Genomic DNA, 59,002 nt, shown 5'->3' on the forward strand with positions numbered 1-59,002 from the left:
GCATCCTTTAGAATCCGTTAACTTACGGTTATCCGACCAAACTTAGGTTAATTAATTAAGATTAAATATAATGCTTAAATCTTAAGAAAAATAGGTTGTAAATGTTATTAGGGTTCTAAAGAAAAACATAATGATTCTATTTAAACTATCTTGAAGAAATATATAGTAGTCCACTTAAAAATAAAACTTATAAATGTTGTTGAGTTTGAAATAATAATTTTATTGTAAAAAATGAGACTTGCAAAATATAATGATTTGTATATAAGTAGAAGCTTTTAAGAAAAAACCTAGCCAATTTAACTTGGAATAAAATGACATTATATCAATATAGTAGTGTAGGAAATCTAGGCTTGTAAATAGGATTCAAAAGGAAGGGAGTCATTTCTTATTAATTATGCTTAGCTAAAAATATGCATGATTGATTCAAACTTGAAGGGTTATCTATAAAATATACTTATAATTGCGTATTAGTGACGTTTTGAAACGTTTATGATAAAAATGTGATTCCCTTTACTTAAAATATATAGTCATGTCATTTTGCAAATCGATTATTTCAAATAAAATAAAAGCATGAAAAGAAGAGAATAACTTATGGCATTAATTGTTAGTCTTCCTTAAACTAAACTACCCATTACTAAAACTAAACCTATTAATTCATTAGGATTCATCTAAATTAAGAAAACAAAACAAGCAAAGAGTTAGTTGCATAACACAAATTAATATGCACAAAAAAAAAAAAAAAAAAAAAAAAAGAGGTAAATAAATATCGACTGGGCCAGCCCATTTTTTTTTACTGCTGGGAACTGTCCACGCTATTGGGCCTTGGCCCAGAATTTCCATTTTTTCTTCCTTTTGGGTTTTTGCTGCGGATTGGGGCTGGGCGGAGATGGTTTTGTTGGGCTTTTAGCCCAACCCCGAATATGGAAGAAGAACGAGTCCCTCGGACTCGTATGCGGTGATCATGCAAAAAACGAAAGGAAAAGGATTAGTATATAATCAATAATAAGACTAGACGTAAAAAAAATAAACTCGAAACAGATTGGTAGATTGTGTATATTAGATGTATATCTAGTGTATATGCATATATATCTTATAAACATAACAGTACATGGCGTGCGCGTATACATTATCGAGCTTTGATAGTATTATCTAGATCAACAAATAACTGAAATACAGAATTTATTATACTACGACGTAGGATTTGGCAAAACCAAGTGCAGAGTTGCAAACTTAAAATTGCAACAGCGATTTGCATCAACTGTATCGAAACACTCATATACAAGACATTGCAGTAAATGGACGCAGCTGCTTACTAAAATTTGTAGTATGGATCAAATATAGCATTGTTCTTTTCAGTAGAATATTTGTTCCTTTTAATAATATCAAGTATAGAAATCCGCTCTTTTAAAAGCGAGGCCTCAAGTTAGACAACTCTTCATCGACCCAAGCGTAGTATCACGTTCGAATCAACGATCTTTGACCAAGTACAGGATGTGTTCATTTTTTTATTTTTATTTTTTTAGTATAGTGATCTGTTCATTTTTTAGCAAGAAATAACACCAGCAAGCAGAACCAAGTAGCAGCCTTAGGTAGCAGCAATGAACAGCAGCAAAGTAACATAAAGTGCAACAGGGAAGTGCCACAAAGTGAGTTTCAACAGCCATAAGAGTAACTGAGCAGCAGCCCATAACAATTGAGCAACAACCAACAATAGTCAAAACAATGTCTAGCCAAAGACATGGCCCCAGATATAGGTTTGGTTTCAAACAATAAGTTTCTTTTGCCTTCAAAAGCGATATATGGCAGTAGTAACTCAAACAGATAAACAGCAAACCGTCGGTGGTATGTTGTAGTAAACAATTGTAACAGGCACCACATATAGGAACAACCACATTAAGACAAATTCAGCATACTCAGGTCCCACTTTAAACTAACTCTTAAGCATACGTAATGACACTATATATCGTTATCACGGATGGCATTTTAAGCTTACTCCAAATTAGACCAGGATTTCTCTTAATCATATCACACTCTATCGGTCTAAGTCAACAAATGATCAAATAGGCTTTATACCAATCTCAGATAACTCATCACTCATTTAACTTAACATTTTATTCAACTAATCATGTTTTGGTAAAAACACCAGCAGACAGGTTCAATTATTCAGGCATGATATAAGAACAACATCAAGTTTTAGCTAGGTTCAAAATGATACCAAGAAATGTATAAGTAACTTCAAGACTTGCACATGCTATAAACTAAAAGATATGGCAAAGGACAGGAAATCAGTCTTGCTCTTGAAGGGTAGAGACTTTAAGCGATCAGTGATCAGATGATTCATTTTTAGTGATTTTAAGATTCAAGATCCCATCTCTGGTTAAACTTTTCTCTTCCTTTTAAGACTCAGCAACCAAAACAATAAGCCATAACAATGAATTTATCAAGCAGCAACAGATCAGTCCGAAATTTAAAGACTTAGAATTTAGAGTCATTTTTATTATTGTTTTAAAGCCTACCAGCAGCAGTTGACTGGAAAAGAGAGAATCTTCACATGTCATTTCTAGCTTATACAACATGATGTGGGAAATACAAAAAGAGCTAACAATAATCCATAGATGAAATGATTCCTAGAAGTTCTACTTGGTTCAAAATGAATTTTCTGATGTCAAAAAAAGTACTGGAACTACTGGTTCTGTTGAAATCTGTTGAACAAGATATTTACACTTAAGAGATGTATATATTTATTCACCATAATTTCCATTCTGTTTCAATGCTCAAGGCAAATAAATGGCTTAAAAGAAGAGCCTATCATTTATACGCAAATCACATTTCAGACCATTACGATCACAGTTCGACTCTGCCGGACCTTCTACAAACAAATTTGGACTTTCCAAATAAGAAATCATGATTTAGACAGGACTTCATTCGACATATGCATACTTAATTGGAATAACAGCATCATTAACATACAAAACAGCTCATATAGATTCAGATTTCCAGGAAAACATAAGCTTTTTACAACCATGATTGAGAGAAGAGAAAAAGTTGACACACACTGGTTTAGAAAGAACCAGCCAGACAATTCCAGTTTCTTTTCATTTATTTTTATTCACCTGTTCACTTCAATATTCCTTATCCCATCAAAATATCCTAGTTTCATGGATCATAATTCACAATCACAAAGGCGACAGTAATGACTATTTCTTTCAATGCTCTTCCCATATCTCATTTTTTCTACAGCATTGATAACTCAAATGATTACCCAAACTAATACTAAAGTAGTAATCTTTTGGCTGATGACATTTTCGAGACAAGAAAGCATTTCAAGCACGGCAAAAACAGCTTTATGGTGAGGCCTCAAAACAAAACACGCACATCCCTAAGCTCATTTAATGGTAAGGGTATATATCAAGCAAAAGCAACAGAGCACTAAAATGCTTCAATTTTCAGCACTGGAGAACTCTAATGCTTACCCGAAACTAAAACCAAAGTAGTCGTTTAGCCGCTAACTTTTAAGGGAAAAACACAAGAAACCATTTCAAAACAGAGGAAAAGAACACTATCATGGGCTTCAAAATCCTCAAATAACACACACATAGACATACATGCCTGCTTGATTATAGGGATATAAATATGGTTCAGCAGTGATCATTTTGGAACTTAAATCACCTAGTCCTTGGCTATATTCATATGAACACACTTATCCAAACTAGAGCTTTTACATTCTAATAGCTTTACTAAACCAATACGTAAGCTTAAAACTGTACCTTAATCTCTATCCTTGAGTTACTCGACACTATACCATCTTAAACTAAACTTGTTCAAACTGAACAAACAGCAAGCAGACTTGACATATGATAGTAAAGCCAATTAATTACTTAACTTTAATAAAATTACAACTAAATATTCCGCACAGATTGAGAAATACATAATTAAAATGATAAACATAATGTTAAGACGAAGAAGAGAATCATACACTACAAATCAGCAACCCAACTTTAATCTTAACTGAATTAATCTAAACAAGTAAAATTAAGACGAAAGGGGATATTACCTTTTTTGAGTGCAGCGAAGTGGGTACGGAGCATTCGATCTACCTCGAAACACCACGAATCCCGAATTCGTATACACTCGAATCGAACAAATACCAAGGGCAAAAACAAAAAAATGATTAAATTTTTTTTTTTTGACTCGATATTCAGAAATATTGTAACTATTGAGGATTAATATGTTTTTAGGGAATTTTGAGGTTCAAGATCTTGTTTGAAAACCACCAAATCCGAGCTTGTGATGCTCGGATTCAAAGAAAACGCCGAGACAAACGAAAACCAAAAATGACTTAGAATTTTTCAATCGATATCAAGAAAGAATTGCTTCTGCTAAAATAATATTTCTTAGGGGGATTTTTGACCACCGAAAAACCTTGTTATCTTTAGGGGATTTTCCAGTCTGTCCCCTCTTTTTGCAAGGGGATTTTTTGGGGGATTTTTCTTCTGTCTCTCTCCTCTTCCCCTTTCAACGATTCAACTTCCCCTCTTTATAGGTTTTCGCTTTGTTTGAAGGAAGAGAGAAGGAGGAGCGGAAGAGAGAGAGGAGCGGGGGGAAAAGGAAGAGGAGCGGGGGAAAGGGAACGGCGTGATAGGGAAAAGCGAAGAGGAACGGCGGTGGTGGGGGTGAAGATGATGAAGGAGAAAGGGATCGGGGAGGGGGAAGCGGCGTGGATGAGAAAGAGATGAAACCCTTAGGGGTTTCATTTTTGTTATAATGAGAATTGGGCCGGGTCGTGGGTTAATGGACTGGGTATTAAAATGTGGATTGGTCTGAAGTGTTGGTTAATTATTTGGGCTGGGGTGAATTAAGTTGGGCTGGTAAATTACAATGATACCAGGTAAATTAAAATGTGGACTGGTATTGTGAATTGATCCGAAAATAATATGAGTTGATTGGGCTACTACATTTAAATAAAATACCTATTTAAATAACTTGTGTTAAAATATTACTTAATATAAAATATGCAATTATTAGTGCTCAAATAAAAAATGGCGTTGTAATAGCCGTACAATAATATTTCGAAAATCCACAGTAAATAAACACTATTATTTAATTATGCAAAGATAAATGTGATGCGTGTGCGTAAGCTGGTAAAATGCTGAAATGATAAAAAAAATTGTGAATAATAATAATAATAATAATAATAATAATAATAATAATAATAATAATAATAATAATAATAATGATAATGATGGTTAGTAACTGTAATAGAATAATGAAACGCCGGTATTGATAAGAGGCTAATACTTATCGTAAAATATAATATATATTTTTTTAAAATTTTCCAAACATATTAGAAGCGTAAATAGGTATTTCGGAGGAGAGGCGGGACAAAATTGGGTGTCAACATCAATGATTCAAGTTCGAGCTAGTGGTTGCTAGGCTTATGAAATTGAAATGAAAGGAATTCTGTCTACTTTATCCCTCATATTCCAACATGCTTAAAAAGTTAAAATATGGTTGTTCTTTTCTCATACTTGAATGTATAGTTAGGCAATCAGTTTTAGTTATGACAGCAAATTGATATTTGAATTGGTTTTCTTGAAAATCCCTTAAATATGTTATGTCACCACAGATAGGATATTATTAAATAATTTTCTTAAGCCCAAGTATATGTTCGGTTGAGATTCTAACCTATCCAAATTTAAAAGAGTTTGCCTCATCTCTCAAACTGAAACATTGTGTCTGAAGACTTTAGTGGTCAGCCTATTAAGTGTTTATGTAAAATCTGGATTAATGAGTGTTGGATTTGATCATTATGGTTAAATATACATTAGGTAATGCATAAACTTTCCTGTTTGACACCATGATTAAGTGTATTCAGCTCTTTGTCCTTTTTTTTCAACTAGTGTATGAATTGATTTTGACTGCCTGAGACATGTCTGTACCTGTTTAAATTAAGTTAGAGTCATCTGTGACCTAAGTGTTTGACCTACAAAAATGATTTCTCTGTGGTAGGTTTCTTGAGTCAAGAAATGTTCTTGAACTGTGTTGTTGTTTGGTTTGCTGTCGTAGTATCACAAGTCTCAACAGCAAATGTGTTATTCTTAAAATGTGTTGCTGTTTGGTTTGCTGTTGTAGTATCATAAATATGGAGCCTATGCCATTTGGTTTGTTGTTGTAGTATCACAAATATGAAGCCTATATTTTCTGTTGGATTCAAACCATTTATCACTTGGTTGTCTGCTAAAAGGATTTAGTTTGTCATGTGATGCTAGCCTATAAGTGTGTTGCCTGTCCCATTCTACCTGCATTAAGACTATGAATCCATGCATACACCATTAATTTACTCATTCTTAGTTTCGGCAGGACCCCATCAGAGATCCATTCAGCTTATTAGCGAATACCACGTAACTGTTGAACAACAGTATACTTATGTGGTCTTATCTAGTTGAAAATGGTTATCAAAGATTCCTAACTAGGTTAAAAGTGATTATAAGTTCGAGTCCAAAATTCTACGTATTCATAGCATCTTCGAATGAGTCTCGGGCATGTCTTAAGGTTCATTGTTAACTAATTAATGTTGAATTGTTCAACCCCTGCTGAGATCAGAAGTGTTTTTTCCCTCCTACAAATAATTTCGCCTCTGAAATACCATATGACTTTACTGAAAAAAATGTATCTTCTTTTTACTTAGGCCTGAACTTGTTATTCACCTCATTAGAGTGGTTTAACTTTTGGGTATACAGTCATGTTTACGTTAATTAAAAAGGGTGCAGATTTGTTTTGTTTACGTTAATTAAAATAGATATTTGCATCCTATGTGTTTTGTTTGCTGGTTAGTCATATGGGTCTCAGAATGTATTTTTGCACCAGGGAGCATATTGATAAAGCTTGCTTGCATACTTTACCCATGTGGTTTATGTCCATGTTTCGAAATAACTCCGCAACATTTGCTTAATTGAGTCTATATATACTACGTGTATCTTGAGATTTATTGGGTATATACTGCTCCTTTGTTGGACCAGTTGTGACTTTATTTTGTCCAAAACATGAAACATGCATAAATCTGATTTCGTGTATGGATATGCTCGTGTATGGACAATTAAATTTAATTTTCTTATTGTTATGTGATGGTATTTGAAGTTTCTTTCTGTGAGTTATGAATTTTGCATTGGTAATTATCTTGATCATGCACTAATCCTTTTCCTTTCATTTTATGCATGACCATCGCATACGATTCCGAGGGACTCGTCTTCCGCATTCGGTGTTGGGCCAAGGCCCAACGAAATACAATTTCCCCCTTTCTATCCAGTTGTGTCCGCAGCAAAGGAAACAAAATATTGGGTTGTTGGCCTAGGCAAACAGCAACAGATTGCAACAGCCCCCTTAAAAATGGGCTGAACTATCCCAGCAGCATTATGGCTATCAGTCCGAAAATGGGCTGAGCCCATTTAAATTATCTCTTCCTCTATTTATTTTGTGCATATTAATTTGTATTATTCAACTAACTCTTTGTTTGTTTTGTTTATTAGTTTAGATAAATCCTAATTAATTAGTAGGTTTAGTTTTAGTAATGGGTAGTTAGTTTAAGGAAAACTAACAATTAATTCCATAAGCTTTATTCTCTTCTTTTCATGTTTTATTTTATTTGGAATAGTTGATTTGCAAATAGCATGACTATATATTTCGAGTTAAGAGAATCATATTTTATTCTTAATATCCTAGAAATTCCAAAGCTTCACTAATACGCAAATATAAACTCAAGTATATTTTATAAACGTTGTTTTCAAGATTCATCCAATTATACATATTTTTAGCCGAGCACAGTTAAATAAAGTTAAAAAGAGAAAGACAATCCATCATCTTTTGCATTCTATTTATAAAATAAGTCTATGATTTTCTACACCACTATACCCATATGATGTAATTTTATTCTAAGTTTAAATTGGCTAGGTCTTCTATTAAAAGCTTGCAAGTCTCATTTTTAAAATAGCATTTTTTATTTAAATCCTTAGCATATTTTTTAAACCTTATTTTAAACAGCGTTATCATATTTTTCTTTAAAACCTTAGTAACATTATAAGTCATTTTCTTAGAATTTAAGCATCTTATTTAACTTTAATTAATTAACCTAAGTTTGGCCGGATAACCGTAGTTAACGGATCCTAAAGGATGCCTAAACCCTTCCCTTTAGGATAATATAGAACCCTTACCTAGAATCACACTGATTAAGCAGACTATTAACGGAGGTTTAGTTAGCTTTACCTTGGTTAATAATTAGGTGCCCTAATTCACCTTAAAATCAATTAGGTGGCGACTCCTTTAAATAAAACAAATAGGAATCCCCAATATGTTGTACTCCTAAATTAACCCGGTTAAAATGGGGTAAAACAACTATCTCTTTAATATACAATCTGGCATAATCCTCAGCCGAATAAGTAGTCCTGACCGGAAGAAAATGGGCTGATTTTGTCAGCCTATCAACAATAACCCATATAGAATCATACCTGCGTGGAGTGCGCGGTAAACCTGTAATGAAATCCATATTGATTATTTCCCATTTCCAAGCTGGGATTTCCATTTCCTGTAACAATCCACCGGGCTTTTGATGCTCGATCTTAACTTGCTGGCAATTTGGGCACTGAGCAACGAACTCTGCAATATCTCTTTTCATACCATCCCACCAATATAAACATCTGAGATCATGGTACATTTTAGTGGATCCAGGATGAACAGAATACCGAGCATAATGTGCCTCTCCCATAATCTGTCGCCGCAGCCCTGCAACGTCAGGTACACATAACCTGCCTCCATATAGTAATACCCCGTCAGGTGAAATTTCGAACTGGGTCTTTTCCTTATTAAGGGCCACATCTCTGTACTGTACCAAAATAGGATCCTCGAACTGACGCCGTTTTACCTCTTCCATAATCGATGATTCAGCAACTTCTCGGACAGAAACCCCAATATTTCCAGAATCGGCCAAACGGACTCCAAGGCTAGCTAACTGATGAATTTCACGAACTACTTCCTTCTTCTCTGGCTGCACGTCGGTCAAACTTCCCATAGACTTGCGACTAAGTGCATCTGCCACAACATTAGCTTTTCCAGGATGATACAAAATATCGACGTCATAATCTTTCAACAATTCAAGCCATCTTCTTTGCCGCAAATTCAGCTCCTTTTGCTTAAAAATATACTGAAGGCTTTTGTGGTCCGTATAGATATCAAAATGGACCCCATATAAGTAATGCCGCCATATCTTCAAAGCATGAATCACCGCGGCTAATTCCAGATCATGGGTACGATAATTTCTCTCGTGCGGTCTGAGCTGCCAGGAAGCATAGGCTATAACTCGACCATGCTGCATTAATACACAACCTATCCCAATACCAGAAGCATCACAATAAATGACATACCCGTCTGACCCCTCTGGAAGAGCTAGAACTGGAGCTGAAATTAGTTTTTCCTTCAGCAACTGGAAGCTGCGTTCACAAGCATCGGTCCACTGAAATTTTGCTGCCTTCTGAGTTAGCTTCGTTAATGGTGATGCAATAGAAGCAAAATTCTCCACAAATCTCCTGTAATATCCGGCCAATCCCAGAAAACTGCGTACCTCAGTCGGTGTCGTAGGCCTAGGCCAATTCTGTAAAGCCTTGATCTTCTGTGTATCGACCCGAATACCATCTGCTCCGACGATATGCCCCAAGAATGCCACTGAGGTTAACCAGAATTCACACTTGGAGAACTTAGCATATAATTTATGTTGCCGAAGTGTGCCAAGTACTGTCCTCAGATGATCTGAATGCTCCTCTGCTGATCGTGAATAAACTAGAATATCATCAATAAATACAATCACAAACATGTCGAGGAACGGCCTGAATACCCGATTCATCAAATCCATAAACACCGCCGGAGCATTAGTTAGCCCAAAAGACATCACTCTGAACTCATAATGCCCGTACCGCGTCCTGAAAGCAGTCTTTGGAATGTCTGCCTCTCGTACCCGCACCTGATGATAGCCCGAACGCAAATCTATCTTCGAAATATATTTAGCACCCTGCAACTGATCAAATAAATCATCAATCCGGGGGAGGGGATATTTATTCTTTATAGTCACCTTATTCAGCTGTCGGTAATCAATGCACATCCGCAGCGACCCGTGTCACACCCCATTTTAACCGGGTTAATTTAGGAGTATGACGTATTGATGATTCCTATTTATTTTGTTTTAAGGAGTCGCCACCTAATTAATTTAATGGTGAATTAGGACACCTAAATATTAACTAAGGTAAAGTTAAAACTAAACCTCCGTTAGTGGTCTGCTAACCAGTGTCATACTAGGTAAGGGCTCTATATTATCCTAAAGGGAAGGTGTTAGGCATCCTTTAGAATCCGTTAACTACGGTTATCCGGCCAAACTTAGGTTAATTAATGAAGGTGAGAATTTGTATAAAAGAGGACTTTGAATGCCATTTTAAATCTTGTTGGGTTTTTTTCCTGCTGCGGATGGGGCTGGACAGAGAGAGGAAATCTTGTTGGGTTTTTAGCCCGACTCCAAATGCGGAGGGGAGACGAGTCTCTTGGACTCGTATGCAAGATTCATGCAAGAAAAATGAAAGAAAGAGAGATTAGTATACTATTAATATACATAAATATACATAATCAAACACATTATGCTTGTAATGCACAGACATATAGGACTTGTATAGGCACAGAGTCACCAAACAGGTTCATTCATATTCAAGGTTTTAAACAGAGATCAATTTGTGTTTTAAAAAATAAGATAACCTTCAAATGACAGGGAAAAGAAGAGAGGTTTCACTTCTTACATTCTTCAAAGGACCTAAACTAAAAGAAACTAAGGAATTTTAAGACTCAAACTACTGGAAACCGGCGAGCAGTTCGCTAATACCTAACTGATTATGTCAAGGATACACAAACTCCCCGGGCAAAAAATATTCAAAACTGATCCCTTGGTTCATTGATCAAAAGGTAAGATTATTCTTCCTGCAATCCTACACTAACTCAGTCAACCTACATCATCAATGACAGACTGGGAAAGGGATCTCTTGGTACAAACACTCTTCAGTCAACGCATATAGGAGGGAATAAAGGGTACTGGATGGAATCATAAACCAGAAACAACGCAAAGGACTAAGATTAAAACCAAACCAAAACTGCAAATAAAGCCTGAGACAGATTTAACCCAGGTTAGAAAATAATGGACTGTCGAAGATTACGAATAAGATGACTATCTTTCAAAGTAGCTAACTGGTTTGAGATCATTTAAGAGTGAGCAACAGACCTTAAATCAAAGGTAACATGCAAGGTGAATGATATTCAGACAGTAGGAAATTTAACATAAAGCTAACAAGGGAAAACTTAATTCATATGCTTTAAACTAAACAAGTACATAGCAGCCCCCTAACATGATGCTAGTATAGGTTTAAAAAAAAACAAGTTCTTACCAATCCATTTTTATAACACCTCAGATTCATTTCAAATACTTTATTTACCCATTCAACTTCAATATTCCTTATTCCATCGAAACATCCTAGCTTCATGGGTCATAATTCATAATCACAAAGGCGACAATAATGATTGTTTCGTTTAATACTTCTTCCAGCATCTCATTTATTAACATTCAAAACTTAAATGATTATCCCAAAACTCATACTAAAGCAGTAGCCTTTTAGCTAACAACATTTTCAAAAAAAAAAAAAAAAAAAAAAAACAAGAAAACATTTCAAACACGGCAAAACAGCTTCATAGTGATGCTTCAGAGTATCAAACTGCCATAAAACTTATTTAATAGTAAGGGTACTAAGATACTTCTATTTTCAGGGAAGCCATTTTAAACAGAGGAAAACAATAATGTCCTGGGTTTCAACCTACTCAAATAGCACATACGTATACATACATGCTTGCTTAATTATAAGGGTGTAAATATGATTAAGAAATGATCATTTTGGTACTTAGATCACCTAGCTCTTGACTATGTTCATATAAACAAACTAATCCTAAACTAGAGTTATGATATACTAATAGCTTCATTAAACCAATACGTAAGCTTAAAACTGTACCTTAATCCCTAATCCTGAGTTACTTGACATTACCATTTTAGACTAATCTAGTTCGAACTGAACAAAACAACAAGCAGACTTGATGCATTAGGGTAAAAATGAATTAATTACTTAACTTTAATAAGATTACAACTAAACATTCCGCACAGATTGAGAAATACAGAATTAAAATGATAATAGAATGTTGAGACAAAGAAGAGAATCACACACTGCAAATCAGCAACCCAATATTAAACCTAACTAAATTAATCTAAACAAGTAAAATTAAGACGAAAGAGAAGTTACCTTCTTCGAGTGCAGCGAAATGGGTACGAAGTCTCGATTTACCCTCGAACGCCACTAAATTCTAAATCGATATCCTCTCGGATTCGAGACAGCCAACAAAAAAATGAACCCAAAAAAAACGTTTTCTTTTCGAATCGATACTAGGTAATAATATTGTGACAGTAAAAAAAAATACTTTGCAGGGGTTTCTTGAACCGAAAAATCGGCTATTTGGTAATTTGCTGAATCAAAAAGGATCCTGTTCTTTGGGGGGTTTCCTAAATCGAAAAAAAACTATTCTTCCCGTTCTTGGGGGGTTTCACCAATCAAAAATCCCCTCCTGAAACCGACTTGGAAACAATTATTTATAGCATCGATCTTGGGTTTGAGCTAGGGTTTTCGTTTCTTTTTGGAGAAGAGAGAGAGGAACGGGGGACAAGAGGGAATAGGGTGATAGCGGAGCGTGGGGGTGGCAGAAGCGTGGGGGGGACAGGGCATGGTGGAGGCGTGGGAGAGAGAAGCAGTGGGGGGAGCGATGAGGGAGAAGGAGAGAAGGGGAGAGAAGAGCGGGGAATAAAACGAAGTGGGGTGACCGTGAGAGTGGGAGTCGACGAGGATGGAAAATGAGTGGAGGCAACGTGGGGGCGGTGTCAGAGGTGTAGTGGAGTGACAGAGGTGTAGTGGAGTGTCAGAGGTGTAGTGGAGGTGACGGCTTTTAGGGTTTTGGGGTAAAGGGGAAGGGAAGGGACGAAGGAAAGGAGCGCGGGTGAAAAAGGGAGGAGGGGAAAGGAGAGCCGCGGAGGAGATGGGAGGAAAGAGGGGAGGGGAGGCGGAGACGAGGAGGTGACAAGATGAAATTAAAGAGGAAACCCTTTCCTTATTGTCAACGAAAAAAAATGGGCTGGACCCGGTCCATTTGTAGACCAGGTCAATTTTGGACCGGGTGTTAAAAGAATGGGCTAGCGAATTAAAACACGGACTGGTCTAAAAATTGGGATCAAAATATGGGCCGGTCAAGAAATATTTATGAATTGATTGGGCTTTGATTTGAGATCCGATAAATCGAAAAATACGGACTGAGTGCGCGAAATAGTTTGGCTTCTAAATTTAAATAAAAGACCCGTTTAAATAACTTGTGTTAAAATATTGCTCAATATGAAATATGCAATCATTAATGCTCAGATAAAAAATGGCGTTGTCATAGCCGTGCGATAATATTTCGAAAATCCACAGTAAAATAAATACTATTATTTAATTATGCAAAGATAAATGTAGTGCGTGTGCGTAAGCTAGTAAAAATGTCGAAATGATAGAAAATTGTGAATAATAATAATAATTAGTAACTGTAATAGTATAAATAAAACGCCGGTATTGAAAAGAGGCTAATAATTATAGTATTTTTTTATTTTCCCAAAAATATTAGAAGCGCAAATAGGTATTTTGGAGGAGAGGCGGGACAAAATTGGGTGTCAACAACTTGTCCCTCTTTGCCCGGTAATGATGAAAAGAATTGTCGGGCAAAGACGTTGACTCAGTAGCCTATTTTGTCCCGGCTAAAGGAAATTTGAGAGGATTATGACCGAACTCCGGTCTCTGAGTTGCCTACATCTCCCGGGCTGCACGAGAATCAGGTCGAGTGTAGTTCTGGGATAACTACGACACCTGAACCCCGATTGGCGCGAATCTTGCAAGATACTATCCCAGTGTTGAATTATGATGACACTGGGTATTATGATAGAACTTGAGAATTCCGAAAATTGAATTGCTGGAATGCAAAAGAATACTTGTGATTAGAGACGAGTGTTCGAGGTAGATCTTTGACCCATGTCAGGAAGTCTGATTATCCTTCCCGACAATTTGCCCCAGTTCGCTGCCGAAGAAAAAGTTCCACGATTTGATGTGTGATGCCAACTTCGATATTGTTCAAAGCCACCAGCTAAAAACAAATGTTAGCAATAAAGAAATATATGTGTAAATAAGACAGGGTTGGAGAAGTTACACTTGCAACCCCTGTTTCGAAAGTTGAATCCACATTCGGAGGTGGGTGCCTGAACTGAAATATAAAATACCCGCATTCGGAGGTGGGTGCCTGAACTGAAATATAAGATACCCGCATTCGGAGGTGGGTGCCTGAACTGAAATATAAAATACCCGCATTCAGAGGTGGGTGCCTGAACTGAAATATAAGATACCCGCATTCGGAGGTGGGCGCCTGAACTGAAATATAAAATACCCGCATTCAGAGGTGGGTGCCTGAACTGAAATATAAGATACCCGCATTCGGAGGTGGGTGCCTGAACTGAAATATAAAATACCCGCATTCGGAGGTGGGTGCCTGGACTGAAATATAAGATACCCGCATTCGGAGGTGGGCGCCTGAACTGAAATATAAAATACCCGCATTCGGAGGTGGGTGCCTGAACTGAAATATAAGATACCCGCATTCGGAGGTGGGTGCCTGAACTGAAATATAAAATACCCGCATTCGGAGGTGGGTGCCTGGACTGAAATATAAGATACCCGCATTCGGAGGTGGGTGCCTGAACTGAAATATAAAATACCCGCATTCAGAGGTGGGTGCCTGAACTGAAATATAAGATACCCGCATTCGGAGGTGGGCGCCTGAACTGAAATATAAAATACCCGCATTCGGAGGTGGGTGCCTGAACTGAAATATAAGATACCCGCATTCGGAGGTGGGTGCCTGAACTGAAATATAAAATACCCGCATTCGGAGGTGGGTGCCTGAACTGAAATATAAGATACCCGCATTCGCTTCTACAATACAAAAAATGTGAATCCACATTCACTTCCACGTCCGTATTATACGGTGTAATGAATAAATCCACTTCCGATAATAGGTGACCATGTCCGTATCCACCTTGAAGAAAGATAACTCCACGATTATGTGCCCTTGATCCATCGAGAAATGCCACGAGCTAAAACAACTGTTAGTGATAAGAATATGTAAATAGCTGGGTTTGAAAGAATTATGCTCACAGCCCTTGGTTGAGAAGATAAATTCATGTCCGTTGTTGCGACCAAAATTTCATGCAGAATGGAACAACATCCACCGTTTAGCGCAAGCTAAATTTACATCCACATTGAAGAATATTTGTCTTTTGCAGAAGGCTAACTCTTGTTCACGTCCATAACTAAGATTTGAAGAAGAGTCAAATATGCGCCACATCTATGTTAATTGAAACCTGTCTCATCAAAGAAAAGTTGTGAGTTTAAAGAAAATTGGTTGACTTGTGCTTGTTGGGGAACTTGGCCCTTGAATTGATTTTTGCTTCTGTCGCGTCCACGTTCTTCGATGTCTCACCAGATATTTTGCTTTGCCCGGGAGTTTCAGTTATAAGTAATAAAAGTGTATTTTGAGAATAACGAGATTTGGATGACTTCGAAGGGAAATACTTAGTGGCTCTAATAGATAGAATGATTGTGAAGACTCGAATTTGAATTTATCAACATTTTTAGAAAGATATGGGCGGACTTTTATTTAGAATCGTCAAACATTTAAGACCACTTTTGTGCTAACTTCTAAAAATTGTCCCAGTTTCAAGTCCTGGAGGCACTTGGTTCTAAACGATTGAAAAGTGAGAACTTATAATGAAAGTTTTGGGCATCGATTTGACCGATTTCAAAATTTGTCCCAGTTTCAAGCTACTAAGACATATGAATTTAAACAGTGGGAAGACCAAAATCTTATATAAAAATCCTCATGTATCCTATAGGAACCAAAATGGTTGGACAAACCGAAGATATTGAAACTTTTAAAATAGAAGGGCCGAACCCACCTCGGGTTGCCTAAATTGAAATTTAAGAATACCCGCATTATGAGATGGGTGCCTGAATTGGAATAAGCTAGTCGAGAAGAGGTAAAATAGCTTGCTTGTTTTGAGAATCTGGCATAGGCAAAGTCTAACGACCCCCTGAAATGGAGTCATATGTGGTGGAGTTTGAGAAAATGATCGATTTTGAAGTACAATATGGCTTAATTCAGCAACTATTGCTCAAGACGAGGAATGATCTCCAAATGTGTTTCTGGTTCATTAGAGGATGTGGGATTACTTGTGATCGGTAACTAAGAGATGGATCAGATGAAGTGGTTGCATTGATCAAACTTTTCTCCATTTAGAACGAATCTTTGGTTAACCAGGTGATTAGTGATGAGTCAGAGTCTAATTTCTTGTCTTTAGACAAGTCAACCTTTTGTTTTGAAAATGAGTTTAAAAGAAAAAAGATAAAACAAGAAAAGAAAAAGAAAATGAGTCAGTATACGGTAAGGACATATTATTGCATATAAACACATTATTGCACACATAAGTCGCGTTTTAATGCAAGGGACATCTTTATGCCAGAGGTAGGCCTAACGAATATTTGAAGGACAAACATGTATTTTATGTATCATTCCACAACTCCTCAGAAAAGTAATTTACAAGAATAATAAAAATTATTACATGTCAATCCATAATACATGCCAATCCACTAATTTCATGCCAATCCACTAATTTCCTTCGGTTGTCTTCAACCTCCGGCATTAATTGAATGCTCCACGCAACCTGCGACAAAAGGTCAGTTTCTTTGAAATATTTATCTATAGAGTACTAGGTCCACATATTTCACATATTTGTCCTTCAAATAATGCACATAGATAGTGAATAGTGTCACTTAGAGTCATAGACTCATTTGGACATTTGGTAAGGTTGACTAATGAACTTAATACACCAAGGGTATTAAGCTTCCTAGGTTTAAAATGATGCATGTCCTTACAAGGTTTTGGTTTTCGCTCTACCTTAGGTAGACTAAGAGTGGGTTTACTAGACACAAGGTTCCCGAGCGGACTGCTCGAGTGAGAAGGCTACGCGGTCTCCGTTACTCGGGCACCCCGCGCATACGCCAACTCTCCTAAAATTTGGATTCTATGAAGAAATTTGCGGGTGCGCAAAACACACCTCGCGTGTACGTGTGATAGTGTGAATTTTCCAGAAAGGGAGGAGATATGAGCGGAATGCCAATTTAAGAAAAACAGTAATATACATGTTACATAGAAAAAATGCACATAAGGAATGAAATACAAACATTTAAAAGCACATAAAGCAACAATATAGGCAAAATAAAATAAAACAAACAAAATATCCCACAAATTATTTATTAACCTAAGTTTGTTATGGTTAGAGCCTAAAAGTCCCCAACAGAGTCGCCAAGCTGTCACACCCCATTTTAACCGGGTTAATTTAGGAGTATGACGTATTGGTGATTCCTATATATTTTGTTTTAAGGAGTCGCCACCTAATTAATTTAATGGTGAATTAGGACACCTAAATATTAACTAAGGTAAAGTTAAAACTAAACCTCCGTTAATGGTCTGCTAACCAGTGTGATTCTAGGTAAGGGCTCTATATTATCCTAAAGGGAAGGTGTTAGGCATCCTTTAGAATCCGTTAACTACGGTTATCCGGCCAAACTTAGGTTAATTAATGAAGGTGAGAATTTGTATAAAAGAGGACTTTGAATGCCATTTTAAATAAAACTTGTAAATATTACTAAGGCTTTAGATAAAATGTTGTTTAGAAATAAAACTTATAAATGATGGTTTGCATAAAAGAGGATTTTAAATGCTATTTAAATAAAGATTAAAATGTTGCTAAGACCTTATATGAAATATAATAAATGCTATTTAAGATAAGACTTGTAGGAAATATAATGATTTGCCCATAAATACTAGCTTTTGAGAAAAGATTTAGCAATTTTGAACTTTAGATAAATTATATTATATGAATATAGCAATGTAAAAAATCTAGACTTATGAATAGGATTCAAGAGGAAGTGAATTTTCTTTTTCATTTTTTATTAATTCTTATGAACTATACTTAGCTAAAAATATGTGTGATTGATTCAAACTTGAAGAGTTATTTATAAAATATACTTGAATTTATACTGTGTATTAGTGACATTTTGAAATGTATATGATAGTAAGAATAAAATATGATTCCATTAACTCAAAATACCTAGTTACGCTATTTGCGAATTAATAAATAAAATAAATGTTAGATGCTATAAATAGTTTTGACATAAAAGAAAAATGAAGCTTATGGGATTAATTAGTCTTTCTCAAATTAACTACCCTTTAACTAAAACTAAACCTACTAATTAATTAAGATTTATCTAAACTAATAAAACAAAAAAAAAAACAAAGAGTTAGTTGAATAATACAAATTAATATGCACAAAATAAATAGAGGAAGAGATAATTTAAATGGGCTCAGCCCATTTCCAAGCTGATATGATCATATTGTTGCTGGGTTTTCAGCCCAAAAATTTCAATGTATCGTTGTGGGTTGTTTCTGCTATTGGGCTTGGCCCTGAATTCATTTTTTTCCTGCTGCGGATGGGGCTGGACAGAGAGAGGAAATCTTGTTGGGTTTTTAGCCCGACTCCAAATGCGGAGGGGAGACGAGTCTCTTGGACTCGTATGCAAGATTCATGCAAGAAAAATGAAAGAAAGAGAGATTAGTATACTATTAATATACATAAATATACATAATCAAACACATTATGCTTGTAATGCACAGACATATAGGACTTGTATAGGCACAGAGTCACCAAACAGGTTCATTCATATTCAAGGTTTTAAACAGAGATCAATTTGTGTTTTAAAAAATAAGATAACCTTCAAATGACAGGGAAAAGAAGAGAGGTTTCACTTCTTACATTCTTCAAAGGACCTAAACTAAAAGAAACTAAGGAATTTTAAGACTCAAACTACTGGAAACCGGCGAGCAGTTCGCTAATACCTAACTGATTATGTCAAGGATACACAAACTCCCCGGGCAACAAATATTCAAAACTGATCCCTTGGTTTATTGATCAAAAGGTAAGATTATTCTTCCTGCAATCCTACACTAACTCAGTCAACCTACATCATCGATGACAGACTGGGAAAGGGATCTCTTGGTACAAACACTCTTCAGTCAATGCATATAGGAGGGAATAAAGGGTACTGGATGGAATCGTAAACCAGAAACAACACAAAGGACTAAGATTAAAACCAAACCAAAACTGCAAATAAAGCCTGAGACAGATTTAACCCAGGTTAGAAAATAATGGACTGTCGAAGATTACGAATAAGATGACTATCTTTCAAAGTAGCTAACTGGTTTGAGATCATTTAAGAGTGAGCAACAGACCTTAAATCAAAGGTAACATGCAAGGTGAATGATATTCAGACGGTAGGAAATTTAACATAGAGCTAACAAGGGCAAACTTAATTCATATGCTTTAAACTAAACAAGTACATAGCGGCCCCCTAACATGATGCTAGTATAGGTTTAAAAAAAAACAAGTTCTTACCAATCCATTTTTATAACACCTCAGATTCATTTCAAATACTTTATTTACCCATTCAACTTCAATATTCCTTATTCCATCGAAACATCCTAGCTTCATGGGTCATAATTCATAATCACAAAGGCGACAATAATGATTGTTTCGTTTAATACTTCTTCCAGTATCTCATTTTTTAACATTCAAAACTTAAATGATTATCCCAAAACTCATACTAAAGCAGTAGTCTTTTAGCTAACAACATTTTCAAAAAAAAAAAAAAAAAAAAACAAGAAAACATTTCAAACACGGCAAAACAGCTTCATAGTCATGCTTCAGAGTATCAAACTGCCATAAAACTTATTTAATAGTAAGGGTACTAAGATACTTCTATTTTCAGGGAAGCCATTTTAAACAGAGGAAAACAATAATGTCCTGGGTTTCAACCTACTCAAATAGCACATACGTATACATACATGCTTGCTTAATTATAAGGGTGTAAATACGATTAAGAAATGATCATTTTGGTACTTAGATCACCTACCTCTTGACTATGTTCATATAAACATACTAATCCTAAACTAGAGTTATGATATACTAATAGCTTCATTAAACCAATACGTAAGCTTAAAACTGTACCTTAATCCCTAATCCTGAGTTACTTGACATTACCATTTTAGACTAATCTAGTTCGAACTGAACAAAACAACAAGCAGACTTGATGCATTAGGGTAAAAATGAATTAATTACTTAACTTTAATAAGATTACAACTAAACATTCCGCACAGATTGAGAAATACAGAATTAAAATGATAATAGAATGTTGAGACAAAGAAGAGAATCACACACTGCAAATCAGCAACCCAATATTAAACCTAACTAAATTAATCTAAACAAGTAAAATTAAGACGAAAGAGAAGTTACCTTCTTCGAGTGCAGCGAAATGGGTACGAAGTCTCGATTTACCCTCGAACGCCACTAAATTCTAAATCGATATCCTCTCGGATTCGAGACAGCCAACAAAAAAATGAACCCAAAAAAAACGTTTTCTTTTCGAATCGATACTAGGTAATATTGTGACAGTAAAAAAAAATACTTTGCAGGGGTTTCTTGAACCGAAAAATCGGCTATTTGGTAATTTGCTGAATAAAAAAGGATCCTGTTCTTTGAGGGGTTTCCTAAATCGAAAAAACACTATTCTTCCCGTTCTTGGGGGGTTTCACCAATCAAAAATCCCATCCTGAAACCGACTTGGAAACAATTATTTATAGCATCGATCTTGGGTTTGAGCTAGGGTTTTCGTTTCTTTTTGGAGAAGAGAGAGAGAAACGGGGGACAAGAGGGAATGGGGTGATAGCGGAGAATGGGGGTGGCAGAAGCGTGGGGGGGACAGGGCATGGTGGAGGCGTGGGAGAGAGAAGCAGTGGGGGGAGCGATGAGGGAGAAAGGAGGGAGAAGGAGAGAAGGGGAGAGAAGAGCGGGGAATAAAACGAAGTGGGGTGACCGTGAGAGTGGGAGTCGACGAGGATGGAAAATGAGTGGAGGAAACGTGGGGGCGGTGTCAGAGGTGTAGTGGAGTGTCAGAGGTGTAGTGGAGGTGACGGCTTTTAGGGTTTTGGGGTAAAGGGGAAGGGAAGGGACGAAAGAAAGGAGCGCGAGTGAAAAAGGGAGGAGGGAAAAGGAGAGCCGCGGCGGAGATGGGAGGAAAGAGGGGAGGCGGAGACGAGGAGGTGACAAGATGAAATGAAAGAGGAAACCCTTTCCTTATTGTCAACGAAAAAAAATGGGCTGGACCCGGTCCATTTGTAGACCGGGTCAATTTTGGACCGGGTATTAAAAGAATGGGCTAGCGAATTAAAACACGGACTGGTCTAAAAATTGGGATCAAAATATGGGCCGGTCAAGAAATATTTATGAATTGATTGGGCTTTGATTTGAGATCCGATAAATCAAAAAATACGGACTGAGTGCGCGAAATAGTTTGGCTTCTAAATTTAAATAAAAGACCCGTTTAAATAACTTGTGTTAAAATATTGCTCAATATGAAATATGCAATCATTAATGCTCAGATAAAAAATGGCGTTGTCATAGTCGTGCGATAATATTTCGAAAATCCACAGTAAAATAAATACTATTATTTAATTATGCAAAGATAAATGCAGTGTGTGTGCGTAAGCTGGTAAAAATGTCGAAATGATAGAAAATTGTGAATAATAATAATAATTAGTAACTGTAATAGAATAAATAAAACGCCGGTATTGAAAAGAGGCTAATAATTATAGTATTTTTTTTATTTTCCCAAAAATATTAGAAGCGCAAATAGGTATTTTGGAGGAGAGGCGGGACAAAATTGGGTGTCAAGAACCCGTCTTTCTTCCTTACAAACAACACCGACGCTCCCCAGGGTGACGTACTGGGTCTGATAAAGCCTTTTTCTAATAGATCTTTCAGCTGCTCTTTCAATTCTTTCAATTCTGCAGGTGTCATTCTGTAAGGAGGAATAGATATATGCTGAGTATCTGGCAGCACATCTATCGTGAAGTCTATCTCCCGTTTAGGGGGAAGACCTGGAAGCTCGTCCGGAAATACATCTGGAAATTCATTAAAGACCGGAACTGACTAGAGAGTAGGTATATCTGCTTTAGTATCATGCACACGGACCAAATGATAAATATACCCTTTCTGAATCATCTTCCTGGCCTTGAGGTATGAAAGAAACTTACCTCTCGGCGATGTTGTATTTCCTGCCCATTCTATAACTGGTTCCCCTGGAAACTGGAAGCGAACTACCTTTTTCTGGCAGTCTACATTAGCATAACAAGAGGCTAACCAGTCCATGCCCATAATAACATCAAATTCCATCATATCTAATTCTACCAAATCAGCCTTAGTGCAACGACCACATATAGTCACAGAGCAATCCTTATATACCTGCCTCGCTCTAATAAAATCCCCAACCGGTGTAGCTACCTCGAACGGCTCTATAGGTTCAGGTGTTATCCCAATTTTACTAGCAACGAGGGTAGAAATATAGGATAAAGTAGAACCTGGATCAATCAATGCATTACGGCTCTAGAAAAGACCAATAATGTACCTGTGACTACATTTGGCGACACCTCCTGATCCTGTCGGCTAGCCAATGCATATATGCGGTTCGAAGGACCGCTAGAATTAGAAACCCCGCCACGGCCTCTACCGCGGCCCGCTGGTGCTGGCATACCTCACCCCGCAGGGCGCATAACTGAAGGAGTGGAAGACGAACCAGCAGCTGATCTTATCGGTTGAGCTGCACCACCAGAACCACCCGCCAACGGACAGTCTCTCATAATATGGCCCTGGCGGCCACAAGAAAAACAGGCACCCGTAGCTCTATAGCACTCTCCTGGGTGCGACCTCCCACAATAAGAACACCGGGGCATGGGTGGCCTAGACTGACTGGGACCCCTGCTCGTCTGCGAACCCGAGGCTCTAGAACTCTGGCATGTCCCAGAATACCCTGCACCGTCAAATCGTTTACCTATAGACTGTGGGCGTGTACTCCGGCCTGACTGAGGGGGATATCTGCTATACTGCTGCTGAGGCTACCCGCCTCGAGACTCCCCTGAATAACTGGCTGATCTAGCCCTCTTGGGCTGCCTCCTGTCACGATCTCTACCCGACAGATCCTCTCTGTGTCGGTCCTCCATCCCTTGCGCATAAGCCTGTAACCGGGCAATGTCCATACCAGTCTGCGATGCCATCGCCATACAGCTGTCAATCAAGTAGCGATCCAACCCTATCACGTACCGGTGCATCCGGTCAGCCATCTCAGCTACTATGGTAGGTGCATATCTAGCCAGAGAATCAAACTCCAAGCTGTACTCTCAGACACTCCTGCCTCTCTGCCGCAGCAGTAAAAATCTGTCAACTCTCGCCCGCCGCAACTCTGGGGGCTAAAAGTGGCTGAGAAAGGCGGCTACAAACTCGTCCCATACGGCTGGAGGAGCATCCTCGCCTCTGGACAGCTCCCAAGACTCGTACCAATTAATCGCTACATCCCGTAATCTGTGTGAAGCTAACTCGACAGACTCAGTCTCAGAAGCCCTGACCAGCCACAGTGTGCGCTGCATCTGTCGGATGAAATCCTGGGGGTCCTCTTCGGGCTTAGACCCGAAGAACTCTGGGGGATTACAGGTCAAGAAATCACGGACCCTCAAACTGTCACGTCTGTCACAATCATCACCCCAAGCCCGCGTCTGCGAGCCTATCCTGCTACTAATGTCGTCAACAACTGAACAGCCTCTCTCATCGCCCTGTCCTACGCCCCTGGCTGAGGAGCTGGAGGCTCGGGCGCTGGAGCCTCTGGAGCTAATGGTGGAGCCGCTCCAGGCTCCTCTGGTGGGGGTGTAGCAGAACCCTCTGACTGGGGTGCAATATCAGGCATAGTCTGAACACGAGACCGAGTAACTCTCTGTATCTGGCTGGTCTCTCCTACCACTGCTTTCCCCTTCTGGGCAGCCGTCGCCTTCTTCGGAGGTATCACTGTAAACATGACAATCAGTCAGAAAGAAATCATCCTAATAGCACAGCTCTATCGCACGATCTAAGATCCAAAGAAAGGTAACACCCTAAATGTCATGTAGCCTCCTGTTTATAGATGTGGTGCACAACACACCGATAAACAAGACTCTACTAGACACGGCCTGTAGACATTCCGAGGACAAACCGCGCTCGGATACCACTTTTGTCCCGACCCAGCCCCGTGGGCCGCGACTGGTGCCCTATTTGGACACCCAAACAGACTTACGTACCAGATCGACATATCAAAGATTTATTCAAACTTAACATATGTTATTTTAAACAGATACTGAAAACAAATATCGTCTTAAGCGGTCGCCCGTACAGAAACATCATATCAAATCCGGTAGGCTGGCGGAATACACATCGCCCAGATATACATACATATACAAACATATGGGCCGTTTTGGCCATAATAGCAAACGGAACCGCATTAAGGCGCAGATCATAAACATAAACGAACAAACATGACCCATGACCCACATATATGTCTACAGGCCTCTACAAACCATAACAGAAACATATGACGGGACAGGGCCCCGCCGTACCCAAATAGCCATATATACAGAACATGTATAACAGAAGATATGTACCAAAAAGATGAGCTCCGGATCAAAAGGAGTACTCCAAACAGCAGAATAAGTATCCTATACTGGCGGGTCACCTGATCGAACGTCAGCACCTGCGGGCATGAAACGCAGCCCCCGAAGAAAGGGGGTCAGTACGAAATATGTACTGAGTATGTAAAGCATGAAAATACAGAAATCCGAATCATAACTGAAGTGAGGAGTACAGAAAATGGATACAGAATTAGTATATCAAAACCTGTGCTGAAAATATATATATATATATATATATATATATAATGCAAATAAAAATCATGCATAGGGTTCAGGAACGTGGTCGCCACTCCGACGCTGGCGCCACAACACATCATACTCCAGAAGGTTTCATATCTCCGTACAATCCCCGAACATATCGTATCATCATATCATATCACAATATCAGAACATATCATATGCCATATCACATCATAACGCCGTATATAAGCGGAACCCGGCCCTATGACGAGGCCTCGGGAACCGTAACACATCATACTGCCGAACATAACATAGTGCGCACGATCACAGAACCGGCCCGGGATCCGGCGAACGATGTAATAATAGTATGCACGAGCGGAGTAGTGAGGAAACCATATGCATTCAAATAAATAAATTCCAAGACTCGACGAATAAATACATATATATACTGATATCAGAAGGCTCAAAGTAAGTATCGAGTCAATCGGAATTAGTATACAAAAGTTGCGAGCTTTTGAATTACAAGACCTTCTAAACACATTCCATAGGTCATTTTTGAAAATTTAAGTATCATTCATATTAAGAAGCTTTCAAATAACATTATGGATCAAATCAAACGGAGACTTATGACCATATTTACTTATCAAAGCATTCATCAAAGACTTTAGTCATTCGGTTATCATTTGAACAACATTCGGAAACATAACGACTAGAATCTTCAAACATCATAATTACATATCAAGCTATATAAAATAGCTTATGGAAGTCGAAGATGTTGGCCAACCTAGTGGCTCTAAGAATGAGATTTTCTTTATAAGCATACATATACATTTTTGTCCATTGCAAAGGGATCATGCCAAAAGAAGGGAAGGTAAGCTTTACATACCTCGATCGCTCGCTAATCAAATCCCGAATCAAGTCTCGGGCTCTCCAATATCTACAATAATATTATCAATTACCAAACATTAGCTACAAGTACTTAGAAATTCAATTCTAACTAGTACTTGTCTACAGAAATTTCGGCAACATCTCCCCTGTAAATTCAACATCCCCGAGAATTTAACTCGGCCAAATTCATCAACAACCACACCAACAATACCAACAACCATAATAATAGTCATCAAGAATCAATTTAAACGCATTCTAACATTAATAACTTTCTTCTCTACATAGCGTATCATATTCGATTCAACTACGTCTTTTCAAGCCAATATCGCAACTCACATATTCATTTACTAGCTCAAGATTAATCAAACATAATTCAAGGACATTTCAAACAATCTACACAATATTCCGACAATCCCACCAAAAACCATACCTCACCCGAAACCTCCAATCTTCGACACGAACATTCACAACACATTTTTATCTTCCAATTTCATCAACAACAACAACAATTTGCACCTTACAACTCCATTCCCATAATTACATAAAACTATAATAAAATCACATAATTTCCTACAACAACTTACAACTAATTTTCATACCAATCTTGAACCATTGTTCTTCTATTTACATCACAAGGCCACAACAACATAATTTAACATACTAAATAAATTTAATTCCTCTCTCTTCACTACACCCACACACACGGCCACACACCCACAACACACAAATTTCATACTTTACCTTCATTTCCATATACTACAATATATATATAATTCTTCCATGACAAAAAAGATAGAATTTTTTTACCTTTTTCTTCAAATTCTTCACTTGCCACCAAAGTGATTTTCTTGCTAAAATAATTGTACCACGTTGAAGAGGGTCTTGAGCTTAGTAGGAATACTAGAAAATTTAGATTTTTGGATCAAAGATTGATGAGCAAAAAAATTTCTCTCTTTCTCTAAGGTGGCCGAACCCCCTTGCTCTCACTCTCTCTCTTTTGTTTTGTCTTGAATATTCTAGATATGATGACTAAGTAGCTCCTTCTTTTTATTTATTACTTGGGTTTAGTTACATGGGCTTGGGCCAAATTTTTTTCCTCCATGGCCGGCCACCCCACATAAATTGGGCCTTTTGTTTTCTTTCTTTTTTTCATTTCTTTTGAGCCCAATTAGTTATGGGTCTTATTTTGTAATTTCCGAAACTAATTTCAAAATTTCCAATTTTTCCCTTGGCCTTCCTCCATATTTCCACATCAACATTTTTCATGAACAACACATATATATTAAATAAAATCAAAATATGACCTTATTTCTTACAAGTCAAAATTATTTCGAGTTTTCCGAATATGCAAAAATACGGGATATAACAATATCCTTGACATTACACAGAGCACCAATGTTGTTGAACTTCAACCCAATTTCACCATTTTGAACAACAGGAAACACGCATTCTACTCTCAAATTCATTATCAGTTTCACTGTTCTCGTTTTTTAGAAATCAGTATGATCATTTGCTTGTGCTACAGAAAGGGCACAGAAACATATTCAAAAAACAATTGTATAATATATTGAGAAGACGGTTCAGCAGGAAACAAGAGAGTAGCCATACATTTCAAGTTCAGGAATCGGATCTTCTCTCCTCATGAATTTCCCCTTTGCCCTCCCTTACGCTACCTGGAGCCAGATTTTTCTTATTATAGTAACTAATGCACGGATCATATCATACTTTTGTTGATCGGTCGGAGTTTCCCAATCACAAGCAAGAAGTGACATCCCTGTTGGACCCAATCTTCACAATTGAAATGTTCCCGGGAAAACATTGTTGACACCCAATTTTGTCTCACCTTGTTTCCAAAATAGCTATGTACGCTTCTACTATTTTTTGGCAACTTCAAAAAATAATTATTTATATCTTACTATAATTATTAGCTTTTACCGGCGTTTCATTATTCTATTGCAGTTACTAGATGTTATTATTTTTATTACTACTACCACTATTATCCTTATCGTTATTATTATTATTATTATTATTATTACTAGTATTATAATTCGCATTATAATCATCTCAGCATTTTTACCATCCTATGCACGCGCATCGCATTTCTTTTCGCACACTTAGATAATAGCGTTTATTTGCTGTTGAACTCTTAAAATATTATTGCACGGCTATTGCGACGTAATGTAATCTCTATTTTTTCTGAGCACTAATAATTACATATTTTATATTAACGCAGTCCATATTTAAGTCCTAAAACCATTTGGGCTAAAAGCTAATTCGTTGAACCCAGCCCAATTCATCTACCCGACCAACCCATTTTAATACCCAGCCCAACGTTTGAACTCGCCCGGCCCACTACCCACTACGACCCGCCCTGGCCCATCTCATTTTCTAAATGAAACGATTAGGTTTCCTTTCTTTTCCGCCGCAACCCCCTCTTCTCTCTCTTTCCCTTCCTCTTCTCTTCCCTCTCTCTTCAAGAACCAAAACCGGTAAAATCTCAGAGGCCTTTCACCTCTACCAGGCCGTGCATGGCCACTCCGGGAAAAGCAATTAATGCTTGCCCTTTCCCCGTCAGTTTTCAATCATTGACGAGGGTAAGCTTTGTTTTCTTTCTCTTTTTTTTTCTGCTGGCATCTGAAATTCTTAATGAGTTTTTATTTTGTTCATGAACCCATCGCTTTCCTTATCAGTCTTTTTTTATCTTTCGGGTACAAGGGTTTTAATGGGTTTTGTATTCTTCTTCATCCGTTTCTGATCGAGGATAGACAAGCCCTAGCGTTTTTTATTTGAAAAGGTATTTTAAACTTCAAAAAATCCCGCTCAAATTGGTGGAACCCTAGCAAACCCTAGATTTTTCCCCCTGTAAATAATCATTTTCTGGGTTCGTTTAGGAATAAGTTTTGGAGCCGCCTAAAACCCTTCCCTTGAAAAACAGTTCTTCGGCTTTGAATACCCCGCAAATACAAGTGTTTAATCGCTCAAGTTCCCCTTTAAAAATACTAGTTTTTAATTTTATTGATATCGTCTCAAGACACTGAATCCTGTTCTGTTTTTTTTTTACTTCGGCATTTGTTCGAATCTGAGTGCCCGAGGGCTTGGAGTTGTGTTGTTTCGAGGTAGTTCTGAGATTCGACGCCTCACTTCGCTGCACCCGAAGAAGGTAATTCCCCTTTCTCTTTTATTTTTGCGTTTTCTGTTTCTTTAGCGGCTATGTGTTGGCTTAGTTTTGTCATTTTGCAATTAAGAATGTTTATGTGATGAGTTAGTTAGTTAAATAATTTTTCTTTCGTGTGTTAGTTTAGTTTAATGGTTAAACCTATTTATATGTTAATTCTCTTTGCTAGATTTATTTAGTTTCGTATATTAGTTTAGCTCAGCTTAGTTTTAATATGTCTTGCGTGTTGTTATAGCATTGTATGTTCTCAGTTAACTATGGTCTAGTTGTTAATGTAGTTGTTTTAGCTAAAATGCATTGGATGTTATTTGGCTTAATCTGCTCATGTTAACCATGTAGTGTATGCTAATTTTTATTTTGGTTAGTCATGATCTATATACTGTTTTGTTAGAGTTGATTATGTTAGTTGTTATATAGCATGATTGGAGCATTGTTAGCTTTTAAATGTTGTTGTTAACATGTGTTAACTTAGTCTTTATCTTTACCATTTGAGCATATGATTTAATCCCGCACTGTATTAGATATGGCCCCCTTGGTTGATTAAATGTGATAAGTGATCTTGTAAATAATCTAAAAGAACTAGGTGTCTTGCTTGTCTTCTATGCTGTTTTTCCCTGTTAAGTCAATTATATCTAGAGGTTTAGCCACTTTGTCTCATTTCCGCTAATTTGAACCCTTTTGGTAAATGAATAATCAAGACTCATGCTATACCGATTTGCTCCCATTCTGTGTTTTAAAGATCCTGTTCTAGCTTCGCATGTTTATTTAAACATGGCCATGAAGGATCTGTCAAACTGAACATGAACACTATGCTCCCCAAAAATTTGAGACCATATTGACTGCATATTGCCTAGTCTGATTATGCTCATTTTAGCCTTTAGTCAGCATGACTTTAAGTGCATAATAACCTCATCTCCTCAAGTCTCTTCTATCTTTCCATATTTTACTGTTGTGTCTTATGTTAGGAAGCTGATATATGAATTATCATGGCAGTAATGGAGAGAAATGGGTCTCATAGTTTTATTTTTTTTTAATGTTGACATAAGCATGTTAGACATCCTAGGAATCAAAATGTACAGAATTTGAGTAGCATATGAATTCCAGGGATAAGTATTGATTCGAGCTGCTATGTGACAGAATGTTTTCCTTTAAAGATGTTTGGCCATTTCTTATTCCTAACCTGAGATTAAAATATCCCTAAAGACTTTTGTTTCAGTCATTCTAATTTGGGTTCATCACATGTTTGGCAGAAGCTTCTTTTTTTTTTTACTTGTTCAAACTCTTAAAAGCTTTTTGTCCTAAATGAGTAGTTTTAGTTTAACGCGCTAAAGTTTATGGAATCCAGTTAAATCTATTTTCTTCGACCTGCTTAGGTATGATTTTAGTTGGATAGCTAAAGTAGAGGAGAAGGGTATTTTATTTAAGTATTGGAACTATTGACTTGCTTGGCATACTCCTCATTAATCTGCTACTTGTCCCGAACTATTCACCACTTAATTCATCAAGATAAGCACCTGGTCATGAATTTGCCTCCATATGTTTTGCTTTATAAAGGCTTTCTTATGTTCTATTGTCGGCCTAAAAAGAGATCGAAATTTAGTTATGCTTTGGCCTCAAGTTTGGAATAAAATGTGACAAGTCTTTAACTAATCGAATCAGTGACTGTCTCATATGTGTTAAACCCTTTCTCCTCTTGCGTTACATTGATAGTGCATGTCCTGCATTTGTTTAAAGTTTATATGCTATCATGTTACAAGTATACCATGTCTGATTATGTATATACTTGTGTATATTATTAGTATACTTTACTTAAATACGTTAATGGGGAGGTTATATTGGTCATTATGGATCAAGCTTGAACCCTCCCCGGTGTTAGCCATGCCTGGGATTCATGAAATCCCTTGGAACTTGTGCAACATCAGGAAGACGGGGGCGAAAGCTTTCCAATATTAACCTTCTATACATCCCTATGAATGTGTATACATGAGGTATACATTAAATATACATAGTATATGTATAATCCATTGGTCTGTTCTTTTTAATTTGCATTATATATTTTAGCTTTATTTGTTGACCACATACTAATCCTTTTTCTTTCGTTTTTATGCATGACTATCGCATATGAGTCCGAAGGACTCGTTTTCTTCCGCATTTGGCGTTGGGCTAAAAGCCCAACATGACTCCTCTCTCCGTCCAGCTCTCTGTCCACAGCAAAAAAAGGAAAAATGAAAAACATAAGTTCTGGGCCACAGCCCAATAGGCGTGACAACAGCAGCAATACATAAAAAATTGTTACTGGGCTGAAGCCCAATAGCGATCAGATCCGCAACAATCCATTTATAAAAAAAAAATTATTATTGGGCCAAAGCCCAACAGCAGCCCTGAACGCAGCATTTTTTTTTAAACGTGGGCTGAGCCCACTCCCACCAGCAGCCCCGATCGCAGCAGTCCTAAATGGGTTGAGCCCATTTAACTACATTTGCTCCTCCATTTTATTTTGTGCACTTAATTTTATGTTGTTGACTAACACTTTATTTTATTGTTGTTTTACCTAGCTTAGATGAATTATAAAGGGATTAGTACGGGAATTAGTTTTAGTGAGGGGTAGTTAATTTAAAGAAAATTAATAGTTAATCCCATAAGATTTTATTCTCCCTTTCTTTTTGTTAAATTATTCATAGTATCTACGATATTATTTTCATTAGAATAATTGATTTTTCAAAAAGCATGACTACTTACTTTGAGCTAAAAGAGTCATAATTTATTCTTGCTATCTTAGAATTAAAACGACACTAATACGCAAATATAAACTCAAGTACATTTTGTAAACATTTTTTAAGATTTATCAAATTATGCATATTTTAAGCTGAATATAATGAAAGAGAAAGAAAACTCTATCACCTTTTGCATTCTATTTATAAAATAAGTCTAGATTTTCTACATATAATGTAATTTTATTCCAAGTTTAAATTGGCTAGGTCTTCTCTTAAAAGCTTCTATTTATATGCAAATCATTATATTTTGCAAGTCTCATTTTTAAAATAACGTTATTATTTAAAGCTTAGCAATATTTATAGTTTATTTTAAATAGCATTTGAAGTCTCTTTTTGTGCAAATTGTTCTACAAGTCTTATTTAAATAGCATTATTACATCCTTTTTTTCAAAACCTTAACAACCTTTATAAGTCTTATTTTAAAATAGCCTTTAAAGTTCTTTTTTATACAAATTATTACATTTTCTGTAAATCTTATTTTAATTAAGATTATTTTCCTTTAAAACTTTAGCAATATTTGTAAGCCATTTTCTAAGATTTAAACACTATATTTAGCTTAATTAATTAACCTAAGTTTGGCCGGATAACCGTAGTTAACGGATCCTAGAGGATACCTAACCCCTTCCCTTTAGGATAATTAGAACCCTTACCTAGAATTAAAATTTAAGCAGACGATTAATGGGTTTAGTTAGCTTTACCTTAGTTAATAAGTTAGGTGCCCTAATTCACCTTAAAATCAATTAGGTGACGACTCCTTAAAATAAAGCAAAAAATAAGAATCTCCAATATGTTGTACTCTAATTTAACCCGTTTAAAATGGGGTATAACAAACATATCTCCATGTAGCTCAGATCCTTATGTTATCCAAATCAATATGGTGAGAGGATGAAATAAAAATTATTCCTCCACCTTAGAAAGATTCTGTGGCTTCATCATCTCACTCTGTCCGGGCTGGAGACTGTTAATTCCACAATAAATATTGCCAACTTTGTCAATTGGCAATGTAATTGACTTTAATACATTAAGTTTTCTCTCCTATCGACTAGCAGTTGTAACTTGTAGTTTTGAGAGATCAGATGTATGAAACAGCAAGCAAAAACTCGTACACTTTAAAGTAGGCTTAACAATTACATTTTCACGAGTATATAGTACCAAAGAATCAGGTAATGCAGTTGGAAATATCAACGAAAATGATTACCATGGGAAATTACATGAATAGAATTCTCTCCAAAATGGAACATAAACAACATTTCTACAGAAGGACCAGAAAAAGGAAAAAGAAACTACAATAAAATCATTAGGGAAGACCTCCCTCAGGAAGTTCCCAGTTATCTTCCCCGTCGTCATCCCTCTTGTTCTTAGTTGTCTCTTGCTTATCCTCTGAGAAATTTCTTGGTGGGCCACGTCTGTTCCAATAGAAGGGACATAAGAATGATAGAAAAATACATAAATCAGTAATTCAAAATGGATGGTATAAATTTTGCAGGTAAGTTATTTTTCAAAAAAAAAAATCATAAGTTGGTCATGATCACAGTTTATAAAATCTTCTAAACCATAAAACTAAAAATCGTTGATATGAAAGGGTTGATGGATCAAAGTCTCATTCTAAATCACTAGCTTGACAAAGCTCACCAATTCGACATTTTGTGGATAGCAAAATTAGCGACCAGGAACAAAAGCCAATGAAGAAAGGATGCAAATCCTGCACAACTTTTCTCTTTGAAGCTTGGAAGCACAATCTTTATTCTCAAGAAACGAGGCTTTCGCAGCTAACACATGCTAGTGCAATAAGCAAGGGTTAGTAGAACTCACTTCTGCCACGAACATGATATAAGGCCTTCTAATTTGAGCGGCAATACCAAAGTGAAACACTTTGTAACTGCAGAGAATTTTAGGTCCACTTTAAAGTTATGACACTAGAGACTCCGTGCGACGCCCAATAACGGAGGGAGGGCAGATCCAAAAGTAGCTGGCAGGCTTTTAGAATGCAAGTTTCCAAGAATGGGTGCACATGACACCTTAGCCAAATCCACATAGGAAAGGGATAGAAAAGTGATTTGTTGTATAAGATAGAATATAAGTTAACATAGAATGCACGCTTTTGGGATCAGTGATGGTGTAGCCCGAGGTACAATTTTTTGAAGTTTATGAGGCCAACGCGAACAATACGTGTCATGGGCTTAGGTTGTGACATTTCGATAAACCACAAGACAACTTAGGGTGTCTTCGGTATGAATAAAAATATTTCCATAGAAAATATTTTCTTGATAAATAAGTGGGTTTCTTACTTATTTTCTTGTGTTTGATACGTAAACAAAAAATATATTATTATAAAAGCATTTGTATATAATCTAGACAAATACTATGAGAAGTGGGGGTAGGGGTGTGGGGTGGTAGGGATGGGGGCTACAGGAGTGGGGGTGAAGATGAGGTGTGTTGGAAGGTGGGGAGGACACAATCAATGTGGAATGACACTTGTGAAACTTGTTTTCTCTACTTCCCTAGGGAAGTCATATTTCTCATTTTTAAGGAACTTGTTTTCCTAGAGAAAATGTTTTTCAAAAACTTTGACCAACCGAACATGAGAAAATTGGAAAGCATTTCTCCATACCGAGCACACCCTAAACGTACTTCAATACCAAATACCCAACATTGACATAAAAATTTACATAACATTTCTTGACAGTTTATGAGAACAAAAAAAGCACAAAAAACTCTTATACAAGACTAAGCCATCCTATTCCCACATGAGAACCTTTGGTTGTCTTTGCTATCCAACTGTATCAAAGCCACACAGAGATAAATTCCACCCAGGACTACACCCCACATCTCCACCCTTTGGATCAAAAGGTTACAAAGTTCTGAGTCTGGCCACTAATAGGACACACATTTCTAGAGGTGAAATTTTCAAAGAAAACATTTTGTCTTTTTCTATCAAATCTGAAGTGTCAACTTTTCCTTCTGTGCTTAATTCCATACCTTCCATTGATACTATTTATATTGAAAATGGACCACAAGCTGTGCCAAGTGATATAGATAATAATGTTGATGCAAGTGAACAAATACTGACACCTTACTTGACCAATCAGCTGGCTCACAAAACTCTCCTGAAGCCAACATTCCTGAACCTAACACAATCCCTAGACAGACTCCTCTTTCAAGTCCTCATACAGGTGAGTCAGCTTCAGCACCTTGAAGACCACAAAGAGAACACAAACTTCCTTATTATATCAGCCATCATAGCCAAACCATCTAGTCAGACTGACAATAGGACTACTAATACCTTGTTTTCTAAAAACCAGCACATATCAATTGACTAGTTAAGAATTCCCGTGCTCCGCACGGGCCCAAGTTCAATAGATGTTATTTTGAAATTCTTAAACTTTAATCTTTGTTTGAAAGTTGTTCAATATACTGCACAATCAATTTTTTCTACTAATGGTGTTGATAAGGTGATTTACACAACGGTTGAAACCTAAATTTTAATAAATACTCCTTTTTTTTCAATTTCAAAGCAAATACTGTCTTCATACCTAGCTCTAAAGTTATACTTCTATCTATTACCTACCCTTTAAAATTATGGTCAATATATACCTTCACATCTTGAATCTACTTTTTTTCTTTAACTATTTATCTATAAGTTGATGCCCTATTGAGTTTTAAGATGAGTCTAAATTTATTAACAATTTAAATACTAATACTTTCATGAATTTGATAAATTTTAACTATGCCAAATCATTAGAACTTTTTAATAAGTTTTTTTAATTTAGTTATCAGATGCTAAAATAAATTCAATATAGTTCCTTCCAATTGTTAAAAAATATCTTTAATAATGTAAGTTATATTTGTTAATTAAAAAAAAATTCAATGCTCAACAAAGATTTTTAAAAATATTAAATCAAAAGCAAATAATTTAATAATTACTTGAGTACCCAATAAGCAATTGTAAAGTGGGTCCCTTGCAAGTTGCAACTCTCTCAATAACCTCACCTTACAAATGAGAGAGCGTGCGTCGTACATAAAATGCCAAAATTGGGACCATGAAAACAGGCAGCTGAAGCTGCTCAACTTGTAAGAAACGTCTGCAATGATAGTGAACCTTCTTCTTAAGAGGAGGCAGCTGTGAATCCTGCTTTCGAAGCAGCCATGACACAAGAGTTTAAGGCACCACATGCTAACCATACTTGGGATCTAGTAACTTTGCTACATGTAAAACAAGCAATAGGTTGCAAATGGGTGTACAAAGTGAAACACAAAGCTGATGGAACCATTAAGAGATTCAAGGCAAGACTTGTGGTGAAAGGATACACTCAACAGACTGGGGTTGACTATACAGAAACTTTCTCACCTGTGGTAAAGATGACCACTGTGAGAGCTTTGTTAGCTACAACAGTAAAGACGAGGTGGAGCATTTTCCAGCTTGATGTGAATAATGCATTCCTCCATGAGGACTTGCATGAAGAAGTGTATATAGAGGTGCCACCAAGGCTGGTAGCGAAAACTCCAGGAATGGTATTCAAGCTGACTAAATCCCTTTATGGCTTGAAGCAAGCCAGTAGGCAGTGGTATGCCCAAGTTGACTGAAGCATTGTACTCTAAAGGCTACACACATTCCTTGAATGACTACTCCTTATTCCACAGGAAGACAGAAAACTCAGCAATTTATGTGGTTGTATATGACTATAGGTAGATGATGTTATTCTGACTGGAACACACACATCAGAAATTAAGGAGTTTAAGGATTTCCTGCATGACAGGTTCAAGATTAAAGACCTGGGGAGGTTATACTACTTCCTAGGACCGGAAGTCCTTTACAAAGAAGATGGGCTTATTATATCACAAAGGAAGTTCTTTTTTTTTTTTGATTAAGCACCGGGTGTCCGGGTCTCTTTGAGCCCCGACTAATCCCGGGGGTGCACAGGCCCTCGGCAAGGAGTTTCCCGCAAGTGCACCACGGGTAATTCAGGGTTTTACCCCAGTCCGATGGCCCTCAGAAATTGTTTGCACCCAGTGGGTTTCGAACTTGAGACCTTGAAAGGGAGCACCCCAAGGCTCAAGCCAATTACCACCAAGCCAACCCCTGAGGGTTATCACAAAGGAAGTTCTTGCTTGACTTGTTGAAGGAATATGACATTTTGAACTTGATCGGCTTCACCTCTCCACTTGATCCCTCAATAAAACTTCATGCAAAAGAGAAGCACCTTTGCCAGATCCTACCTATTATAGGAAGCTCATTGGAAAGTTGAATTTTCTGACTAACACAAGGATAGACATAGCCTACAGTGTTCAGCACCTCAACCAGTTTATGCAGGACCTTAGAGAACCTCATCTAAAAACAACATTTCACTTGTTAAGGCATCTCAAAGCTGATCCTACTTTAGGCATTTTCATGTCCCAAGATCAGGGCTACAATGCCAAGGCATATTGTGACTAAGACTGTGCTGCATGCCCAGATTCTAAAAAATCTATCAGTGGATACATTGTGCTGCTAGGAAACAGCCCCATAAGCTGGAAATCAAAGAAACATAAAACTATCTCATTGTCCTCGGCAGAGGCAGAGTATAGAGCACTAAGGAAGGTTGTGGGTGAGCTTGTCTAGCTAAGCAGGCTGCTTGAGGAACTTACAGTACCATTGCCAACCCCCATTGAGGTATATTGTGACAGCCAATCAGCTTTGCACATTGTTAGGAACTCTGTGTTCCACGAGAGAACCAGACACATAGAAGTTGATTGTCTTTTGTAAGGAACATGCTTCAAGAAGGGCTCATTTCTCTCCATCATATTGCCTCAGACAATCAGTTAGCAGATGTATTGACCAAAGCTCTAACATAGATTAAACATTCTGCTATAATAGGCAAGTTGGCTGTGTTTCCAACACCTCCAACTTGAGGGGGTGGTTAAGAAGTAGGTAGTTAATTAATCTCAGACAGTTAGCTAGTTGTTAGTGATAGTCGGTTAGTGTAGTGCCAGCTCAATGACAGTTGTAAGTTAGTAAGAGGAGCTTAGATCTTTTTGTTCTTACTTGTATATGTACAGGCTTGTACACAAAGGAAATCAATCAAGTTGTTTTCCCCAATATCTGTCTCTATTTCCTCAATTCCTCTTTGCCAATGGCTTGAGAGAGAAACTGTTGATTCTTCATTGAAGCTCTCACAACCGAGCTTTGTTTGCATTGTCACTTCAAGCTAGATTCTTAATACATATAAACTAACCAAGCTAATTGATTGATTTGAATTTGTACCAACTGCACATTGGAATAACCAAAAGGACTAAGGGTGCATTTGGTACGAAGGAAAATGTTTTCCACGGAAATGTTTTCTTGGAAAATATTTTCCATTTCTTACTTATTTTCTTGTGTTCGGTATGTAAGCAAAACATATTATCCTAAAAGCATTTGTATGTGGGGGTGGGGGTGGGGGTGGTGGGGTGGTGAGATGGGGGCTACGGGGGTAGGGGTGAAGATGACAGTGTTGGAGGGTGGGGTGAGGACACAATCAATGTGGAATGCAACTTGTGGAACTTGTTTTCCCTACTTCCACTAAGGAAGTCACTTTTCTCAATTTTTAAGGAACTTGTTTTCGTAGAGAAAATGTTGTTCAAAAACATTGACCAACCTGACATGAGAAAATTGGAAAGCATTTCTCCATACCGAACACACCCTCAACCAACTTCAATTACTTACAAATTCTAGCATATACCTAAAGTTGACATAAAACATAGTACTAAACATTTCTCGACAGTTTAACAGAGAAGCAAAACAAAAGCACAAAGGCGCAAAACACAGATTAAAAGCCAAACCAAAATAGTTATGAGGGTATAAAACAACAACCTCTTACGGTTGCGGCGAGCAGCATCACGTGTCCTACGCTTCTTCTCATCTTGCGAATTCTCAAAATATCTCCTCCGTTTACATTCTTGTATAACCCCAGCTCTCATTACCTCTCTACGAAACCTTCCAATAAGCTTCTCTTCAGGTTCATTATCACCCACAATCACCTGAACATTATAAGCCGACTTATAGTAAAGAGTATTCGCATAAGCAAGTGAAGGGAAAACTACGGCAGTAACATCAGAATCACAAGAAGATAGTGGTGATATTGGCTTGTGATTGTCTATGGATAAAGAAGAATCATTGTTGTTCGGTTTTGAAGAAGAGAGTGAATCAGGGAATTGTAGAGTGGGTGCTTTAGGGGGTGGGGGTTTGGAAGGGGTGAAGAAGGAGAAGAGATTGGCTATGGATGAGATAGCCATTGAGGAATTGGATTGTGGCACTGAGGAGCAACTGTATCCTTTTAGATAAAGTGACAATCCAGTTTTATTAACTGTATGTATGTAAACAAAAAAAAGTATTGATAACTTCGGTGAGAATGCCAAATCAGCTACAGTGGTTTAGAGGAAATTATCAAAATGGTCTTTAGTAGGCTTTTGGCCATGAAATATTTTTCATTTTATTTGGAATTTTGAAGTTGGAGTTGTGTTTGGTTATGATTTTTACAAATAATATTTGATTGTTAAGTAGAAAAAAAAAGTGAAAACATGATTTTAAGTGTTTTCCAAATTCCAAATACAAGTTTATATTGTATTTGGAATTATTATGATCAAACACTTATTTTCAAATAAAGTGGAAAAAAATCCGGGAAAAAATGAACAATTCTCATGGCCAAAAGGGTCCCTTAATGTAGGGGGTTGGATTGCTTTAGTCCTTGATATATATTACTTGATAGAAATAGTCCTTCATGGATGTGAAATGTTAAGGCTTTTGGTCCTGAAAACTAAAATAAACTGTTATCTATTAAGCACAAACTAGCCCCTTCGAACTTATTTCATTTTATCTATGGTACTATTTTATAATTTTAAAACTACAAAGCACCATTTCTTCTTTTTTTTTTTCTTTTTTTTTTTCAATTCATGACCCCTCCTTTATTTACTCCATTTCACCTACGGTGCTTCTCTTTGATAATTTCAAAGCTACAAACAAAAAAGATAAAAATATATTTGAGAAGTGTGACATGATAGTCATAACAGATCGGTATGACTTCATGTTATATTAGACTTAGTTGTCTTGTTGGTTAAATCACAAAGCATACTTGATAGCTCCATGGTCAAGAATGGCGCTATAGAAGCCCTAAGAAGATCGTCGTCAAGGTCACAAGCTAAGGAGATGCAAGCCAAGGTTGTTGGGCTTCAATTGGAAATCAAAAGGATGCTTATCATGGAAGAAAAGCCCAAAAACGAGTCCAATAATTATGCAAAAGAATGGGCTAAATACTATACATATTTCATGATCCAAGTCCAAGCTCAAGAGGAGGAAGATTGGGCCCCACATGGGGCTGAAGTTTCTGCCCAAGAAAGGAATTAAATCCAACCCAAATTGGGTTGGAGAAAGTCACACGTACAAAAGTGACTTTTTGGGGCAACCTTCTCCTTATTCTATTAGGAAGAAGTGTGTCAATTATTTTACATGCTTTCCTAGTTTAATCCTAGTTAGGTTTTAGTATTTAATTATTTCCATAAAAGTAGATTCTAATCCCATTCTATTTGGGATAAGTTTCCCCTATATATAGGGGTGGATTTTGTTATTTTCAAGACACAAAAATATTATTATTATTGAGAGATTCTCTATTTTACACCTTTGTGTGGCTACTTTGGATTTATCTTGCAACCTTATAAGAACGATTTTTTTTAAGAGGTAAGATTAATTCGTACTTGATATCTTTGGTTCTTATTCGTCAATTAAAGAAGGTAATTAGTCTTATACTAATTATTGTCTCTAATTTCTTCGAAATAGGGGTCTAGATCACCTTTTGATATAAGTTCTTGAATTGACTCTACTAGTATCTTAATTAGTCTTAATCCGCTAATTTTGAATACTAAGACCAATTAGGGTTCTTATCACTTAATCTTGAAATTTGGGGATTTTATTCTTGAATTTCGCCTATCTTTATATTTTCGTCTTTAATCTTCATATTTTCGCTTCCGCATTATAATCTTATTTTGTTCAAGTAACACGATTCTTATCAAGTGGTATCAGAGCGGTGCTATCAAGGTTCCGTTCTTGATAATCTTGGGAGTTTCGTAAAAAAAAAAAAAAAAAAAAAAAAACGAAAATTCTCTTTTTCTTTTAGTAGCTTAAAATAGTAAAGCTATATAGCCAAAAAAAAAATCTTGCAAATTAAGAAACTCCATAGTTATTGTGTTTCTTGTTTTTTCCAACATCAAGAAGGAAAATCAAGAAGAGGGGAAATTTAAAAAAAAAAATAAAAAAAATCATACAAATTGGTCTTTTTCTTGTCTCGCCAAACCCAATCCGTCTGGGAGTTGGTAGTTTTTTTTTTTCTTTCTTCTACATCTTACTTCTAAAGGATTGTGCTAGTACGGTTTATATATAAATCCTAAAGGAACCAGCCAAAGGTAGTAATTTGAGTGGAAAAGGGCAAGAGAGGGTGAGATCAACTGAGGGAAAAAGTCGAATTGAGAGATATTTATTCCTTAATATTTTTTTTCAAGATGTCTCAAACAGGAAAGGAGAGTGAAGCGGGCACTCAAAACAACAACTTAGTCGAGATGCTCAGAATGATTACCGCTCGACTTGAAGCGTTAGAGGCAGCCCAAAATCCACCTAATCCGGTGAACATAGCCGATGTGCGGAGAATCCAACAACATCCGGTTCCTCAGGTTAGGAGACAAGCTGTTCGACCTCCTCAATTCCAACAAGGTGAGGATCAGTTTGGAGATAATGAGGACGAATTTGAGGAAGCTTACCAAAGGAGGAACGAAAGAAGGGCACCACGAGCTAGGGCTGAGGATGACAATCTTAGTAGCATTAAGATGAAGATCCCTACTTTCAAGGGAACAAGAGATGCAGACTTGTACCTTGATTGGGAGAGAAAGGTGGACGCCATCTTTGACTGTCATAACTACTCTGAAGGTAAGAAAGTTAAACTTGCTGTGGTTGAATTTTCTAACTATGCTGCTAGTTGGTGGAAGAAATATAGCAGAGACAGACTAGACAATGGAGAACCGCCCGTTGCGACATGGGACGAGATGAGGAGGGTTATGCGAAAGCGTTTTGTGCCATCACACTTTCAAAGAGATCTGCAACAACACCTTCAAACTCTTAGGCAAGGTTCTAAGTCTGTGGATGATTACTTTAAGGCTATGGATATGGCTATGATCCAAGCAAATTGTAATGAAGATGAGGAAGCCACTATGGCTAGGTTTCTTAATGGGTTAAATGGAGAAATAGCTGATAGAGTAGAATTGCAACAATATGTAAACTTAGATGAGTTGGTAGAGTTGGCTGAAAAAGTAGAAAAACAGATTAAAAGGAAGCAACAAGCTAGCTCATGGAAAAGTCGATCTACTGCAGCTCCAAGGAGGCCATGGCCAACACATGAGGAGAAAACTCTGCCCAAAGCACAAGATGATAAGGGCAAAGGTAAATGGGAGGCCAAAGATGGAGGTAAAACTTTTAACACAAAAACTTCTACTCCTTCTACACCTTCTAGTGCGATACAATGTTACAAATGTCAAGGGAGGGGACATAAGGCGTTTGAATGTCCAAATAGAAGAACTATATTAATTAAAGATAACGGGGAATATGAGAGTGAAAAAAGTGAGGGAGAAGAAGAAGAAGAAGAGGGTGTTGAGAGTGAGGACGAGAGAGATGTGGGTCCTCATGCTGAGGGAACTTTTTTGGGGGTAGTTAGGCGTCTTATGAACATTAATATGAGAGAGCTTGATGAGGCACAAAGAGAAAATATTTTTCATACACGATGTGGGATAAAGGGTAAAATTTGCTCTATGATAATTGACAATGGTAGTTGTGCTAATGTGGTGAGCGCATACGTGGTGGAGAAATTGGGAATTCCATGCACGAAACGTAAGACCAATTATAAGCTCCAATGGTTGAATGAATGTGGAGAGCTCAAGGTGAGTAAACAATGCATGATTTCTTTTTCTATTGGGGAGTATTCTGATGAAGTTCTCTGTGATGTTGTACCAATGCAAGTTTGTCATATTTTATTGGGACGACCCTGGCAATACGACAGATATGCTTCCCATTGTGGAAGGAGAAATAAGTACTCTCTTGAACATAAGGGAAAGAAGTATATTCTGGCACCCTTAACTCCTTCCGAAGTGTATGAAGACCAACAACGATTGAAAGAAACAATGGGAAAACATGGGGAAGGATAAAAAAAAAGAGTAAGATAAGAGAGGAAAAAAATCAAGTGAGGCGTGAGGAGAGAGAGGGCAGCGACGAGAGAAAATAAAAGGTGGGAAAGAGTGATAAAAAGGAAAGAATTGATGAGAGGAAAGAGGCTAAGGGTGAAAAAATAGTGAGCCTTGCAAAAGCCAAAGAGTGTTTACTTGCAAAAAAAGAGGGGCTGCCCATTATCTTGCTTACATATAGGGAAGTTATGATTAACACTAACGATTTAGCTCCTTCTTTGCCTAGTGTTGTTTCAAAACTTTTGCAGGATTTTGACGATGTCTTTCCTGAGGATATCCCTAAGGGGTTACCCCCTTTGAGAGGAATAGAACATCAAATTGACTTTGTGTCTGGATCTCAATTGCCGAATAGGCCTGCTTATAGAAGCAATCCCGATGAAACAAGGGAACTACAAAGACAGGTAGAAGAGTTGCTTGAAAAGGGATTTGTGAAAGAAAGTATGAGCCCGTGCTCTGTTCCCGTGCTTTTGGTACCCAAAAAAAATGGTACTTGGAGGATGTGTGTGGATTGTCGCGCCATCAACAAAATAACGGTAAAGTATCGCCATCCTATTCCCCGTCTAGATGATATGCTTGACCAATTGCATGGTTCTAAAATATTTTCTAAAATTGATTTAAAAAGTGGATACCACCAAATTCGAATGAATCCCGGAGATGAGTGGAAAACTGCTTTCAAAACTAAGTATGGCTTGTATGAGTGGTTAGTGATGCCGTTTGGTTTAACTAATGCACCTAGTACTTTCATGAGACTAATGAACCATATCTTTAAGGATTTTCATGGCAAATTTGTTGTGGTCTATTTTGATGATATTCTGATCTTTTCAACCTCTCTTGAAGAACATGTGGAACACTTGAGGTTAGTTTTTGATGTGCTTAGGGAGCAAAAATTGTATGCTAATTTGTCAAAGTGCACGTTTTGTGTTGATAAAGTAATCTTTCTTGGTTTTGTTGTTAGCTCAAAGGGTGTTGAGGTTGATGTAGATAAAATTAAAGCAGTTAAAGAATGGCCTACACCTAAGAGCGTGACGAAAGTTAGGAGTTTTCATGGACTTGCTAGTTTTTATAGGAGATTTGTGAGGGACTTTAGTACAATTGATGCACCATTAACTGAAGTCATAAAAAAGGATAATACTTTTAATTGGGGAAAAGAACAAGACCATGCATTTAATGTCTTGAAGGATAAGTTGTGTTCTGCACCTTTGTTGCAATTACCTGATTTTTCTAAATCCTTTGAAATTGAATGTGATGCTAGTGGAAAAGGTATAGGGGTTGTTTTAATGCAAGATTCTAAGCCTATTGCATATTTTAGTGAGAAATTGAGTGGAGCTACATTGAATTATTCTACTTATGATCGTGAGTTATACGCATTGGTAAGGGCTTTGGCTACTTGGCAACATTATATGTGGCCGCGTGAGTTTGTGATAAAGACTGACCATGAGTCATTGAGGTACTTCAAAAGGCCAAGCTAAGTTGAGTAGGCGACATGCCAAGTGGGTGGAGTTCATTGAAACGTTTCCTTATGTGATTTCATACAAGCAAGGTAAGGACAATGTGGTGGCTGATGCATTATCCCGCAGGTACGTTCTTGTCTCTACTCTTACTTCTAAACTAATGGGATTTGAGCACATTAAAGGGTTGTATCTTGATGATTCCGAGTTTGGGGTTGCTTATGCTGCATGTTTGAAGGGACCCTTTGAGAAGTTCACTGTACGTGATGGGTTCCTTTTCAAGGAAAATAAGTTGTGTGTTCCAATATGTTCATTGCGTGAGGTTTTTGTAAAAGAGGCACATTGCGGGGGTCTTATGGGACATTTTGGAGTGCCAAAGACCTTAGATATATTTGCTGAAAATTTCTTTTGGCCTGGCATGCGCAAGGATGTAGAAAAATTTTGTGCACAATGTTTAGAATGTAAACATGCTAAATCTAGGGTTTTGCCACATGGGTTGTACACGCCTTTACCTGTTCCGATTTCACCTTGGATAGATATCTCTATGGATTTTGTCTTAGGTTTGCCGAAAACAAAGTATGGTAAGGATAGTGTATTTGTTGTGGTGGATAGATTCTCTAAGATGGCTCGTTTCATTCCATGCTTGAAAACTAATGATGCTTCTCATGTGGCTGATTTGTTTGTTAAAGAAATTGTGAAATTACATGGAATACCTATAACTATTGTTAGTGATAGGGATGTTAAGTTTTTGAGCCACTTTTGGCGTGTTCTTTGGGGAAGGCTAGGGACCAAATTGTTGTTTTCTACTTCTTGTCACCCACAAACTGATGGGCAAACTGAGGTGGTGAATAGAACTTTAGGTAACATGTTGCGAGCTGTTTTGAAAGGTAAATTAACTTCTTGGGAGGATCACTTGCCTTTGGTGGAATTTGCATATAATAGAACTATTCATTCTTCTACTGGGTCTTCTCCTTTTGAAGTTGTTTATGGTTTTAATCCCCTTACTCCTCTTGATTTAGTGCCATTGCCTACTAATGATGTTGCTAGTCTTGATGGAACAAATAAAGCTGAGATGATGAGAAAAATACATGAGCGAACTAGACTGGCCATTGAAAAGAGGAATGAGCAAGTTGCTTCGAGAAGAAACAAAGGACGAAAACAAGTCATCTTTGAGCCTGGGGACTCAGTTTGGGTTCACATGAGGAAAGAAAGGTTTCCTTCTAAAAGGAAGTCTAAATTGCATGCTAGAGGTGATGGAACCTTCAAAGTTCTTGAGCGAATTGGAGACAATGCTTACAAGTTGGACCTGCCTGGTGAGTATCAAGTAAGTGCTACTTTCAATGTTGCTGACTTGTCCTTGTTTGATGAAGGGTTAAATTCGAGGACGAATTATTTTCAAGAAGAGGGGGATGATAGCTCCATGGTCAAGAATGGCGCTATAGAAGCCCTAAGAAGATCGTCGTCAAGGTCACAAGCTAAGGAGATGCAAGCCAAGGTTGTTGGGCTTCAATTGGAAATCAAAAGGATGCTTATCATGGAAGAAAAGCCCAAAAACGAGTCCAATAATTATGCAAAAGAATGGGCTAAATACTATACATATTTCATGATCCAAGTCCAAGCTCAAGAGGAGGAAGATTGGGCCCCACATGGGGCTGAAGTTTCTGCCCAAGAAAGGAATTAAATCCAACCCAAATTGGGTTGGAGAAAGTCACACGTACAAAAGTGACTTTTTGGGGCAACCTTCTCCTTATTCTATTAGGAAGAAGTGTGTCAATTATTTTACATGCTTTCCTAGTTTAATCCTAGTTAGGTTTTAGTATTTAATTATTTCCATAAAAGTAGATTCTAATCCCATTCTATTTGGGATAAGTTTCCCCTATATATAGGGGTGGATTTTGTTATTTTCAAGACACAAAAATATTATTATTATTGAGAGATTCTCTATTTTACACCTTTGTGTGGCTACTTTGGATTTATCTTGCAACCTTATAAGAACGATTTTTTTTAAGAGGTAAGATTAATTCGTACTTGATATCTTTGGTTCTTATTCGTCAATTAAAGAAGGTAATTAGTCTTATACTAATTATTGTCTCTAATTTCTTCGAAATAGGGGTCTAGATCACCTTTTGATATAAGTTCTTGAATTGACTCTACTAGTATCTTAATTAGTCTTAATCCGCTAATTTTGAATACTAAGACCAATTAGGGTTCTTATCACTTAATCTTGAAATTTGGGGATTTTTTTCTTGAATTTCGCCTATCTTTATATTCTCGTCTTTAATCTTCATATTTTCGCTTCCGCATTATAATCTTATTTTGTTCAAGTAACCCGATTCTTATCAATACTAAATCATCGTGATTTCAAAAATACAAACAAAGAAGTATGTAGCATGCAAATCATGACAAACATATATGACTTCATGTTATATACAACCTTGATGTTCTGTTGAAATAGTTAAAAATCATACTGAATCGTCATAAATTTACAGGGACCATAGCTTATTTTGGATGCTTGCAATATACCGCCTTCTATTTCAACAGAAAATATGTCATTTGCTTTCCTGGTTAATTCAAACATGCCTATTTTTGCAATATATGCAAATACGGGGACAAAAAATGAATACTAGAGCAATTGAATAGTTTTTTGAATGAAGAATTCCAGAAATTACGAAATAAAAAAAGGGCAGCCCGGTGCACTAAGCTCCTGCTATACGCTGTTTCTGGGAAGGGCCGGACCAAAAGGGTATATTGTATGCATCCTTACCCTGCATTTCTGCAAGAGGTTGTTTCCACGGCTTGAACCCATGACCTCCGGGTCACGTGACAACAACCTTACTAGTTGCACCAAGGCTTCCCTTCACGGAGATTACGAAATAAAATTCATATTTACAATAACTCGCGCTAGATTTCACTTTTAATATATAGAAACAAAATCTTCACATAAATATACACAATCTTCAATAAGATCCGCAAAATAGAGATAATTTGAAGATTTATAGCCACTAATCACACGCTTTATTCCTCCTCACCTTTCTTCTTATCTTCTCTCCCAGAGTTTTCAAGCACACCTCCAATGGCTTCTTTAAATTCATGCTCTATAATTTGATGAATGGTTGAAGAAATATTTGAAGAATCACCATTAATGACTCATTTGAAGCTTCTGTTCAAATCTGAATCTTGTCAGTTATTTTCTGAGTGGGGGTGGTTGTAATTCGTTTGGAACATCTCGGCGAGGCCATATACAACATTTGGGAAACATTGGAGGTAATTAATTTGAATTGGATTGAAATCAAAATTCAGAGTTGTGAAACGCCATTACAGCATTGTTTATCACGTGTAAGGGTGCTAGTGGGCCGGGTCGGCCCGGTCCTTTCTTGGTACTGACCCGATCTCATTGGTTTTAGGGGGATGAGGTGGGCCCTAGGAAAAATCCTAGTTGGCCCCGGACCGGTCAGGCCCGGTCCCGTCCAGTTCAATTTCGCAATTTTTTTTTTTTAAATCCAGCTGTTGGGACAGCTCCCCCCCCCCCCCCCCCCAACAACCCTCCAAACTTTTTAAACCCTAAACATTAATATATGACATTTTGGCCCTAGTCCTAAACTATAAATACCCCTCCATCCTTATTCATTTTCACACAATTCTCTCTCTCTCTCTCTCTGTCTGTCTAATATTTGCTAATCATCTTTAGTGAAATAATTTTATTTTTGTGAATTGGGCAATACTTGGAGCAACTTTCAAGCTTCAAGTGACCAAGTCTCAATTTTAACATTTATGGTTACGTTTGCTTTTATGGAGACGTTTAGTACACTCGTTCCATCCCTTAATTTATTTAATTCTCGCATTTAATTTGTGTCTTTTATTTCAATTAATTCATACCTTTTTCATTATATTTTGAAAATCACGTCTACTAAAAAAATGATGGTTGTGACTATCCCTAATCCTTTTAGTGATAAAGGTGGTATTAGTAGTAAATAATATATATATATATATATATATATATATATATATATATGGCACGGTATGTCATGTATATAATATTGACGTACGTGATATACATGTGATATATACAAAGATATGTGTATAGTGAAGATGCATACACATAGATACACAAGACATACAACGACAACTGCCACTAAAAATTTGTCCAAACCCACCTTTAGTTTCCATCAAGTTGCCTCAAATTTGAGATATAAGCTCCTTAAGATTTACCATATTTTTAAGTTTTAACCAACACCCAATGAAAAACAATTCAAAAAATCCAGATTCAAAAATTCAAGTTTAAAGCTCGTAATTCAAATTCAAGTTATGTGGTTTCTACCTCATAACAATTCTCAAATCAGAACTGGAACACACCTCTCAACTTTGAATAACAACCACCAAATAGAGTTTCAACAACAATTAATCTCAAATTTCGCAAAATTCTAGCCCCAACTTCAAATAGAAAGAAATCTAGCAGCTAAGTCAAGCGACCGAGTAAAGTTTAACTACTTCGTTCCATTTCATATTCCAAAATCCCATTAGTATTAAACCGGGTCGTTGGTACATATTGAAAGAGAGAAACAAATGAATTGGAGGGAGATAGAAATTTGAGAAAATTGGAAGAGATAAGTTTTATCAAAATTTGAGTCTAAGATCAAGATGTACAATATAGGATTAAACTGCTACAAGTTGAAAAGAATTATACAGTATTAAATTAGATAATTATTTATTTAAAAATATCATTATAATACTCCTAAATCATGTGACAATAAAATTTCCTTTTCTGAGAGTATTTGAGGTGCGGACAGAATGGGGTCAGATTTTCAAATTCACAAAGCCCAAATACCTTCCAGGAGTTTGTTTGGTTCAGAGAAGCAAGCCCAAACAGCATTTTGGATTTCGAATTCCAACACAATATCTCCAGGGTAGGTAGGTAGGGTCGATTTACTCTTTTGCTAAGAAAGACGATCCAAGCTGTGCAATCACTTTCCGGCGAATCCAAACGCTCCTCTATCCCTTTTTACTGTGGCAAAAATCAAGCTGTAAGTTTCTAGATTTCCTACTTTCCATCTTTTAACATAATTTTTTTTGTCACTGATTTTGAGTGAATTGACAACAAAACCCTACTTTGATGCCTATTGGAGATATTTTCTAAGTGTTGCATTTAGCTATGTCTGTTAACAACAACAATAACCCTAACAAGAACATTGGAGGTTCATCCTCTTTTGGAAATTCACCACCTGGAAATCCAATTGCACATCTCCAATCACAATCACAACCCCAACCCCAACAACAACAGCAGATGCCCGGTTTTCCGGGTTCATTTCAGTTATCTCAGCTATCTGCAGCACATGCTCAAGCCATTGCTCAAGCACAATCGAAAGTTCAGGCACACGCACAAGCTCAAGCTCAAGCTCAAGCTCAAGCACAGGCTGCCCATGCCCAATTTCAGGCCCAATTACAAGCTCAGGGTTTGTCCCTTAGCCAGGCCCATGCTCTTGGCAATCTCGGGTCAGGAAGCGGGTCTGCGAAGCGGTTGCCTCAGAAGCCTCCGGTGAGGCCGCCTGCGTTTACGACTACTAATACGGTGTCACCGATGAGGACGATGGACCTTTCGGCTGCTGCTCGTAGGAAAAAACAGAAGCTACCCGAGAAGCATTTGCACGAGAAGGTGGCGGCTATTTTGCCTGAATCTGCGCTTTATACTCAGTTACTTGAGTTTGAATCTAGGGTTGATTCCGCTTTAGCGAGAAAGAAAGTTGATATCCAGGAGGCATTGAAGAATCCGCCTACTATTCAGAAAACGCTTCGGATTTATGTGTTTAATACTTTTGCTAATCAGATTAGGACTATTCCTAAGAAGCCAAATGCTGAACCTCCTACGTGGACACTTAAGATTGTAGGAAGGATTATGGAGGAGGGTATGGATCCTGATCAAGCTGCCATGTTTCAGAAATCTAGCCCCATGTACCCAAAGTTTTCGACTTTCTTTAAAAGAGTCTCTATTTCGTTGGACCAGAAACTATATCCTGATAACCATATTATTATATGGGATTCTGCGCGATCGCCTGCACCTCAGGATGGTTTCGAGGTCAAAAGAAAGGGAGAACAAGAGTTCACTGTTAATTTAAGACTGGAATTGAATTACATGCCTGAGAAATACAAACTCTCACCAGCTTTAACTGAAGTGTTGGGTATTGAGGTTGAGACTCGCACAAGAATTATCTCTTCTATCTGGCATTATGTTAAGGCTCGAAAGTTGCAGAACCCTGATGATCCTTCTTTCTTCAACTGCGATCCTCCACTTCAGAAAGTTTTTGGGGAAGGAAAGGTTAAGTTCAATGCAGTCACGCAAAAGATCACACCTCATTTGTCTCCTCCACAACCAATACATTTGGAACATAGGATTAAACTTTCTGGAAATAATCCTGCTGGAACTGCATGTTACGATGTATTGGTTGATGTGCCGTTCCCTATCCAGAGGGAACTGAATGCTCTGCTGGCCAATACAGAAAAGACCAAAGAGATTGAAGCTTGTGATGAAGCAATTTGTTCTGCCATAAGGAAGATCCATGAGCATCGAAGGAGAAGGGCCTTTTTTCTCGGTTTTAGTCAATCTCCTATTGAGTTTATTAATGCACTTCTAGAATCCCAGAGTAAGGATCTGAAAGCTGTTGCTGGGGAGGCAAGTCGGAATGCTGAGAAAGAGCGTCGGTCTCAGTTTTATAGCCAACCATGGTATTTAATTCTTGGCCTGCTGCAACTAGATTTTACTTGTCCTTGCTTTTTAGTCCATTATATTCTTGGAAGTGAAATTGCTTATTATCATACGGAGTAGCTTAAAATTTGAAGTTTTGGAAATTTGGTAAAGACAACAATTCTCACCAAGGACAAAAGTTATATAACATAGATTAACCCCAATACATATTTATCTCCTTAGCTGGATTAAATTAAGAACTGGTGAAATTCAGTTGCAATTACATTGTTTATTTTTCATGTGATTTTGTCACAGGTCATGTCATTTTTGTTCTATTTCATTGCACTAACTTCTGTTCTAGTTACCTCCCTTTAATTTTAAGTGCCCTTTAAGATATCAGCACAAATGACATATGGAAGGGTCATTTATCAAAGAAGTTAAAGATACATTAAAAGGTTCTTAATATCACTCGAAATCAAACTTAAAACTAAAGAAAGGAGGGTTAACAAGACAAATTAACCAAAGGGACAATTTTTTAAGACTAGATAGCTGGTTGGTGTAATCAACCCTTTTATTCGAGATATTGTGGACCTCATTACGATTGTTGGTAGCCTGTCTAAGGTGCACAATTATGCAATGTTGAAATGATGTACGGAGACACTAATGGATATTATTTTTCATTGCCAGGGTTGAGGATGCTGTTATCCGCTACATTAATCGCAAGCCAGCTTCTGATGCACCTGGAAGTGGATGAACTGAACTGGATTCTTGCATAGTAGACATCCTAGCATTGTTATCTCAAAAAGTTCAGAATGTAGGTTTTGCTCGCATTATCGGGTTGGGGTGTGTGTGGGGGGGTGGGGGTGGGGGGTGGGGGGGGGGGAGGTAGAGGGAAGAACTCTTGTGGAACAAGCCTTAAATATGCTTGTCTGTTCAAGCGTCTCCTCGCGTTATGGATAGAAAGTTCAGTATTTGTACTTTCATAATTGAAAAAAATCTTTGTTGTTATGTGCGACAAAGCATGTAAAAGTGAGGATATCTGGATCTTTAATATCTGATGATAGGACTTAGATTATTGATCTTCATTAGTATTCCAGCTTTCCAATGTCACTGTATTGTTACTGTCCGTTTGTTATTCCATCACTCTCTTGTCCAGCCGTTGTTTTTCTTCACCCGGTGTTCGGTATTTGTTTTGGGGCTGGACTAATTCGGATTCGCGTCGGGAGGTTCAACTTTGTGTTAAAGCTTTCCCAGGGGCGTCCGAACCCATTTTACCAGAAAGTTATATTATACGTACAAGATTGATTTATATATATATAAATATATACAGAGAGAGAGTAAATGTTGAATCTCCTGCTGAACTTCCTACAAAAGGCTACTCCTGCTGACTCGATATCCTTTGGGATTGTTTCGAAAACGTTTTGATTTGCTTCTTTCAAAAGTATTTTTGAAAGAAGATTGTTAAAAAAAATTGTACTTGGGTGTCAGAAATTGTCCTATTACTAAAGAAAAGTAATCCCCAATCTAGATTTCCTAGAGTTACTGGAAATGTTTTCCAAAAAACGGCGTTTGGTTGGTGTTTGTTTGTACTCTTTTTTTAAGAATAAGTTGTTTAGAAATTTTTATGAATGGTGGATGGGGAAAAAAGTCATTTGGGTTTTTCAAAAACCATTTTTCGAAACACTCTTTCTAATAGAAATTCTTCGAAAAAGTTTATTCATTTTTTTTTTCCCTCTAAAAATGGACTACAATGCTACAAACCATGTCGTAGGATTATTAAAAACATGGGCTACCCATTCATGCTCTTTTCTTTTTGCTGCCATAGTAGATACGCTCCTTCACCTAAAGGTGAATATAACACTGAATAAACATTTTAAATCTACTAGCCTGTTATGAAATATAGAATGAATGTTCACTACACAAATATAATGCCTCTTCCATTATCTTCCACCATATTAATGGTTCTTCCATTATCTTTCACCATATTAATGGTTCTTCCATTATCTCATATATTGAATGCATATGTAGCACTATAAATAGAGGCATAAGTTTTCATATGTAATGTACTTGAAACACATTTTGGAAGAATAATAAAATTTCTCCTCTTTGTCACTCTATGTTTATAGTTTCCATCATTTAATATTATTACTCTTTTAGTTTCATTTTATAACACGTTATCAGCACGAGACTCTGCTGTTCCGAGCAAATACTTTAAAAGCCTCGAAGGTATTGACTTTCTATTTCCCTTTACTAATGGCAAATCTTACTAAACGTGAATTTGTAGCCTTAGGTATATCCGGCAATAGCTATATGTCTTGGATTCTTGATGCCGAAATTCACCTTAATGCGATGGGTCTGGCAGACACCATCAAAGATAAAAATGAGGCATCAAACCAAGACCGTGCCAAGGCAATGATATTCCTTCGCCATCACCTTGATGAGGACTTGAAAATGGAATATATCACTGTTAAAGATCCTCTTACTCTGTGGAATAATTTAAAAGATAGATATGACCACCTGAAGATGGTCATACTTCCACAAGCACGTTTTGATTGGCTCCATTTAAGGCTACAAGATTTTAAATCTATTAAAGCATATAATTCTGTCATGTTTAAAATTATTTCTCAGTTGAAATTATGTGGTGAAAATATCACTGATCATGATATGCTGGAGAAAACATTCTCCACTTTTCCTGCCTCGAGTATGCTCCTGCAGCAGCAATACCGAGAAATGAAGTTCAAGAAATATTCTGATCTAATCGCACATCTTCTAGTGGCTGAACAACATAATGAATTATTAATGAAAAATCATGAAAGCCGACCCACTGGTACTGCCCCATTCCCTGAAGTGAATGAGGCAAATTTTCGCCATTCTAGGCGTGGAAGAGGTTGTGGCCCCAGTCGTGGTCAAGGAAGAAATTTTAATCATGATTCTCGTCTTGCACCAAATAATACCCTTCACCACCAGCAGTGTAAAAGGAAGGATGAAAAGTATGAAACTGGGCAAAAGAAAAATTCAGAAAATAAATGCTTCCGATGTGGAGGAAAGGGGCACTGGTCACGTACCTGTTGTACGCCAAAGCACCTAATTGTGCTGTATCAAGCCTCTCTCAAAAGGGCAGAAAAGGAAGTCGAAGCAAATTTTATTTCTGAAGATAATGTTAAGCCCATGCATCTAGATGTGGCAGATTTCTTTGAACTCCCTGAAGGAAAAATAGATCATTTGATCGGTGATGGATCTGTAAAAACTTAGATAGTTCATACGTGTCGTTTGTATGTGGTTATGTTTCCATGTTTATGTAAATAAAGTGTGTGTAATGCTTTGCTTAAATAGTAATATATGTAATAAAATGTGTGTAATGCTTTGCCTAATCATAATATCTACTTCGATATTCACTTTATCTATTATTTCATTTTGAAGAATCTATGGAAATTTCTCAAATTTTATTTGGATCAATGACCAATCATGAAGATATTTGTGTGATTGATAGTGCAACAACACATGCCATATTCAAAGATGAGAAATACTTTTCTCATTTGCGTAGAAAAAGGGGAAATATTAATACAATTTCTGGCAATTCGAAATTGATTGAAGGCTCCGAAAGAGCTACTATATTTCTGACTAAGGGGATGAAACTTGTTATAGAAGATGCATTATTCTCTTCTAAATCCCCAAGAAACTTGTTAAGTTTCAAAGATATCCGCCGTAATGGATATCACGCTGAGACATTAAACGAAATAAATGATGAATATCTTGCCATTACAAAGAATGCCTCCGGCCAGAAATATGTTTTGGAGAAATTGCCAACTTTGTCTTCTGGTCTGTATTATGCAAAAATTAGTACAATTGAAGCACACTCGATCGTAAACCATAAGTTTAATGATTCAAGTACTTTTGTGCTTTGGCATGACCGAATAGGTCACCCTGGATCAATAATGATGAGACGAATTATTGAAAATTCAAATGGGCATCCACTTAAGAACCTGAAGATTCTTGAAAGTGGTGAATTTTCATGTGCTGCTTGTTATCAGGGTAAGTTGATAGCTAAGCCATCACCAATGAAAGTTGACATTGAATCCCCTGCTTTTCTAGAACGTATACATGGGGATATATGTGGACCTATTCATCCACCTTGTGGGTCATTCAGATATTTTATGGTCCTAATAGATGCATCTTCAAGATGGTCTCATGTGTGCCTCCTATCATCTCGAAACCTGGCGTTTGCGAAATTATTGGCACAAATAATACGCTTAAGGGCACAGTGTCCGGATTATCCCATTAAGGCTATACGCCTCGATAATGCCGGAGAATTTACGTCTCAATCTTTTGATGATTATTGTTTATCAGTTGGGATAAAAGTTGAACATCCTGTAGCACATGTTCATACCCAAAATGGCCTTGCTGAGTCATTTATTAAACGACTACAATTGATAGCAAGACCACTACTTATGAAAACACGATTGCCCACTACCGTCTGGGGACATGCTATCTTACATGCAGCATCTCTTATTCGTCTCAGACCGACTCATTATAATAAATACTCCCCGTCACAATTAGTATTTGGTCATGAACCAAATATTGCTCATCTCCGAATCGTTGGTTGTGCTGTATATGTGCCTGTAGCACCACCACAGCGTACTAAGATGGGCCCCCAAAGAAGGTTAGGTATATATGTTGGGTTTGAATCACCCTCTATTATTCGCTATCTTGAGCCATTGACGGGAGATTTATTCACTGCCCGATTTGCAGATTGTCGATTTGATGAAACAAATTTTCCACAATTAGGGGGAGAGAGAAAAGAAATCAAAAGAGAAATTGTGTGGAAAGTTCCATCACTATCTCATTTTGATCCACGTGCCCCCATATGTGAACAGGAGATCCAGAAGATCATTCACTTGCAAAAAATAGCAAATCAAATGCCAGACGCCTTTACTAATTTGAAAAGGATAACTAAGTCACATATCCCTGCAGAGAATGTGTCTATCCGAATTGATGTCCCAAAGGGAAAATCTACTAGTGTCATAGCCTTTGAATCTCATGCACGCCTGAAGCGTGGTAGGCCATTGGGTTCTAAGGATAAAAATCCTAGAAAAAGAAACACGAAAAATGATCAAAATGACACTATGAAAGAATATCATGAAGATATTCAAGATCTGACTAATCCTGATACTCCTGAAGATATTAGGGAACCCGAGACTCAAGTAAATAAAGAACTATCATTGAGTTCTTCTGGTGATGGGATAAATTTGAATCGATCGAAGATTATGGTGGATAATGTTTTTGCATATAATGTTGCACTAAATATTATGAAAGACATTGACGATCAGGAACCCCAATCTGTTGAAGAATGTCGACGAAGATATAATTGGTCAAAATGGCAAGAGGCAGTTCAATCAGAATTGAATTCACTTGCCAAACGTGAGGTTTTTGGACCTGTAGTCCAAACGCCTAATGGTGTAAAACCAATTGGCCATAAATGGGTTTTTGTGCGAAAAAGGAATGAGAGAAATGAAATTGTGAGATACAAGGCACGCCTTGTTGCACAAGGATTCTTTCAACGACCCGGTATCGACTATGAAGAAACATATTCACCCGTTATGGATGGCATAACATTTCGATATCTCATCAGTTTAGCTGTACATGAAAACCTTGAAATACATCTGATGGATGTGGTTACAGCTTACCTTTATGGCTCACTTGATAATGAAGTCTATATGAAAATTCCTGAAGGATTTAAAATGCCTGAAGCAATTAACTCAAAGTCTCGGGAGATGTATTCAATCAGATTACAAAGATCGTTGTATGGTCTAAACCAATCAGGGTGCATGTGGTACAATCGCTTCAATGAATACTTGGTAAAAGAAGGTTATATAAATGATGCCATTTGTCCATGTGTTTTTATTAAGAAAACAAAATCAGAGTTCGTTATAATCGTTGTTTATGTTGATGACATAAACCTAATTGGAACTCCAAAAGAGCTCCAAAAGGCGATTGAATATTTAAAGAAAGAATTTGAGATGAAAGATTTGGGAAAAGCAAAACTTTGTCTTGGTTTGCAGATTGAACATTTGATAGATGGGATCTTTATCCATCAATCTGCTTATACCGAAAAGGTTTTAAAACGATTTTACATGGACAATGCGCATCCTTTAAGTACTCCAATGATTGTTCGCTCACTTGAAATGAGTAAAGATCTGTTCCGACCTCAAGAAGAAAATGAAGAGCTTCTTGGTCCTGAAGTACCATATCTTAGTGCAATTGGTGCACTTATGTATCTTGCTAACGCTACAAGACATGACATAGCGTTCTCTGTTAATTTGCTAGCATGATATAACTCTTCTCCTACACGAAGACATTGGAATGGAGTTAAGCATATATTGCAATATCTGAAGGGAACTAGCAATATGGGTCTGTTTTATACTAACAAAGGTAGTACAGATCTTGTTGGTTATGCAAATGCAGGTTATTTATCTGATCCACATAAAGCTCGATCTCAAACAGGCTATCTGTTTACATGCGGAGGTACTGCTATATCATGGCGATCCACAAAGCAGTCCATTGTTGCTACTTCTTCGAATCATGCTGAGATAATAGCTATTCATGAAGCAAGTAGAGAATGTGTGTGGTTGAGATCAGTGATACATTTCATCAGAGAAAGATGTGGCTTGAAGTGTGATATAAAATTACCCACAGTATTATATGAAGATAATGCTGCATGCATAACTCAATTAAAAGGAGGATTTATAAAAGGAGATAGAACGAAGCATATTTCACCAAAGTTATTTTTCACACATGATCTCCAGAAGAAAGGTGATATTGATGTGCAACAAATTCGTTCAAGTGACAATCCTGCAGATTTGTTCACCAAATCTTTGCCAACTTCAACTCTTGAGAAAATGATATTCAATATTGGAATGCGAAGACTCCGACATTTGAATATTAGTCTTCGTCAGGGGGAGTGAAATACGCGTTGTACTCTTTTTTCCTTAACCAAGTTTTGTCCCATTGGGTTTTCTTGGTAAGGTTTTTAATGAGGCAGCTCTCAAAGCGTATTACTAGATATGTGTACTCTTTTTCCTTCATTGAGGCTTTTTCCCACAGGGTTTTTCCTAATAAGGTTTTTAACGATACACATCATCTATGGACATCCAAGGGGGAGTGTTATGAAATATAGAATGGATGTCCACTACACAAATATAATGCCTCTTCCATTATCTTCCACCATATTAATGGTTCTTCCATTATCTTCCACCATATTAATGGTTCTTCCATTATCTCATATATTGAATGCATATGTAGCACTATAAATAGAGGCATAAGTTTTCATATGTAATGTACTTGAAACACATTTTGGAAGAATAATAAAATCTCTCCTCTTTATCACTCTATGTTTATAGTTTTCATCTTTTAATAGTATTACTCTTTTAGTTTCATTTTATAACATAGCCTTTGTTGTAGCCCGTATAAATTATAAGCTTTTCTTTTTTGCACATTTCCACCTTGACAACATTTCTCTTCGAAAAGAAATTGAAACGAAATATGAAGAAACTCTACCCATAGTTTGATTACGCTTAACAATCAACTCAGATGTTAATGAAAGATATATTCTCCAGTGTTTTAAAAGGCGGGAGCGTAAGGCAGGGCGTTTTACATACGCCTCGAGGCACGGGGCGTAAGCCCCATGGGTATTTAATTTTTAGTATTTCTTAAAATAATATAATTACAATAAATATTTTTAAATAGGTAAAATTACATAAAAAAATAAAAGAAAACTGTAAAT

General features: G+C 37.1%; 2 protein-coding genes and 1 long non-coding RNA gene across 3 annotated transcripts; 1 reads left to right on the plus strand and 2 right to left on the minus strand.

Annotated features, from left to right (window-relative positions):
- Window positions 1-24,624: 24,624 nt before the first annotated feature.
- LOC132624809 (uncharacterized) lies at window positions 24,625-26,910 on the minus strand. Its single transcript, XR_009576545.1, has 3 exons — window positions 26,725-26,910; window positions 25,916-25,966; window positions 24,625-24,911 (listed from the first exon to the last, which is right to left on the minus strand). It is a non-coding gene; the product is annotated as an uncharacterized LOC132624809 (long non-coding RNA).
- A 6,035-nt stretch (window positions 26,911-32,945) lies between these two features.
- Window positions 32,946-39,190, minus strand: LOC132622431 (small ribosomal subunit protein bS21c-like). The gene is made up of 2 exons (XM_060337034.1): window positions 38,696-39,190; window positions 32,946-33,272 (listed from the first exon to the last, which is right to left on the minus strand). The coding sequence occupies exons 1-2, from the start codon at window positions 39,115-39,117 to the stop codon at window positions 33,164-33,166; spliced, it is 531 nt and encodes a 176-aa protein (XP_060193017.1). The 5' UTR covers window positions 39,118-39,190; the 3' UTR covers window positions 32,946-33,163.
- Window positions 39,191-49,176: 9,986 nt separating this feature from the next.
- On the plus strand, window positions 49,177-52,307 carry LOC132621701 (SWI/SNF complex component SNF12 homolog). Its single transcript, XM_060336057.1, has 2 exons — window positions 49,177-51,263; window positions 51,910-52,307. The coding sequence occupies exons 1-2, from the start codon at window positions 49,696-49,698 to the stop codon at window positions 51,974-51,976; spliced, it is 1,635 nt and encodes a 544-aa protein (XP_060192040.1). The 5' UTR covers window positions 49,177-49,695; the 3' UTR covers window positions 51,977-52,307.
- Window positions 52,308-59,002: the final 6,695 nt, after the last annotated feature.

The sequence above is a fragment of the Lycium barbarum genome, chromosome 12 (genome assembly GCF_019175385.1).
Source record: "Lycium barbarum isolate Lr01 chromosome 12, ASM1917538v2, whole genome shotgun sequence".
Lineage (NCBI taxonomy): Eukaryota > Viridiplantae > Streptophyta > Magnoliopsida > Solanales > Solanaceae > Lycium > Lycium barbarum.

Excerpts from the sequence above, each read along its gene's own strand:
- LOC132621701 (XM_060336057.1), top strand. The coding sequence starts at position 49,696 with ATGTCTGTTAACAACAACAATAACCCTAACAAGAACATTGGAGGTTCA. Across the intron at positions 51,264-51,909 it reads CAGTTTTATAGCCAACCATG|GGTTGAGGATGCTGTTATCC; the intron begins GTATTTAATTCT and ends TTTCATTGCCAG.
- LOC132622431 (XM_060337034.1), bottom strand. The coding sequence starts at position 39,117 with ATGGCTATCTCATCCATAGCCAATCTCTTCTCCTTCTTCACCCCTTCC. Across the intron at positions 33,273-38,695 it reads GCTCGCCGCAACCGTAAGAG|ACGTGGCCCACCAAGAAATT; the intron begins GTTGTTGTTTTA and ends CTATTGGAACAG.